This window comes from Scyliorhinus torazame, chromosome 29, assembly GCF_047496885.1.
Source record: "Scyliorhinus torazame isolate Kashiwa2021f chromosome 29, sScyTor2.1, whole genome shotgun sequence".
Lineage (NCBI taxonomy): Eukaryota > Metazoa > Chordata > Chondrichthyes > Carcharhiniformes > Scyliorhinidae > Scyliorhinus > Scyliorhinus torazame.
In genome coordinates, this window is record NC_092735.1 from 23,291,841 (window position 1) to 23,363,929 (window position 72,089).

A 72,089-nucleotide genomic window follows, 5' to 3' on the forward strand; every position below is an offset into this window, starting at 1 on the left:
GGAGACATTAGGACAGGTGACCAAAAGCTTGGCCAAAGGGATAGGCCTTAATAGTAGTCTTAAAGAAGGACAGAGAGAGGTAGGCAGGTTGAGAAGGAAATTCCAGAGTTGGGGCCCAGGCAGCTGAAGGCGTGATGACCAACGCCGGAGTGATTAAAATGGGGAATTACAACACTGCCGAGGTCACAGTGATGGAACAAAGGTAAGAATTTTGAAACAACCCCTTTCACAATCTACAAAACATCCCAAAGCCCTTTCCAACCATGTTTGAAGCGTAGTGTCACAGATAGGAGGGGGATTTATTTAAACAGCAGTGGGGCATCATTTCACGCTCCTTCCAAGGAGGGTTCTGAGGCACGGGGAGAGAGCAAAATTAAATGGATGGGATACCCTCCAGGAGCCCACCTACCCAAACGCAGAAGCAATTTCACATTTGAGCGGGTGGAGCCTCAGGCGAGAATCCCGCCCTTTTACCTGGGTGGTATCTCACTATAAAAGGCACGAGGCACTCACACTCCACCTCTTTCCACTGATGAACATCTACAGAGTGAGTCAGGGTGTATGTACAGAATCGCACCTCCAGCACGTGGCTAAGAGCTAGTCTGGTTCAGTCAGACAGAGTAACCACACTTAGGTTAACAGAGAGTCGAACTCATAGACAACTGTGCTAACTGTGCTACTGGTTCAATAAATCAGATTGGACAAACTTCAAGGCCTGGAGTATCTTTTGGTTAAAGCTGCATCCAGTTGCAGCCTGTGTTATCCCAGAGTACATAACACAACGGTGCAGAGAAGAGGCACAATATACTTCTTGCAGTACCTTCCTCTCACTGCAAGAGGGCGACAAAACGCTTTGCCATTGAGTGAGCGATAGTTATTTCCCGAAGCCCTGAGCTCCTGACAAATATTCACAACACGGCATTCTCTTCAGCACAGATATAACGGATGTTTGACCATGGCAGTAATCTCTTTGACTCAAGGTGTTGAACCCTCACCTCCCCGAACATTCAAAGTTTTTTTTTGTGCTAGTCAACTGCTGAATTATCCAATCATTTGAATCAGGCGGTGTACAAAGAACAAAGAACAAAGAAATGTACAGCACAGGAACAGGCCCTTCGGCCCTCCAAGCCCGTGCCGACCATACTGCCCGACTGAACTACAATCTTCTACACTTCCTGGGTCCGTATCCTTCTATTCCCATCCTATTCATATATTTGTCAAGATGCCCCTTAAAAGTCCCTATCGTCCCTGCCTCCACTACCTCCTCCGGTAGTGAGTTCCAGGCACCCACTACCCTCTGCGTAAAAAACTTGCCTCGTACATCTACTCTAAATTTTGCCCCTCTCACCTTAAACCTATGCCCCCTAGTAATTGACCCCTCTACCCTGGGGAAAAGCCTCTGACTATCCACTCTGTCTATGCCCCTCATAATTTTGTATACCTCTATCAGGTCGCCCCTCAACCTCCTTCGTTCCAGTGAGAACAAACCGAGTTTATTCAATCGCTCCTCATAGCTTATGCCCTCCATACCAGGTAACATTCTGGTAAATCTCTTCTGCACCCTCTCTAAAGCCTCCACATCCTTCTGGTAGTGTGGCGACCAGAATTGAACACTATACTCCAAGTGTGGCCTAACTAAGGTTCTATACAGCTGCAACATGACTTGCCAATTCTTATACTCAATGCCCCGGCCAATGAAGGCAAGCATGCCGTATGCCTTCTTGACTACCTTCTCCACCTGTGTAGCCCCTTTCAGTGATCTGTGGACCTGTACTCCTAGATCTCTTTGACTTTCAATACTCTTGAGGGTTCTACCATTCACTGTATATTCCCTACCTGCATTAGCCCTTCCAAAATGCATTACCTCACATTTGTCCAGGTTAAACTCCATCTGCCATCTCTCCGCCCAAGTCTCCAGACAATCTAAATCCTGCTGTATCCTCAGACAGTCCTCATCGCTATCCGCAATTCCACCAACCTTTGTGTCGTCTGCAAACTTACTAATCAGACCAGTTACATTTTCCTCCAAATCATTTATATATACTACAAAGAGCAAAGGTCCCAGCACTGATCCCTGTGGAACACCACTGGTCACAGCCCTCCAATTAGAAAAGCATCCCTCCATTGCTACCCTCTGCCTTCTATGGCCTAGCCAGTTCTGTATCCACCTTGCCAGTTCACCCCTGATCCCGTGTGACTTCACCTTTTGTACTAGTCTACCATGAGGGACCTTGTCAAAGGCCTTACTGAAGTCCATATAGACAACATCTACTGCCCTACCTGCATCAATCATCTTAGTGACCTCCTCGAAAAACTCTGTCAAGTTAGTGAGACACGACCTCCCCTTCACAAAACCGTGCTGCCTCTCACTAATACGTCCATTTGCTTCCAAATGGGAGTAGATCCTGTCTCGAAGAATTCTCTCCAGTAATTTCCCTACCACTGAAGTAAGGCTCACCGGCCTGTAGTTCCCGGGATTATCCCTGCCACCCTTCTTAAACAGAGGAACAACATTGGCTATTCTCCAGTCCTCCGGGACATCCCCTGAAGACAGCGAGGATCCAAAGATTTCTGTCAAGGCCTCAGCAATTTCCTCTCCAGCCTCCTTCAGTATTCTGGGGTAGATCCCATCCGGCCCTGGGGACTTATCTACCTTAATATTTTTTAAGACACCCAACACCTCGTCTTTTTGGATCACAATGTGACCCAGGCTATCTACACCCCCTTCTCCAGACTCAACATCTACCAATTCCTTCTCTTTGGTGAATACTGATGCAAAGTATTCATTTAGTACCTCGCCCATTTCCTCTGGCTCCACACATAGATTCCCTTGCCTATCCTTCAGTGGGCCAACCCTTTCCCTGGCTACCCTCTTGCTTTTTATGTAAGTGTAAAAAGCCTTGGGATTTTCCTTAACCCTATTTGCCAATGACTTTTCATGACCCCTTCTAGCCCTCCTGACTCCTTGCTTAAGTTCCTTCCTACTTTCCTTATATGCCACACAGGCTTCGTCTGTTCCCAGCCTTTTAGCCCTGACAAATGCCTCCTTTTTCTTTTTGACGAGGCCTACAATATCACTCGTCATCCAAGGTTCCCGAAAATTGCCGTATTTATCTTTCTTCCTCACAGGAACATGCCTGTCCTGTATTCCTTTCAACTGACACTTGAAAGCCTCCCACATGTCAGATGTTGATTTGCCCTCAAACATCCGCCCCCAATCTATGTTCTTCAGTTCCCGCCTAATATTGTTATAATTAGCCTTCCCCCAATTTAGCACATTCATCCTCGGACCACTCTTATCCTTGTCCACCAGTACTTTAAAACTTACTGAATTGTGGTCACTGTTACCGAAATGCTCCCCTACTGAAACATCTACCACCTGGCCGGGCTCATTCCCCAATACCAGGTCCAGTACCGCCCCTTCCCTAGTTGGACTGTTTACATATTGTTTTAAGAAGCCCTCCTGGATGCGCCTTACAAACTCTGCCCTGTCTAAGCCCCTGGCACTAAGTGAGTCCCAGTCAATATTGGGGAAGTTGAAGTCTCCCATCACCACAACCCTGTTGTTTTTACTCTTTTCCAAAATCTGTCTACCTATCTGCTCCTCTATCTCCCGCTGGCTGTTGGGAGGCCTGTAGTATACCCCCAACATTGTGACTGCACCCTTCTTATTCCTGATCTCTACCCATATAGCCTCACTGCCCTCTGAGGTGTCCTCTCGCTGTATAGCTGTGATACTCTCCTGAACAAGTAGCGCAACTCCGCCTCCCCTTTTACATCCCCCTCTATCCCGCCTGAAACATCTAAATCCTGGAACGTTTAGCTGCCAATCCTGCCCTTCCCTCAACCAGGTCTCTGTAATGGCAACAACATCATAGTTCCAAGTAGTAATCCAAGCTCTAAGTTCATCTGCCTTACCCGTAATGCTCCTTGCATTAAAACATATGCACTTCAGGCCACCAGACCCGCTGTGTTCAGCAACTTCTCCCCGTCTGCGCTGCCTCAGAGCCACACTGTCCCTATTCCCTAGTTCTCCCTCAATGCTCTCACCTTCTGACCTATTGCTTCCGTGCCCACCCCCCTGCCATACTAGTTTAAACCCTCCCGTGTGACACTATTAAAAACAAAAGTACCGCAGGTGCTGGAGGTCGGAAATAAAAACAGTCGTGTTGAAGGGTCAATTTGGACTCGAAATGTTCGGCGGGATTTTCCGGACCGTCTGCTTGCGGGATTCACCGGTCCCACCGCTGATGCCACGGGCCTTTGGCTGGGGCTGACCGCAGGCAGGGCTGGAAAGATCCCAGCCGCCAACCCCGTGTGACAGCAGTGCTAACCACTACGCCACCATGCTGCCCTCGGCCTCCGTTTCTCTCTCCACAGATGCTGCCCGATCTGCTGAGTCTTACCAGCTCTTCCTGTTGTTTATTACTGAAGCAGATGTTGAACTGGAAATATTATATTCAGGCTTAAGAACAAAAGTCTTGCGTCACGTGAATGAAGCAAATCTTGGCGACTTAATTGAGGCGGCATGGTGGCACAGTGGTTAGCACTGCTGGCTCACAGCGCCAAAAGGTTATGTGGGGTTACGGGGATAGGGTCGGGGCATGGGCCTAGATCGGGGGCTCTTTTCAAGGGTCAATGCAGACTCAATGGACCGAATGGTCTCCTTCTACACTGCAGAGATTCTATGAATCTATGATTGTAAAGCTGCATTATAAGGCGGCACGGTGGCACAGGGGTTAGCACTGCTGCCTCACAGCTCCAGGGATCCAGGTTCAATTCCAGCCTCGGGCGATTGTCTGTGCGGAGTCTGCACGTTCTCCCCGTGTCTGCGTGGGTTTCCTCCGGGCGCTCCGGTTTCCTCCCACAATCCAAAGATGTGCAGATTAGGTGGAGTGGCCATGCTAAATTGCCCCTTAGTGTCCAAAATGTTAAGTTGGGGTTACTGGGTCATGAGAATAGGGTGGAGGCAAGTGCCTAAGTAGGTGTAGTGATCTTTACTTGGGTATGTACAGAAGGGGCTGATGGGTAATGGAAAGACCACCAGGGGGAGCACTGGCGTGTATAAAAAGGGGAAGCAGGCAGCTGGGCAGATCAGACCGTGAGGAGAACAAAGGCAGAGATTTAGCTCAGGGCTGCTAGTGTGGTCAGGCCTAGTTGTAGTGTATGGAAAAGTTGTAACCTTTCTACTCGTACAGTTCTTAAAGTAAGAACTCACGCCGTTATTTAAGTTGCGTTGCTCAATAAACTTAATGTAAAACTTGTGGACGACTTCGAGCCTTCTTCCAAAGCCTGTACTGTAACTGAGTTGAGCAGCACAGGTTACCTGCCACACAGGTAACAAAACAGTAGGTTGCTCTTTCTAAGGGCTGGTGCAGACTCGATGGGCCGAATGGCCTCCTTCTGCAATGTAAATGCTATGATAAATTGGACGAGCACAGTGCTGTATGTTTGGTCAGAATTTTCAAAACTTTTTTTTGTAAACTTTATTTCAAGAAGTCACAAAACAACCAAATGGATAAAATGCTCAGCCATTAGCAGTCAAGGTACTGACATTGTTTGAGAATATTTTCTTGAGGATATTTGTCAGATACTTTCTTTTCCCTCCCATGAAGAAATTCTATACCCATCAGGATCGGTGGGGCTACACACGTGGGGAGAGTGAATCACCTGGCTACTTGCTCTCATTGCCATCGCTTATTCCTACCGACCGACCGTTAAGTTTTGAAGGACAAAGCTCAATGCCGCTGAGGAGAAAAATAACAAACCTGACTCTTCCCCACAGAGTTTCGGACCTCGTTCCTCCGTTATAACGCTGGGCGTGTCCAGTTCTGCCGCGAACTCTCTTGTGCGTTGCGGACGTTGGTGAGAATGAAGGGATGGTGCCAGTCACCCCCGCTGTGCTCCTCTCTCGGAAACTAAGGGAGCCACTCAGCGAACGCGAGTGACGAGCACGGTGTTCAGCCGATCGACACATATCCCGAATTAAAAAAGAAAAATGGCCCCACAAAATCTTTGTCAAAATTCGACTGGCGGTTCTGTTATGCCGGTTTCCGGTCGCAGGTGAAGGAAGCAAACGATACACCGCAGACCGGGCGGGTTAACCGGGGAATCGAACTGTGAGCAGCTCCGGGAACAAAACAAAATCTGGAAAATTTTGTACGCTTTCAGAAGGAACATCAATCTAAGTAAGTCAGGAATATCACGTTGCTTCAAGATGAGGATTAAATATATCGGAGGCGGTAAGTCTCGGTTCTTGGGACTGGTTTCCTCGAGACAGAGAAGGTTAAATTGGCAATTTGCAAAAAAGACGTTAAAAATGATAACGGTTTTTTTTCAAGAAAAAATCTGCTCACCTGTGGGAGGTGTGTGCTGACCAAGCCTGCATTTACGGCCCATTTATTGCCCTTGAGAAGGTGGCAGTGGGCCGCATTCTGGAACCGCTGCAGTCCATGGGGTGCAGGTACACCCACCGTGCTCTTAGGGAGTTCCAAAACTTTGACTCTGCGATACTGAGTCAGCAGCATTATACTTCGCAAGTCAGGATGATTTGTGATTTGGACATGAATTGGTGGTGTTGCCCGACATCCAGTGCCCCTGCCAGGCTGTAGAGGTCGCTGTTGCGGGAGCTTTGGGGTGCTGCTGCGGAGCCCCCTATAGATGGCGCACGCTTAAGCCACTGTGCAATGGTGGCGGGGGGGGGGGGGGGGAGTGAACATCTAAGATGGTCGACGGTGTGTCGATCTAGTGGGTGCTGCTTTGTCCTCAACGGTGTCAGACCCGTTAGTGTTGTTGGACCTGGATTCATCCAGGCAAGTGGAAAGTATCCCGTTACACCCCTGACTTGCGCCTTGTCGAGGGTGAACAGGAGAGTCAGGAGGTGAATTACTCACCACAGAATTCCCAACCCTCTGAGCGCTGCCCTTTTAGCCTCAATGCTTACAAGGCCAGTTAGGTTTGTGGTCCATGTTAACTCAGCCAGAGCGTTAATGGACGAGCGAGGCAGAAGCTGTTTCCAACAACACCTGGGCTGGACAACCCAGTGAAGAAAAGGGGACAGCGATACTCATTCTATCAGTTAAACACCTCACATATTAATAGCCCCTTGCGGGACACACAGGAGAAGATCCAGTACGCACGGGACTTTAACCTAATGGTCTTCAGAAGCATGTTCCGAATCGTGAAAGGTTTGATCAATGCCAATGGGGGGGAATCTGCTTCTAGTGGCAGAAAGGCTGCCAGAGGACAGAACAGATTTAAAATGATCGTCAAAAGTAGCCAGCGCGGAGAATTTGTTTTTACACGGGGCTGGTTATGATCTGGTAGGTACTGCCTGAAACCAAGATGGCGGCAAATTCACTGGTAATGTTTGAGAGCAAATTGAGTGAGGGGAGGCAGGGATCTCAGGCTAGAACAGGGTGAGTGGAACTAATTGGATAGCACCTTCAAAGAGCGGACACGATGGGCCGAATGGCCACGTTCAGAGTTGTAGGAATCTATCAGCAGGGCGAAGATCGGCAATGAGAGACCCAATCGGTTTCAAACTCCACAAATTTGTCCAACACCTCAGGAATTGTCAAGGATTTACCCCCCCCACCGCCCCCCCCCCCCCCCCCCCCCTCGTGGTAATTTCCTGCTCGATGTTCTACAGAATACGGCACCGTATCCTCCTCTTCTGCTCCGTTTGGAAGATTACAGCCCGAATAGCCTCGTCAAATATTGCCTTTAGACCCTTCTGTTTGAAGGCCGAGCTTTCGATGTACTTCACAGATCCTGCGTAAATCAAAAATAAGAGGTAAGCATTATCTGCCCGTTTGTTTCTGGTTAGCTTGCTCCCCCTGCGCTTTGGAAAGCCTGTCCTCTGACGGGTGTACAGAGTCGAAAGCTGCGATTCCCTGACAAAGGTGGCCGGTGATCGGGTGAGGCTCATTCACAAGGAGAAGCCGATTGTGCAGGCCTTACGGGCGTGGTCATTTTTTTAAAAAATCATTTACGGAATGTGGTGTTGGGTTAGGCCAGCATTAATTGCCCTTCCCTAGTTGCCCTTCAGATGGTGGTGGTGAGCTGCCTTCTTGAACCGCTGCAGTCCCAGAGGTGTAGGTACACCCACTGTGCTGTTAGGGAGGATGGTTTTACCCAGCAACTGTGAAGGAATGGCGAGATGTTTCCAAGAGTGACTGAGAGGGAAGCCTCTAGATGGTGGGGTTCCCAAGTATCTGCTGCACTTGTCCTTCCAGATGGTAGTGGTCGTGGTTTTGGAAGATGCTGCCTAAAGAACCTTGGTGAGTTACTGCAGTGCATCTTGTTGATGGTACACACAGCTGCCACTATTCGTCACTGGGACGACGAACTGGGAGGGGGAGCAATCAAACGGGGCTGCGTTGTCCTGGACGGTGTTGAGCTTCTCAAGCGTAGTTGGAGCTGCGCTCATCCAGGCAAGTGGAGGGTATTCCTACAAGGGCAGCACGGTAGCACAAGTGGATAGCACTGTGGCTTCACAGCGCCAGGGTCCCAGGTTCGATTCCCCGCTGGGTCACTGTCTGTGCGGGGTTTGCACGTTCTCCCCGTGTCTGCGTGGGTTTCCTCCGGGTGCTCCGGTTTCCTCCCACAAGTCCAAAGACATGCAGGTTAGGTGGATTGGCCATGCTAAATTGCTCGTAGTGTCCAAAAAGGTTAGGAGGGGTTATTGGGTTACGGGGATAGGGTGGAAGTGAGGGCTTAATGTGGGTCGGTGCAGACTCGATGGGCCGAATGGCCTCCTTCTGCACTGTATGTTCTATGTAATTAAACTTGTGCCTTGTAGATGGTGGACAGGCTTTGGGGGGGGGTCAGGAGGTGAGTTACTCGCCTCGGGATTCTTAGTCTTTGACCTGCCTTGGTAGCCACAGTGTAGGATGTTGATTGTGGAGGATTCAGCGATGGTAGTGCCATTGAACTAACCATTGTTAATGGAAGGGATTGTGGATGGCGGTGTATGGGGAATGATCCATCTGTATGAGTGGTGGAGGCCCGAGTTGCTCTTGGCGACCTTGGGCCTCAAGCACCTCGAGGAGTTGAGTTTCCTAAACTCGCTTGCTTGTAGATCAACAGCCTGCCTAACCCAACCTCGAATATATTCACTGGCTCAGCCTCCACTGCCCTCTGGGGAAGAAAATTAAAATGACCCTCTGAGAAAAAAAATCCCTCCTCAAGTCCACCTTAAATCGGACACCCCTTATTTTGAAACTGTGTTCCCTCATTTTCCATATTCCTCATGAGGGAAATTATTCCAGCATTTAGCCGGTCAAACCTCCTCAATATATTAAGGCCAGAATTTTCTGCCCCCCCCCCCCCATCTCGGTCTGTTTTCTGGTGATGTAAGTGGCACCCCATTGGCCATTTATGATGCTTGCCAGCCGGGCTGGCGGGAACCCACCATGAGTGGGGAGGGTGGGAAATTTCCAGCCTCAATGTTTCAATAAGACCACCCCTCATTCTTCCAAGATCCAATGAGTATAGGCGCGAATTTAATTGTACACAAATTGCATTTAATTATTTGTAGATTATGCGCATAATTTGCAATTCCGTGTATAAATAAACACATAGTGAAACTGTGGGCGTGATTGGGTTAGGAGTCGTATGCTTGGAATGTTTAACTCTGTAAATAAATGTAAGACTGAGTAAAGATTGGCTCCACTCACTATCCTTGAATAATTAGGCTTCTGCATCAGAACAATCTGTTCCGGGATGTTCAAAGCGCATCCGGTACCCTGATTACACATGCCACATGTGCGACTGTCAGTAAGCAAATTAATGTGCAAGCACGCCGTCCAATCATCTTGTGAGAATGTCACGTGCCAACCTCCTTCGTTATCTGTGCTCCTTTGCTTGTGGCTGATGGGTGCCTGGTTCTCCTTCAGTTACTCAATGGTTTCTTTGTCAGCCCCCCAGTTAAACTTGGTGCCATGTTACCTCAGGCGTGCCTCAGGTAGGTAAGGAAGAGAGAGCCAATGGAAAGGTAAGGTTGGTGTCGCGAATGTATGCAGTGTGGGGGGGGGGGGGGGGGGGGGGGGGATGGGGTGATGTTTAGTTGTCAGCGGGGTGGGAGGGTCACCGGTGGCCGGTATTGGAACAGGCATTAAACACTTACTTACACAGGCAAAGGGCTCAACGTTTGTTTTAGTTGATTTATTCCCAATATGGCAGGTGGAGTGGACATCAAGCTCATAATGATAAGGATAGGGCAGACTTGGGAAGCCATAAAAAAGACAGTAGTGTCATAATATGTGGATATTATAAGGAACATAAAGAGTTAATGTAATGTTACTACTCTAGTCACTAGATGGTGCTATAGAGCAGCCATATAAATATCGCATGCCTCCTTGACTTCAGGGAGAGAGTGGAAGGGAGCCAGACAGAGTAGATGTGAGATAGTTTAATTGCTAGCATAGTTTAGTATTGTAGAAGTGTAATGTATTCTTTGCTTATCTAATTCCTCAGCAAATGTTCGAATCTAATTAAGTGGTGTAACAAATTAGCTTTGTTTGTGAAACATTGCTTGCTGTTCTTTGTCAACACTACAAACTTCTCCAACCTGAAGAACAATGTAAAGAACACAACAGATAGCACTGCTAAATATCTAGGCCAAGCTGCAGGTCACATTGTGAGAACAAGTGTTGGTGCGGGGAGGGGGATATGGAGGGTGGAGAGGGGGGTGGAGATCGGTGGAATTTTCACGATAAAGACCATGGGCGGGGTTCTTTGTTCATCACCGCCGATTTTGTAATAGGTGATCGGGCAGAGAATCCCTTTTTACGACCGAATCGGGGGCGGCACCTGTTTTCGGATGCTCCGCCCCCTCCAAAATGGCGTCATCAAGGACCACGCCGCACACCATTGGGACGGCCTCAGGGCATTACCTGAAGGCCCTTCCCCGATGCTCCGCCCTCGATGAGCTGAGTTCCCGCCCGGGCGGGCAACGTGTGGTCTCAGCGGTCGGGAACCCGACGTAGCGGCTGCGGACTGTGTCTAGCGCTGACATAGTTGGGCAGGAGCCGTGCTGCTGGCCGGGGGGGGGGCTTCTTCATGGGCTGGGGGACTGGTGGGGAGTGGCGAGTGGGTGTCCAGGGGTGCACTATCTTGCAGGTCAGGTCTTCGGCAATTCTCCGGCCGTTTATATCGGGAAGGGTGTGCGTTTTACGTGGCACGGCTGCCAGCCCCTCACCGGTCAGAGGATCGGTGCTGCGGCCTCGCCGGTTTTTCCCACGTAAAACGCTATGGATCCTCTGGACATAGCCCCAAAGTCAGAAAATCCTGCCATATAGTTTTTGACCTGCACATCTGCTGGTATGAACATATCCCTTCCCAAGACTATCTCCTTTGTCACTCATAAAAATATAAATAGGTACTGACTGAAACTGTGTGCGTGGTTGAGTTAGGAGGTGTATGCTTGTAATGTTTCACTCCGTAAATAAATGTAATGCTGATGAGAAATTGGCTCGACTGCCGCCCTTGACCAACTGGTTTTCTGGAATAGAACATTATGTTCAGATATGACCACTTCCGATGCTCTGACTACGTGAAACATTTTGCCACTCATGGGACTGTCAATGATCAAACTAATGTGCTAACGCCGTCTCCACGTATCTTGGTAAGAACGTCACATACCAATCTCCTTCGCCATCAGTTCAGCTTCCTCGCGGCTGACGGGCGCCTGGTTTTTCTTCTTCAGTTTCTCAATGGTTTCCTTATCATCCCGTAAGTCAAGCTTGGTGCCCACGAGGATGATGGGGGAGCTGGGGCAGTGCCGTTTCACCTCAGGGCGCCACTGTGTCAGGGGAGAAGGGAAAGAGAAAGTTGGCCAAGGCTGACTTATCCGCACGTACAATTTATGGCAATATGGGAAAAAGAAAGAAAGGTTTGCATTTACATAGGACCTTCCACACCCAATGGGCGTTGCGAAGTGCTTACAGCCCACAAAGTCCTTTCGAAGTACAGTGACTCATTAATGTAGGAGAACTATTTGAAGTCTATCTTTACTCACTATTGCACTTGTATGCCATTGAATTCTTGCTGTGTCCCATTACTGTGAAATCACTGCCATCCTTTCATAGCCCATATGTGAAAAGTCTAGTCTATTACTTACCGTATCCAGAGAATCTCTAACATCTGAAGTGTTGTTGCATTTCTATAGGGTGTTGGTGAGACCACAGCTGGAGTATTGTCCAGTTTTGGTCTCCTTATTTGAGGAAGGATGTGGTGGCATTGGAGGCAGTTCAGAGGAGGTTCACCAGATTGAACCGAGGATGAAAGGGTTGACGTGTGAGGAGAGATTAAACAGTTTGGGCTCACACTGGCTGGAGTTTAGAACAGTGTTTTTCAAACTTTTCTTTCGGCGACCCACGTTTACAGAATGGCCGACTCTCGCGACCCACGCCACATTCACAAAAGATTGTCTATAGTTACTTTTAAAAAACGTCACACTCGTTGCTGGCACTTAGAACATAGAACAGTCCAGCACAGTACAGGCCCTCCAGCCCACGATGTTGTGCAGACCATTTATCCTAATCTAAGATCAACCTAACCTACACTCCTTCAATTTACTGCTGTCCATGTGCCTGTCTAAGAGTCACTTAAATGTCCCTAATGACTCTGACTCCACCACCTCTGCTGGCAGTGCATTCCACACACCCACCACTCTCTGCGTAAAGAACCGACCTCTGACATCTCCCCTATACCTTCCTCCAATCACCTTAAAATTATGTCCCCTCGTGACAGCCATTTCCGCCCTGGGGAAAAGTCTCTGGCTATCCACTCTATCCATGCCTCTCATCACCTTGTACACCTCTATCAAGTCACCTCTCTGCCTTCTTCGCTCCAGTGAGAAAAGCCCTAGCTCCCTCAACCTTTCTTCATAAGACATGCTCTCCAGTCCAGGCAGCATCCTGGTAAATCTCCTCTGTACCCTCTCCAAAGCATCCACATCCTTCCTATAATGAGGCGACCAGAACTGGACACAATATTCCAAGTGTGGTCTAACTAGGGTTTAATAAAGCTGCAGCAAAACCTCACGGCTCTTAAACTTAATCCCCCTGTTAGTGAAAGCCAACACACCATACGCCTTCTTAACAATCCTACCAACCTGGGTGGCAATTTTGAGGGATCTATGTACGTGGACCCCAAGATCCCTCTGTTCCTCCACACTTCCAAGAATCCTGCCTTTAACTCTGTATTCAGCATTCAAATTCGACCTTCCAAAATGAATCATTTCTGTATTATTGTAAATTGAGCAGCTGTTTCGCCTTAAACGACAGCTCCACCCTGACACCATTTTAAAGGGTGTAACTCAAGATTATTTTATATCTTCACGCCCATTGTTAGCATTTGGAAAAATGTCCAGAAGCGCTGGAATGATTAACAGGCTCAATATTTCTTTAAATTAAATGTAGAGTACCCAATTATTATTTTTTCCAATTCGGGGCAATTTAGCGTGGTCAATCCATCTAACCTGCACACCTTTGGGATGTGGGGGTGAAACCCACGCAGACACGGGGAGAATGTGCAAACTCCACACGGACAGTGACCCAGGGCCGGGATTCGAACCCGGGTCCTCAGCGCCGCAGTCCCAGTGCTAACCACTGCGCCACATGCCGCCCCAACAGGCTCACTATTGCACAATTTTAACAACATCATGTTCACTCGTTCAAAACCTAACACAACCTCGGATAGGAAATTAAACTCAAAACTTCCACCAGAAACAGGAGCCATAACGGCTGAAATAAAAACACGGTCAGACAGAATGTCCCTGGACGCCTGTCAGCACAGTTTCCCAGGTGAATGTGTAACAGACTGAAAACATGCTAAAAAAACACAATGCTGGGCACAACTGAGCTGACCAACATGCAAAACGTGCAGGCGCATTCCATTCCATACACCTGCAACATTTCACCGGCTCCTGTATACATGAGCGTATTTTAGTCGCCAGCTAACGCCATCTTTGGCGAACAATTGAAGTCCCGATAAAGGTAGATGCAGAGGTCCTTGCTGTACAGGAACCGATTCAGCTGATGGAGTCCAAGTAGTCACACGGCAGAGACGGATGCTTAGCGACGAGTACCTGGGAAGGGGGGTGGGAGGGATAGCGGCGGGGAAGGTGATGAAAAAAGAACCATACTTGTAGGACAAGAGCCCTGTTGTGGAGAGACAATTGGGAAGTGGAAGGAGTGGACATAGGGGCTTGTAGGAGTGGAGGAGGCTGTTTGTCCGGCATACAAAATGATCAGGGGGTTAGATAGGGTGGACAGTGAGAGCCTTCTCCCGTGGATGGAAATGGCTGGCACGAGGGGACATAGCTTTAAACTGAGGGGTAATAGATATAGGACAGAGGTAGGTTCTTTACGCAAAGAGTGGTGAGGCCGTGGAATGCCCTACCTGCAACAGTAGTGAACTCGCCAACATTGAGGGCATTTAAAAGTTTATTGGATAAGCATATGGATGATAATGGCATAGTGTAGGTTAGATGGCTTTTGTTTCGGTTCAACATCATGGGCCGAAGGGCCTGTACTGTGCTGTATCGTTCTATGTTCTATGTTCTATGTCCGGGTTAACCGAGTGAACAATAAAAGACGCACGGGGCTTGTTAGTGACACACTGAACTCAATAAATAATACAAATCCTGACGCTGAACATAGTAGCAGGAGAACGCTACCGGTCTCTGACTGCAAACTGCCCAACTACGCTGTGGCCCAGAGAGACAAGCATGTCCACGGCACAGGCCTCTATATCAGCCTCATGTGGTCATGCGCTGTACTGCAGTGTGAATTTACCTGGAGAGAAAACGGGACAGAAATGGTCAGGTGATCTTTGGGATCATTTTTGGTGACCTTTTGGTGACCCATTCCACATCATCCCGCGACCCATCTGCGGGTCACGCTCCGCACTTTGAAAATCACTGGTTTAGAAGAATGAGAGAGGATCTGATCGAGGTGTATAAAGTAAACGTAGACCAGATGTTACCCCTTGTTGGGTAATGTAGAACGAGAGGTCACAGATATAGATGAGAGGCGGTAGATTTAGGACTGAGATGAGGAGGAACTACTTCTCGCAGAGGGTGGTGAATTTGTGGAACTCGCTGCCCCCAGAGTGCGGTGGAATCTGAGTCATTAAATAGTTTCAAGAAGGACTTCCGGGTGCGGCGATGACCAGCTAAGTCGCACGTTTCGGCAGCTCTCGGTGGAACGGACTTTTGGGCTCTTAATAGGAGCCCCATCGGCAATTTTAACGGCAAAAAACACTGTGCTGTAATCCAGAAGGGAATCCCCCCTGGACACGGATGGAAAAAGGAGAGGAAAGTGGCCGGATTGCGGTGGATCCTCTAGAGCAGCGGCAAGGAAGGCAAGCAAAAACCAAGATGGCGTCGGAAGGTGGCAGTTTAATATGGGGCCCTGAACAACACGAGTTCTTGAAGCGCTGCGTGGAAGAGCTTAAAAAGGAGATGAAGAAGGAGCTGTTGGCCCCGATATTACAGGCGATTGAAGGGCTAAAAGATGAGCAAAAGACCCAGGAGCGGGAGCTTCGGGTCGTGAAGGCAAAGGCTGCCGAGAACGAGGACGATATACAGGGCCTGGTGGTGAAGACGGAGATGCACGAGGCACACCATAAACGATGTGTGGAAAGGCTGGAGGTGCTGGAGAATAATGCGAGGAGGAAAAATTTAAGGATTCTTGGTCTTCCTGAAGGTGCAGGAGGGGCGGACGTCGGGGCATATGTGAGCACGATGCTGCACTCGTTAATGGGAGTGGAGGCCCCGACGAGTCCGTTGGAGATGGAGGGAGCATACCGAGTGATGGTGCGAGGACCGAGAGCAGGAGAAATTCCCAGAGCCATAGTGGTGAGATTCCTCCGTTTTAAGGACAGAGAGATGGTCCTCAGATGGGCAAAGAAAACTCGGAGCAGTAGGTGGGAGAACGCAGTGATCCGCGTTTATCAAGACTGGAGTGCGGAGGTGGCGAGAAGGAGGGCAAGCTTTAATCGGGCCAAGGCGGTGTTTCATAAAAAGAAGATTAAATTTGGAATGCTGCAGCCGGCAAGACTGTGGGTCACATATCAAGGGAAGCACCACTACTTTGAAACGGCGGATGAGGCGTGGACATTTATTGTTGAAGAGAAATTGGAATAAGTGGGTTATTAAAAAAGAACGTTTGAGACAAAGTGGTGGGGCGAATATGGGGGGCGAAGGGGGGGAAAAAGGGGGGAGAGATGATTTTTATGTTGTTAATCCTGCGACCCGGTAACTTTTCTCTCTTCCACAGGTTGTGGGGGAGGGAGGAAGGGAGGTGGAGGAGCTGGGGGCGTTGGCCATTGGGGGCGGGGCCAAAAGGGAAGCGCGGGCTTTGTTCCCGCGCTATGATAATTATGGCGGGAATAGGGAAGCAGGAAGGAGGGGGCGTCGCACGGTGCGAGCCGAGGTCACGGGGGAAGCCGAGGTCGGCCAGAGTTTGCTGACTTCTGGGAGCAACATGGAGGGTGTAACTACGCTAGTGGGGGATCTAGCGGGGGGGGTGGGAGGGGGGATTTACTGGGTTGCTGCTGCTGGGGAGAAGGGGGAGCTGGTATGGGGTGGGGTGGGCGGGGCGGGAGGGCACCGCCTGAGGGGGACACAGCTGCGTGGGAACCGGGTGAGGAGCTGGATAAAAGGGGATGGCTAATCGACAAGGGGGGGGGGGGGGTAAAGAGCCCCCCAACCCGGCTGATCACGTGGAATGTGAGAGGGCTGAACGGGCCGATAAAGAGGGCACGGGTACTCGCACACCTTAAGAAACTTAAGGCAGATGTGGTTATGTTACAGGAGACGCATTTGAAACTGATAGACCAGGTTAGACTACGCAAAGGATGGGTGGGGCAGGTGTTTCATTCGGGGCTAGATGAGAAAAACAGGGGGGTGGCTATACTAGTGGGGAAGCGGGTAATGTTTGAGGCAAAGACCATGGTGGCGGTTAGTGGGGGCAGATACGTGATGGTGAGTGGCAAATTACAGGGGGAGGCGGTGGTCTTGGTGAACGTGTATGCCCCGAACTGGGATGATGCCAACTTTATGAGGCGCATGTTAGGACGAATCCCGGACCTAGAGGTGGGGAAGTTGGTAATGGGTGGAGATTTTAACACGGTGCTGGAACCAGGGCTGGACAGATCGAGGTCCAGGACTGGAAGGAGGCCAGCAGCAGCCAAGGTGCTTAAAGACTTTATGGAGCAGATGGGAGGAGTAGACCCGTGGAGATTTAGCAGACCTAGGAGCAAGGAGTTTTCATTTTTCTCCTATGTCCACAGAGTTTATTCGCGAATAGACTTTTTTGTTTTGGGAAGGGCGTTGATCCCGAAGGTGAGGGGGACGGAGTATACGGCGATAGCTATTTCGGATCACGCTCCACACTTGGTGGACTTGGAGATAGGGGAGGAAAAAGAACGGCGTCCACCCTGGAGAATGGACATGGGACTAATGGCGGATGAGGGTGTGTGTCTAAGGGTGAGGGGGTGTATTGAAAAGTACTTGGAACTCAATGATAATGGGGAGGTCCAGGTGGGAGTGGTCTTGGAGGCGCTGAAGGCAGTAGTTAGAGGGGAGCTGATATCAATCAGGGCACATAAAGGAAAGCAGGAGAGTAGGGAACGGGAGCGGTTGCTGCAAGAACTTCTGAGAGTGGACAGGCAATATGCGGAGGCACCGGAGGAGGGACTGTACAGGGAAAGGCAAAGGCTACACATAGAATTTGATTTGCTGACAACGGGTACTGCAGAGGCACAGTGGAGGAAGGCACAGGGTGTACAGTATGAATATGGGGAGAAGGCGAGCAGGTTGCTGGCCCACCAATTGAGGAAAAGGGGAGCAGCGAGGGAAATAGGGGGAGTGAGGGATGAGGAGGGAGAGATGGAGCGGGGAGCGGAGAGAGTGAATGGAGTGTTCAAGGCATTCTATGAAAGATTATATGAAGCTCAGCCCCCGGATGGGAAGGAGAGAATGATGTGTTTTCTGGACCAGCTGGAATTTCCTAAGGTGGAGGAGCAGGAGAGGGTGGGACTGGGAGCACAGATCGAAATGGAGGAAGTAGTGAAAGGAATTAGGAGCATGCAGGCGGGGAAGGCCCCGGGACCGGATGGATTCCCAGTTGAATTTTACAGGAAATATGTGGACTTGCTCGCCCCGCTACTGATGAGAACTTTTAATGAGGCGAGGGAAAGGGGACAGCTGCCCCCGACTATGTCAGAGGCAACGATATCGCTTCTCCTAAAGAAGGAAAAAGACCCGCTGCAATGCGGGTCCTATAGGCCTATTTCCCTCCTGAACGTAGACGCTAAGATTCTGGCCAAGGTAATGGCAATGAGGATAGAGGATTGTGTCCCGGGGGTGGTCCATGAGGACCAAACTGGGTTTGTGAAGGGGAGACAGCTGAATACGAATATACGGAGACTGCTAGGGGTAATGATGATGCCCCCACCAGAGGGGGAAGCGGAGATAGTGGTGGCGATGGATGCCGAGAAAGCATTTGATAGAGTGGAGTGGGATTATTTGTGGGAGGTGTTGAGGAGATTTGGCTTTGGAGATGAGTATATTAGATGGATACAGCTGCTGTATAGGGCCCCGATGGCGAGCGTGGTCACGAATGGACGGGGGTCTGCGTATTTTCGGCTCCATAGAGGGTCGAGGCAGGGATGTCCTCTGTCCCCATTATTGTTTGCACTGGCGATAGAGCCCCTGGCAATAGCATTGAGGGGTTCCAGGAAGTGGAGGGGAGTACTCAGGGGAGGAGAAGAACACCGGGTATCTCTGTATGCGGACGATTTGTTGTTGTATGTGGCGGACCCGGCGGAGGGGATGCCAGAGATAATGCGGATACTTGGGGAGTTTGGAGAATTTTCAGGATATAAACTGAACATGGGGAAAAGTGAGTTGTTTGTGGTGCATCCAGGGGAGCAGAGCAGAGAAATAGAGGACTTACCGCTGAGGAAGGTAACAAGGGACTTTCGCTACTTGGGGATCCAGATAGCCAAGAATTGGGGTACATTGCATAGGTTAAATTTAACGCGGTTGGTGGAACAGATGGAGGAGGACTTCAAGAGATGGGACATGGTATCCCTGTCACTGGCAGGGAGGGTGCAGGCGGTTAAAATGGTGGTCCTCCCGAGATTCCTCTTTGTGTTTCAGTGCCTCCCGGTGGTGATCACGAAGGCTTTTTTCAAAAAGGATTGAGAAGAGTATCATGAGTTTTGTTGTGGAGATGCCGGCGTTGGACTGGGGTGAGCACAGTACGAAGTCTTACAACACCAGCTTAAAGTCCAACAGGTTTGTTTCGATGTCACTAGCTTTCGGAGCGCTGCTCCTTCCTCAGGTGAATGCAGAGGTCTGTTCCAGAAACACATATAGACAAATTCAAAGATGCCAAACAATGCTAGGAATGCGAGCATTAGCAGGTGATTAAATCTTTACAGATCCAGAGATGGGGTAACCCCAGGTTAAAGAGGTGTGAATTGCATCAAGCCAGGACAGTTGGTAGGATTTCGCAGGCCAGATGGTGGGGGATGAATGTAATGCGACATGAATCCCAGGTCCCGGTTGAGGCCGCACTCATGTGTGCGGAACTTGGCTATAAGTTTCTGCTCGGCGATTCTGCGTTGTCGCGGGTCCTGAAGGCCGCCTTGGAGAACGCTTACCCGGAGATCAGAGGCTGAATGCCCTTGACTGCTGAAGTGTTCCCTGACTGGAAGGGAACATTCCTGCCTGGTGATTGTTGCGCGATGTCCGTTCATTCGTTGTCGCTGCGTCTGCATGCTCTCGCCAATGTACCACGCTTCGGGACATCCTTTCCTGCAGCGTATGAGGTAGACAACGTTGGCCGAGTCGCACGAGTATGTACCGCGTACCTGGTGGGTGGTGTTCTCACGTGTAATAGTGGTATCCATGTCGATGATCTGTCACGTCTTGCAGAGATTGCCATGACAGGGTTGTGTGGTGTCGTGGTCACTGTTCTGAAGACTGGGTGGTTTGCTGCAAACAATGGTTCGTTTGAGGTTGCGCGGTTGTTTGAAGGCAAGTAGTGGGGGTGTGGGGATGACCTTGGCAAGATGTTCATCGTCATCAATGACGTGTTGAAGGCTGTGAAGAAGATGACGTAGTTTCTCCGCTCCGGGGAAGTACTGGACGACGAAGGGTATTCTGTCGGTTGTGTCCCATGTTTGTCTTCTGAGGAGGTCGGTCCGGTTTTTCGCTGTGGCGCGTTGGAACTGTCGATCGATGAGTCGAGTGCCATATCCCGTTCATACGAGGGCATCTTTCAACGTCTGTAGATGTCTGTTACGCTCCTCCTCGTCTGAGCAGATCCTGTGTATACGGAGCGCTTGTCCATAGGGGATGGCTTCTTTAATGTGTTTAGGGTGGAAGCTGGAGAAGTGGAGCATCATGAGGTTATCCGTGGGTTTGCGGTAAAGCGAAGTGCTGAGGTGACCGTCCTTGATGGAGACGAGTGTGTCCAAGAATGCAACTGATTTTGGAGAGTAGTCCATGGTGAGTCTGATGGTTGGATGGAACTTATTAATGTCATCGTGTAGTCGTTTCAGTGATTCTTCGCCGTGGGTCCAAAGGAAAAAAATGTCATCAATGTATCTGGTGTATAACGTCGGTTGAAGGTCCTGTGCGGTGAGTAGATCCTGTTCAAACTTGTGCATGAAGATGTTGGCGTATTGGGGTGCAAATTTGGTCCCCATGGCTGTTCCGTGCGTCTGGATGAAGAACTTGTTGTCGAAGGTGAAGACGTTGTGATCCAGAATGAAGCGGATGAGTTGCCGAATTGCGTCTGGAGATTGGCAGTTGTCGGTGTTGAGTACTGAGATCACTCAGTGTGAGTGATTTTTGTGTGGGCCGGGAAGACCCCGAGAGTGAGGAAGGGATTTTTGCAGCGTAGTAGGGATAGGGGGGGGGGGGGCTGGCACTACCGAGCCTAAGTGAGTACTACTGGGCCGCCAATATCTCAATGGTATGTAAGTGGATGGGAGAAGAGGAGGGAGCGGCGTGGAAGAGATTGGAGAGGGCGTCCTGCAGGGGGACTAGCCTACAAGCTATGGTGACGGCGCCATTGCCGTTCTCACCGAAGAAATACACCACAAGCCCGGTGGTGGTGGCTACTCTGAAAATTTGGGGGCAGTGGAGATGGCATAGCGGAAAGACGGGAGCCTCGGTGTGGTCCCCGATAAGAAATAACCATAGGTTTGCTCCAGGGAGAATGGATGGGGGATTTGGAACATGGCAAAGAGCAGGAGTAACACAATTGAGAGATCTGTTTGTAGATGGGACGTTTGCAAGTCTGGGAGCGCTGACCGAAAAATATGGGTTGCCCCAGGGGAATGCATTCCGGTATATGCAACTGAGGGCTTTTGCGAGGCAACAGGTGAGGGAATTCCCGCAGCTCCCGACGCAGGAGGTGCAGGACAGAGTGATCTCAAAGACATGGGTGGGGGACGGTAAGGTATCAGACATATATAGGGAAATGAGGGACGAGGGGGAGATTATGGTAGATGAGCTGAAAGGGAAATGGGAAGAAGAGCTGGGGGAGGAGATTGAGGAGGGGCTGTGGGCTGATGCCCTAAGTAGGGTAAACTCATCGTCCTCGTGTGCCAGGCTAAGCCTGATACAATTTAAGGTGTTACACAGGGCGCATATGACTGGAGCACGGCTCAGTAAATTTTTTGGAGTAGAGGATAGGTGTGCGAGATGCTTGAGAAGCCCAGCGAATCACACCCACATGTTCTGGTCATGTCCGGCACTACAGGGGTTTTGGGTGGGGGTGACAAAGGTGCTTTCGAAGGTGGTGGGGGTCCAGGTCGAACCAGGCTGGGGGTTGGCTATATTCGGTGTTGCAGAAGAGCCGGGAGTGCAGGAGGCGAAAGAGGCTGATGTTTTGGCCTTTGCGTCCCTAGTAGCCCGGCGCAGGATACTGTTGATGTGGAAGGAAGCCAAGCCCCCGGGTGTGGAGACCTGGATAAATGACATGGCAGGGTTTATAAAGCTGGAACGGATTAAGTTCGTCCTAAGGGGATCGGCTCAAGGGTTCACCAGGCGGTGGCAACCGTTCGTCGAATACCTCACAGAAAGATAGAGGGAATGGAAAAGAAGAAGACAGCAGCAGCAACCCGGGGGGGGGGGGGGGGGGGGGGGGGGGGCGGGCAGGAACCAGAAGGACTCTCAGGGATGTTAGTGTATAAGTATAATATGTATAGGTTGTTGTTATAGGTAATTGTATACTGGACGGCTGAATTGTATTTTTTGGAGGGTATTTATTTGGGACAAGGCAGTTGCCATTTAGTTTTTTTTTAATTTTGATGTTGTTTATATATTATTTATTTCTTGTTTAAAAAACTGGCCATTGTTATTTATATTGTTATATTACTGTGTGAAAGATACACAATGTACTGTTATGGTTGGCCAAAAATTTTGAATAAAATATATTTTTTTTAAAAATAGTTTCAAGAAGGAGATAGATATATTTCTGATTTTAAAGGGATGTGGGGAATAGGTGGGGATGTGGATTTGAGACCAGGAAGAGATCAGCCATGATCTGATTAAAGGGTGGAGCAGGCTCGAGGGGCTGAATTGCTTACTTCCTATTTTCCTGTCTCTCCTACATGCCTGGCAGGAATATTTGAAGAAAATTCAGCATTTGACAGGCCAACCTTCTCGTAAGCCTTGTCCCCATCAAAACCTTTTCCTTTCCCCACTTTATCTGCACTGTTGACCAACTCCCTCGAGAACGCAAGTCTGATGTTCCACATATTCTCCCGAAACAATTCGGGCAGTATTCTTTTTTCCCCGTTTCACTGTTTTCTTTTCTTTCTTGGAATCTGGCTTCCCGCCAGAAATGACTAGATTGCTTGGCCTGTTACACAGCGACAATGGACGATGCAGGTGGGGCACGCCAAATCTCACATTCAAATTCCGTGCAGCATTTGCATTGCCCTTCTCAACGGCTGGGATTTCTTAACATTAGATGCAAATTGAAACAAATAACGCAACATAGCAACTCTGGAGAGCAGCCAAGCAGACGGTTGGGGGTAATGGATTAGACGTGTGCTTGACTAGTTTTCCCATGTCGGGGGATGGCTTGCAAAGATTGACACATTCCCTAGGTTTCTGACTGGGATGGAAGCTAGTCTTGCTCAAAAGTGCGCCATCTACATGGAACCCCTTGTCATGCACCCAGCTTTATATTTCCCATCCATTCAAGTCAAGACCTCCAAGGCGAGTCCCTACTGGTTTAGGGGCTAGTTTAGCACAGTAGCTGGCTTGTAATACAGAATAATACCAGCAGCGCGGGTTCAATTCCCGTACTGGCCTCCCCGAACAGGCGCCGGAATGTGGCGACTAGGGGCTTTTCACAGTAACTTCTTTGAAGCCTACTTGTGACAATAAGCGATTATTATTATTATACTGTGCTGTCCCAGCGGTATCTGTAATGGTCATCTTGAAAACATTGCCAACATGGCCCGGCAATTGTCTGGAATTTCAGCCGGGACTCCTCCCGTCGACTTTGACAGAAAACGCCAGGAAATACGGCAAAACCGGATCCGGACACCCTTTCTACCCACACGCCCTCCGCCGGTGTTCCTTGAGAATTCTGCAGAAATTTGACCCGACTGTTTCTCCATCAGGAAACGGCGTCAGATCCATGGTGAATCTGGGGGCAGTCTGGAATTTTCTCCACCAGCTCAGCTGGAAAACCAAGGACACCACGCTTTCTCCTCGAAGATCTAACGTGTAATTTTTTTTGGGGGGGGTGGGGGGGGGAGAGAAAGCGCCCCACCCTCTCAATTTTCTGGTGCGTTGACCAGGTCAAGTCTGAACAATTGGTGGCGGCTGGTTATTCGGCAAAAGGGGTCTTCACAGTTGGGCCTACGTCTCGGCCTGTGCTCGCCTTCAGCTGACACCCATATCCACACTGGGTTATTGAGTGGCAATGAAGAGATGGAGCCCAGGCTTGTCTCCCCTTCGCCGTACAATGAAGAAGAATGCGGTGAAAATCTCTCGGGTGTGGTTGTCAAACGCAGGATTGTTCTATAGTCTCCAGTAATTAAAGATTAATATCCCCTGATATTACCCCCCCCCCCCCCCCCCCCCCCCCCCACCGCCCCCCCCCCCTCCTCCCCGCGCTTCACTGCTACAAGAGAACCAGGGGGAAAACCACTGGGGAATTCAAAGGAAAATTGTGAGTTTTCTCTCCATTTCCTTCGAAAGCCTTCACGTATTTAGTGACGTGAATATTGGAGGTTGAGAGGAAAATGATTTGCTCAGGTGGGATAATCAGAGGTGGGAGGTTAAGTGAGGAAAGTTCCAGGAATAAACAAAAGTGGAGTTGGCAACCAGACTTGCTCATGGGATGGTCTCAAATGGGAGTCTCAAATGGGAATGGGATCCGCTTATTGACATTCAAGGTGGAATTCTGTAACTCACCCTTCGGGCTGGTTTAGCTCAGTGGGCTAGACAGCTGGTTAGCGATGCAGAACAAGGCCAGCAGCGCGGGTTCAATTCCCGTACCAGCCTACCCGAACAGGCACCGGAATGTGGCGACAAGGGTCTTTTCATAGTAACTTCATATTTGTGACAATAAAAGGTTATTAACATAGAAAATACAGCACAGAACAGGCCCTTCGGCCCACGATGTTGTGCCGAACCTTTGTCCTAGATTAATCATAGATTATCATTGAATCTACAGTGCAGAAGGAGGCCATTTGGCCCCCCGAGTCTGCACCAGCTCTTGGAAAGAGCACCCTACCCAAACTCAACACCTCCACCCAACACCAAGGGCAATTTGGACATTAAGGGCAATTTATCATTGGCCAATTCACCTAACCCGCACATCTTTGGACTGTGGGAGGAAACCGGAGCACCCGGAGGAAACCCACGCAGACACGGGGAGGACGTGCAGACTCCGCACAGACAATGACCCAAGCCGGAATCGAACCTGGGACCATGGATCTGTGAAGCAATTGTGCTATCCACAATGCTACCGTGCTGCCCTTAAGAACAAATAAATCTACAGTATATCATTTTCCCGTAATCCATGTACCTATCCAACAGCTGCTTGAAGGTCACTAATGTTTCCGACTCAACTACTTCCACAGGCAGTGCATTCCATGCCCCCACTACTCTCTGGGTAAAGAACCTACCTCTGATATCCCTCCTATATCTTCCACCTTTCACCTTAAATTTATGTCCCCTTGTAATGGTGTGTTCCACCTGGGGAAAAAGTCTCTGACTGTCTACTCTATCTATTCCCCTGATCATCTTATAAACCTCTATCACGTCGCCCCTCATCCTTCTCCGCTCTAATGAGAAAAGGCCTAGCACCCTCAACCTTTCCTCGTAAGACCTACTCTCCATTCCAGGCAACATCCTGGTAAATCTTCTTTGCACCTTTTCCAGAGCTTCCACATCCTTCCTAAAATGAGGCGACCAGAACTGTACACAGTACTCCAAATGTGGCCTTACCAAAGTTTTGTACAGCTGCATCATCACCTCACGGCTCTTAAATTCAATCCCTCTGTTAATGAACGCGAGCACACCATAGGCCTTCTTCACAGCTCTATCCACTTGAGTGGCAACTTTCAAAGATGTATGAACATAGACCCCAAGGTCTCTCTGCTCCTCCACAATGCCAAGAACTCTACCGTTAACCCTGTATTCCGCATTCATATTTGTCCTTCCAAAATGGACAACCTCACACTTTTCAGGGTTAAACTCCATCTGCCACTTCTCAGCCCAGCTCTGCATCCTATCTATGTCTCTTTGCAGCCGACAACAGCCCTCCTTACTATCCACAACTCCACCAATCTTCGTATCATCTGCAAATTTACTGACCCACCCTTCAACTCCCTCATCCAAGTCATTAATGAAAATCACAAACAGCAGAGGACCCAGAACTGATCCCTGCGGTACACCACTGGTAACTGGGATCCAGGCTGAATATTTGCCATCCACCACCACTCTCTGACTTCTATCGGTTAGCCAGTTCGTTATCCAACTGGCCAAATTTCCCACTATCCCATGCCTCCTTACTTTGTGCAGAAGCCTACCATGGGGAACTTTATCAAATGCCTTACTAAAATCCATGTACACTACATCCACTGCTTTACCTTCATCCACATGCTTGGTCACCTCCTCAAAGAATTCAATAAGATTTGTAAGGCAAGACCTACCCCTCACAAATCCGTGCTGACTATCCCTAATCAAGCAGTGTCTTTCCAGATGCTCAGAAATCCTATCCTTCAGTACCCTTTCCATTACTTTGCCTACCACCGAAGTAAGACTAACTGGCCTGTAATTCCCAGGGTTATCCCTAGTTCCTTTTTTGAACAGGGGCACGACATTCGCCACTCTCCAATCCCCTGGTACCACCCCTGTTGACAGTGAGGACGAAAAGATAATTGCCAACGGCTCTGCAATTTCATCTCTTGCTTCCCATAGAATCCTTGGATATATCCCGTCAGGCCCGGGGGACTTGTCTATCCTCAAGTTTTTCAAAATGCCCAACACATCTTCCTTCCTAACAAGTATTTCCTCGAGCTTACCAATCTGTTTCACACTGTCCTCTCCAACAATATTGCCCCTCTCATTTGTAAATACAGAAGAAAAGTACTCATTCAAGACCTCGCCTATCTCTTCAGACTCAATACACAATCTCCCGCTACTGTCCTTGATCGGACCTACCCTCGCTCTAGTCATTCTCATATTTCTCACATATGTGTAAAAGGCCTTGGGGTTTTCCTTGATCCTACCCGCCAAAGATTGTTCATGCCCTCTCTTAGCTCTCCTAATCCCTTTCTTCAGTTCCCTCCTGGCTATCTTGTATCCCTCCAATGCCCTGTCTGAACCTTGTTTCCTCAGCCTTACATAAGTCACCTTTTTCCTCTTAACAAGACATTCAACCTCTCTTGTCAACCATGGTTCCCTCACTCGACCATCTCTTCCCTGCCTGACAGGGACATACATATCAAGGACACGTAGCACCTGTTCCTTGAACAAGTTCCACATTTCACTTGTGTCCTTCCCTGCCAGCCTATGTTCCCAACTTATGCACTTCAATTCTTGTCTGACAACATCGTATTTACCCTTCCCCCAATTGTAAACCTTGCCCTGTTGCACGTACCTATCCCTCTCCATTACTAAAGTGAAAGTCACAGAATTGTGGTCACTATCTCCAAAATGCTCCCCCACTAACAAATCTATTACTTGCCCTGGTTCATTACCCAGTACTAAATCCAATATTGCCCCTCCTCTGGTTGGACAATCTACATACTGTGTTAGAAAAGCTTCCTGGACACACTGCACAAACACCACCCCATCCAAACTATTTGATCTAAAGAGTTTCCACTCAATATTTGGGAAGTTAAAGTCGCCCATGACTACTACCCTATGACTTCTGCACCTTTCCAAAATCTGTTTCCCAATCTGTTCCTCCACATCTCTGCTACTATTGGGGGGCCTATAGAAAACTCCTAACAAGGTGACTGCTCCTTTCCTATTTCTGACTTCAACCCATACTACCTCAATAGGGTGATACTCCTCGAACTGCCTTTCTGCAGCTGTTATACTATCTCTAATTAATAATGCCACCCCCCCACCTCTTTTACCACCCTCCCTAATCTTATTGAAACATCTATAACCAGGGACCTCCAACAACCATTTCTGCCCCTCTTCTATCCAAGTTTCCGTGATGGCCACCACATCGTAGTCCCAAGTACCGATCCATGCCTTAAGTTCATCCACCTTATTCCTGATGCTTCTTGCGTTGAAGTATACACACTTCAACCCATCTCCGTGCCTGCAAATACTCTCCTTTGTCAGTGTTCCCTTCCCCACTGCCTCATTACATGCTTTGGCGTCCTGAATATCGGCTACCTTAGTTGCTGGACTACAAATCCGGTTCCCATTCCCCTGCCAAATTAGTTTAAACCCTCCCGAAGAGTACTAGCAAACCTCCCTCCCAGGATATTGGTGCCCCTCTGGTTCAGATGCAACCCGTCCTGCTTGTACAGGTCCCACCTTCCCCAGAATGCGCTCCAATTATCCAAATACCTGAAGCCCTCCCTCCTACACCATTCCTGCAGCCACGTGTTCAACTGCACTCTCTCCCTATTCCTAGCCTCGCTATCACGTGGCACCGGCAACAAACCAGAGATGACAACTCTGTCTGTCCTGGCTTTCAACTTCCAGCCTAACTCCCTAAACTTGTTTACTACCTCCACACCCCTTTTCCTACCTATGTCGTTGGTACCAATGTGCACCACAACTTCTGGCTGCTCCCCCTCCCCCTTAAGGATCCTGAAGACACGATCCGAGACATCCCTGGCCCTGGCACCCGGGAGGCAACATACCTTCCGGGAGTCTCGCTCGCGACCACAGAATCTCCTATCTATTCCCCTAACCATTGAATCTCCTACAACTATTGCTTTTCTATTCTCCCCCCTTCCCTTCTGAGCCCCAGAGCCAGACTCAGTGCCAGAGACCTGGCCGCTAGGGCCTTCCCCCGGTAGGTCATCCCCCCCAACAGCATCCAAAACGGTATACTTGTTTTGAAGGGGAACGGCCACGAGGGATCCCTGCACTGTCTGCCTGTTTGTTTTTTTCCCCCTGACTGTAACCCAGCTATTCTTGTCCTGTACCTTGGGTGTGGTTACCTCCCTGTAACTCTTCTCAATCACCCCCTCTGCCTCCCGGATGATCCGAAGTTCATCCAGCTTCAGCTCCAGTTCCCTAACACGGTCTTTGAGGAGCTGAAGTTGGGTGCACTTCCCACAGGTATAGTCAGTGGGGACACCGGTGGTATCCCTCACCACCCACATCCTACAGGAGGAGCATGTAACTGGCCTAGCCTCCATCCCCTCTTACCTTACAGAATATAGCTGCTATGTGGACTAACTGGATCTCCGCCCTCCGACTCTGCTCCCAGTCAGCTACACTTCCTGTAAACTCCTGGCTCTCTTCGCACTCTTTGCGGAAATGTCGGAAACAAAATGAAAGGAGCACCTTACTCCCTCCTCACCTAACTCCCTCGGTCACCAAACTCTCACTATCGCACTCAAAAAGCACCAAATTCAGCACTCCCTCGGTCACCAAACTCTCACTATCGCACTCAAAAAGCACCAAATTCAGCACTCAGTGCAAACAAAGTCTGCACTGTAGGGGATCACTTTTATACTGTGAATCTAGCCTCTGAAAAACTGGCCTAATCCAATTAACTAATTAACAAGCTCCAGCTGCAAGTGCCTAGAAGTAGAAGCCTGTTTAAAGCTGATTGAAAATTCACCTTCTTCTAAACCAAACAGCAACTTTTAAATTAATTAACTAAATAAAAGAAAGACTAAACTTTAGATTAAAATGAAGCCTTATTATTATTATTTTTTATTGAAGAACAATGAATGTAGAAGCAAGAATTGTGGAGCCGTACTCTCGGCATTCACTTTGCATCCGCCTCACCCCACACCAAATCAGGAAATACAGTATGCAAATGCTAACATCCAGGATAAGAATGTTGCGAAAGTGTTCTGCATCCGTTACCTGTGGATTTAATTTCAGTTCAGAATGAACTGTCCACTGTTGTAAATATTAGCCTTGCTGATGAGATCATATTTTATGCATTGATCTTATCTGGTGACATGTAAATGGAGTGAAAGGATATGCATGGGGCTGTTTAGCACAGGGCTAAATCGCTGGCTTTGAAAGCAGACCAAGGCAGGCCAGCAGCACGGTTCAATTCCCGTACCAGCCTCCCCGAACAGGCGCCGGAATGTGGCGACTAGGGGCTTTTCACAGCAACTTCATTTTGAAGCCTACTTGTGACAATAGGCGATTTTCATTTCATGCGAAAACATATCTTGCTTCTTTTCCGTGTTTTTGTTGCAAGCCATTTGCATTCCTGAATTATAATACCTCTGTTAGTAACGTGCATTCATATAGCACCCGTAAGGTAGCAAGGCAGCCCCAAGATGTGCCAGCGGACCAAACCAAAGAAAGGGACATTGGAACGGCCGGTGAAAAAGGTTTTTGTTTAAAAAGTATATTGAAAGGAGAGAGAGGTGGAGAGGTTTAGGGATGGCTGTCCAGAGCTTCGGGTCCCACGATACTCAAAGGCCATAAACAAGAGGTGCAAAACCTTGTGAAGCCCTCCGGCTTTATGCTTGATGTGAAATGAATATTGTAAATATAGCCTGAGAGCGGAGCAAATCACCTCAGAATGCCACAGACTGTGTTGAAATAAACTGACCTTTGTTGCACTTAATGTAATGCTAAATTGAAAATGTCATCTAGCGTCCAGGCAGACTTTCATCTGTTTCCATAGCTAGTTATTCTTTTTTAATAATAATCATTATTGTTTCCATTACCCGGGCGCACAGCCTTAGAATAAAGGGGAGTCACTTTAGAACAGAGATGAGGAGAAATTTCTTCAGCCAGAGAGTGGTGGGTCTGTGGAATTCATTGCCACAGAGGACGGTGGAGGCCGGGACGTTGAGTGTCTTTAAGACAGAAGTTGATAAATTCTTGATTTCTCGAGGAATTAAGGGCTATGGAGAGAGAGCGGGTAAATGGAGTTGAAATCAGCCATGATTGAATGGTGGAGTGGACTCGATGGGCCGAATGGCCTTACTTCCGCTCCTATGTCTTATGGTCTTATCATTATTATTGTCACAAGTACAATGAAGTTATTGTGAAAAATCCCCCAATCGCCACACTCCGGCGCATGTTCGGGGACACAGAGGGAGAATTCAGAATGTCCAATTCACCTAACAAGCACGTCTTTCGGGGCTTGTGGGAGGAAACCGGAGGAAAGCCACGCAGACACGGGGAGAACGTGCAGACGCCGCACAGGCAGTGACCCAAGCTGGGAATCGAACCGGGGACCCTGACACTGTGAAGCAACAGTGCATTTGTCGCCAGGGTGCGCCACTCCACATCAACTGTGACTGACCAGGAGTCTCCCCCACGCTTACTGGTGGCCATTGGTGCGTTTGGAAGGATTTTGCAGGTTGTCAAGCAACCTGTTTGACTGTGTTATGAACGCACCTTCCATAGAATCAGTGAATCCCTACAATGCAGAAGGAGGCCACTCTCTAATATGTTTTCATATATTCTCTCAATAAGGTCTACGGAGGCGATTCTCCAAAATGGAAATGAAATGTTCGCGCCGTCGTGAACGCCGTCGCGTTTCACGACGGCACGCAACGGGCACGGGGACGACCGATTCTGACCCCCACAGGGGCCCAGCACGGCGCTGGAGCGATTCACGCCGCTCCAGCCTCCCTTCCCGGCAGCAAATGGGCGCCGTGCCAACTCGCGCATGCGAAGTTGGGCTGCGCCAACCTTCGCATGCGCGGGGGACTTCTTCAGCGCGCCGGCCCCGACGCAACATGACGCGGGGATTCAGGGGCCGGCCGCAGAACAAAGTAAGCCTGGTGGGTAGAGGCCGGCCCGCCGATCAGTGGGCCCCGATCACGGGCCAGACGCCATTGGAGGCCCCCCCCCCCCCGGTGAAGGAGAGCTTTTCCCCGTCCCACAGACCGCCCCCCGACCCTTCGCGCAGAGTTCCCGCCGGCAGCGACTAGGGGTGAACGGCGTCGGCGGGACTCTGTCGTATCCGCGCGGCCGCTCGGCCCATCCGGGCCGGAGAATCGGCGGCCCCGCCGATTCCAGCGGCCTGCGGCCGGCGCCGCGTCAAACACGCCGACGCAAATGCCGCCGATTCTCCGCACTTCAGAGAATCGCGCGCCGGAGTCGGGGCATCATGACGCGGTTGCGCCGATCCTCCGGCCAAGCGTGGGGCTCGGAGAATCGCCCCCTACATATTTTTTTTAACTCAAGGCAAGGTTGGCAATGGTGGAATGAAGCGAGTGGTTACCAGAACTGGAGGGTCGGAGGGTTTCTGAAGGGTGGTAAGAACGGACGACATTACAGAGACAGAGAGGGCGAGGTCATGGAGGGAATTGAATGTGCAAGTGAAAATAAAACGGAGGCATTTTGGGGAGCGTTAAGTTCTGCCAATGTGCCGGGGAATTCAACGGAAGGCAACGGACAGCAAATTCCGAGGCTAATGGGTTGTATTGCGTGGGGCTGACACTGCGGTAAAGTGGGAAAGGAGCTCAGATAGCTACAGAATGACGTCAAATGCTGTTCGCCAGAACGTTTTCCGAGCGCTGAGATTTGGTCAGGTGGTCAGGTCCATGTGCGGTGAGACTGGGGTGTACACGTAATCATTCGGGGTCCACTTGTCAGCGGGAAGGCTAGATTGCCATTAAAAATGCAGGGCTCCAAATTGCAGGGATGAAGTCTGCTCTCAGCACCTGACGGCAGAGGAAGAGGTGGCGTTTCAACTGGCAGACCGCGGAGTAAACCGGGCTCCGTGGATTAACGGCTTCTTCCGTTAATCATCTGATCAACATCAGTGATTTCAACAGGAATGAAACGCGGCACGGTAGCACAGTGGTCGGCACGGCTGCCTCACGGCGCCAGCGACCCGGGTTCGATCCCAGCCTCGGGCCCTCGGCCCCTGCCTGTGTGGGGTTTGCACTTTCTCCCCATGTCTGCGCGGGTTTCCTCCGGGTGCTCCGGTTTCCTCCAACAGTAGTGGAAGATGAATGCAAGTTTCCCACATCAGATGAGATTACTTCTACTGGAGAATGAGTCAGGAGCCTTAAACCTAGCAGCATAAAGGAACATAGAACAGTACAGCACAGAACAGGCCCTTCGGCCCTCGATGTTGTGCCGGGCATTGTCTGAAACCAAGATCAAGCTATCCCACTCCCTGTCATTCTAGAGTGCTCCATGTGCCTATCCAATAACCGCTAAAGTGTCCGACTCCACTATCACAGCAGGCAGTCCATTCCACACCCTAACTACTCTCTGAGTAAAGACCCTACCTCGGACATCCCTCCTATATCTCCCACCCTGACCCTTATAGTTATGCCCCCTTGTAACAGCTACATCCACCCGAGGAAATAGTCTCTGAACGTCCACTCTATCTATCCCCCTCAAGGATGTCTTTATTTATTTCCCCCCCCCCCCCCCACATGAAGTCATTGGAGTAGGGATGGCCCTACAACAACAACTGGCATTTATGTAGCCCGTTTAATGACCCAATGCCAACATAGATGCTCTAGCACAGGTAGCGTGACAGATGGAGAGGGCAGTTAATTAAGCATACAGTATCCTGGGCTTTATTAATAGGGCAGAGAGTGCAAGGCCACGGAGATCATGCTGAACTTACACAAGACGTTAGTTAGACCTGAGCTGGGCTCCACACCATAGGGAGAATGTGAACGCACTGGAGAGCAGAGGAACGGTTCCAGGGATGAGGAACTTCAGTTGTGAGGATCGATTGGAGAGGTTGGGACTGTTCCCCTCGGAGAGAAGGAGGCTGAGCGGAGATTCGATAGAGATGTTCAAAATCACGAGGAGGGGCTGGACAGTGTAGACGGGGAGAAAACTATTCCCGCCCGTTAAAGAACGAGAGGGCGCAGGTTTCAAGCGATCTGCAAAAGAAGCAAATGCGACGTGAGGGAAATCTCTCCACACAGCGAGTGGTTGGGACCTGGAATGCGAGGCCTGGGCGTGTGGGGAGAGGCAGGTTCGATCGAGGCCTTGGAGAGGGCGTTGGAGGATTATTTGAATAGGAACAATGTACAGGGGTTACGGGGAAAAGGCAGGGGAACAGCGCTAAGTCACGGTGTCCGTTTGGAGAGCCGGTGCCGATACGATGGGCCGAATGGCCTCATCCTGCCCCCTAACAATTCTGTGATTGAGACCAAGGGGCTTCAGGAAGAATTGGAAACTCATTTGAAAAGAAAACAGTGTCCAAGTTTTAGAGAGAGTAAAGCAGAGAAGTGGGGGGGTGGAGTCGACCTTGCTGATCTACCTTTCCAGCCCGCTAGCGATCATCTGAATGGCCACTTTCTCTGCTCACAGCCATGGGGCCCAATAACTCACCTTGGCGCGTACATTCTGGAAGGAAGCGGGGCTGACCAGGGAAAAGCAGATCACAAACACGTCCTGGAAACAAACAAAGTACAATGATTAAGCGAGGAGGCCTCAGCAGCCTGTTTTCCCTTCCACTCAACACCAGGCCCAACTGGTGTACTTTGGTGGCGTAGTCGCTAACCTAGTAATCCATGTGGGTTCAAAACCCCCTTCGGCGGGAGGAATTTAAATTTAATTTACGAGTCTCGGAATTAGGGCCTTGAAACTTTCAATTGTCGTTTAAAAACCCACCTGGTTCAATTATGTCCTTCAGGGGGGAGGAAATCTGCCTTCCTTACGTGGTCTGGCCTACAAGTGTCTCCAAATCCACAGCAGCGTGGATAAGTGCCCTTAAGCCATTCAATTCAAGGACAGTTAGGGATGGGCAACAAGAACTGGCTTTGCCAGCGATGCTCAGGCTCCATCAAACAATTTTGATAGAGTAATAGTTTGTCCAGTCGGTAGGTGATCCCGAAGGCCACAGAACAAAACGTGCACTCAGGAATTTGAATGTGGTGGGAGTCCTGCTTTTGCAGGATCCCAGAGCTGAGGAGGATCCAAGATGGCGGCCGCAGTGGATGGCAGGACGGAGCGCTGCAATGTTTTTCTGCAATCCACCAATGGCTGCTAATCATGGCTCCCGCCACCGTACCATAAGTAGGCGGTAAGCTCCAAGATCTACCTCAGCCAGTACAGGGACTGATCCCATGTTCCTGGCATAAGACTGCGCCATACTCCTAGCCCACAGAGCTGACTGGGGACCCTGCTTTCTTGGTAAAAGAGTGAACAGGCCCTTACGGTTTGAGGGTAGGAGAGAGGTCGGAGCTTGTCATAGTCCTCCTGGCCGGCCGTGTCCCACAATCCCAGGTTCACTATCTGACCGTCGACGGTCACGTTGGTGGAATAATTATCAAAGCTGTAAAGGAAGGCGGGAAAAGTCAGTCCAAGAAGAGTAACTCTGAGGCTGCAGGCCACTCACCACCCTGACTTGGAAATATATTGGACGTTTCTGCTCTGCAACTGGGTCCAAATCCTGGAACTCCCTCCCTAACAGCAGTGTGAGTGTACCTACACCAAAGAAACTGCAGCGGTTCACGAAGGCAACTCATCTCCATCTTCTTAAGGGCAATTAGGGATGGGCAGTAGATGGGGGGGTGGGGGCGGGGACAGAGGGGGGGCAGAAAATACTGCCTGGTTTGTAATTTAAAATATCTTTGAAGACCTTTATTTCCTAGTTCTAAAGGGCGGTACGGTGGCGCAATGGTTAGCATTGCTGCCTCACGGCGGCGGTGACGCTGGTTCGATCCCAGCCCCAGGTCACTCTCCGTGTGGAGTTTGCACATCCTCCCTTTGTCTCACCCCCTCAACCCAAAGATGGCCAGGGTAGGTGGATTGGCCACGCTAAATTGCCCCTTAGTGTTCAAAAGGTTTGGTGGGGATACAGGGTTATGGGGTTAGGGCAGGTTTGTGGGCCGAGATAAGGCGCTCTTTCAGAAGGTTTGTGTCAACCAGATGGTCTCCTTCTGCACTGTAGGGATTCTATGTATGCATTAGATTGTTTGAAGTTTTTGTTCATCGCCACATGGCTCCTGAGGTCTGCCCATAATGGGGAACTGGATAACTGGCTATGGAGATGGCATAGGGGTGAGAGGGGACATGGGGGTACAGAGGAGCATGGATGGTATGGAGAGGGTCATGTGGAAATGGGGGGGGCATAGAGGTGGAGGACTAGCGAGGTTAACAGTGTTTAATACAACTGGGCCTATATCCAGAGGACTGTGTGCCTCAGCACTCCCCCGACCCTGTGGTCCGCTACAATTATCTCCTGGGGTTGGCGGATTCCGTCCTGCCCCCGTCTCCCCAGAGTGAAAATTGGGTGTGACGGGTGCCTTTTATTTCCTGACACGAGGGACCCGCCTCACGAGGGGAAATCTGGCCCCATGACCCCAGGGAAACCCGGGGCCTCTATCCTCAAAATAACTATCCCTCGTGGGGAAGAGCTGAAAGTAAAAATGAAAGAAGTAGCGACGGATACTCACACTGTGGGGATGTACTCCTCGGGGAAGTCGTTGGTCGTATAGGTGATGAGAAGGCAGGTCTTCCCAACGGCTCTGCACAAACAGAGAAATCTGGTTCGTTATCTGCCCCTTGGAAATCAAGAGCGGTCTTGTGGCCTTTTTCTTTGTTAGACTCCCCCCCCCTCCCCCCCTCAAGATGCATCATGGGAGCGACTATCAAACAAAAAGAGCTTGTTCAGAGAGGTGGTCTTTTAGGAAACAGTGAAAGACAAGAGGATTAGTGAAGTTTGAGGAGGGAATGACAAAGCCGAGGGCCTCGGCAGCTGAAGGCCCGGCCGCCAATAGTTCAATGATTAAAATCGAGCGGCGCTGGTAGGGAGAGAAAACGGAGCTAACGTTTCGGCACGTTATAACCCTCAGAGCTCAACATTGAGTTCAGCAACTTTAGACTGTGATCTTTCTCCTCCATCTTTGTGACTGTATCATAAATGTAAAGAACTGTAAAGGTTAATGTAATGCCTAAACCAACCACTAGAGGGAGCTAGATGTGCAACCAAATCAGGCATCGATGCTAAGCCTTGTGGGTGAGAGGTTGAGGAGAAAGCTAGCGGACAGACTGAAGGAAACATAGTGTGAGTGAGAGCAGATCATAATTAATGTAATAGTGTAGAGATTAGTTGTAGATGAGTGTAGATTGTATTTTTAGTATCAACTGTGTATTATACAGGAGTAAGTGTCGAATCCAATCAAGTAGTGTTAATAAATTTACAGCTGTGTTCAAGTTAAAAGCTACTTGTGGTCTTTGTGAACACTACGCCAACCATCCTTAAATTAGCAACATAAAGAACACCACACCCTTTTTAAAAGTTCCCATACATTTGGTGGGGGCAGGGGGGCTGATCAATAGCTTTATCAAAGAACTGACTCACGTGCGATGGGTCAAATGGCCTCCTTCTGGGCTGTAAGATTGTCTGATTCGTGGCTCAATGACTACCATCCAGTGGCCCTGTCGTAATGAAGTGCTTCGAGAGGTTGATCATGAAGTGCATCACCTCCATACTCCCAGAACGCCTTGATCCACTGCAATTCGCATACCACTGCAACCGGTCCACACCAGACACCATTTCCCTGGCCCTACACTCATCCCTAGAGCATCTCAAAAACAAGGACTCCTACATTAGACTCCTATTTATTGACTACAGCTCTGCCTTCAACACCATAATACCAGCCAAGCTCATATCAAAGCTCCAAAACCTAGGACTTGGCTCCCCACTCTGCAACTGGATCCTCGATTTTCTGACCAACAGACCACAATCAGTAAGAATGAACAACAACACCTCCTCCACAATAATCCTCAACACCGGCGCCCCGCAAGGCTGCGTACTTAGCCCCCTACTCTACTCCCTGTACACACACGACTGCGTGGCAAAACATGGTTCCAACTCCATCTGCAAGTTTGCTGACGATACGACCATAGTGGGTCGGATCTCGAATAACGATGAGTCCGAATACAGGAGGGAGATAGAGAACCTAGTGGAGTGGTGTAGCGACAACAATCTCTCCCTCAATGCCAGCAAAACTAAAGAGCAGGTAATTGACTTCAGGAAGCAAAGTACTGTACACACCCCTGTCAGCATCAACGGGGCCGAGGTGGAGATGGTTAGTAGTTTCAAATTCCTAGGGGTGCACATCTCCAAAAATCTGTCCTGGTCCACCCACGTCGACGCTACCACCAAGAAAGCACAACAGCGCCTATACTTCCTCAGGAAACTAAGGAAATTCGGCATGTCCACATTGACTCTTACCAACTTTTACAGATGCACCATAGAAAGCATCCTATCAGGCTGCATCACAGCCTGGTATGGCAACTGCTCGGCCCAGGACCGCAAGAAACTTCAGAGAGTCGTGAACACCGCCCAGTCCATCATACGAACCTGCCTCCCATCCATTGACTCCATCTACACCTCCCGCTGCCTGGGGAAAGCGGGCAGTATAATCAAAGATCCCTCCCACCCGGCTTACTCACTCTTCCAACTTCTTCCATCGGGCAGGAGATACAGAAGTCTGAGAACACGCACGAACAGACTCAAAAACAGCTTCTTCCCCACTGTCACCAGACTCCTAAATGACCCTCTTATGGACTGACCTCATTAACACTACACCCTGTATGCTTCATCCGATGCCAGTGCTTTTGTAGTTACATTGTATATGTTGTGTTGCCCTCTTATGTATTTTCTTTTATTCCCTTTTCTTCTCATGTACTTAATGATCTGTTGAGCTGCTCGCAGAAAAATACTTTTCACTGTACCTCGGTACACGTGACAATAAACAAATCCAATCCAATCCAGTCCAATTCCGCTGTGGTCACCAGGCCTGAGAGAAGGGATTATCAGAAGGCCCGAGAGTCAGTTCCATCCTTCGAGGGAAGGAGTCACTATTTTCACTTGCCTTTAACTGGGGGAGTGGTGGTTGATTTGCGGTTTGCTTTCCACTTATAGGCCGAAAACGTTCATCCTAATTTTTCAACAAAAAAAAAATTTAGGGTATCCAATTCGTTTTTCCAATTAAGGGGCAATTTAGCGTGGCGAATCCACCTGCCCCGCACATCTTTGGGTTGTGGGGGTCAAACCCACGCAAACACGGGGAGAATGTGTAAACTCCACACGGACAGTGACCCAGGGCCGGGATCGAACCCGGGACCTCGGCACCGTGAGGCAACTGTGCTAACCACTTGCGCCACCGTGCTGCCCTCAAACGTTCGTCCCAATGCCAAATTCTCCGTTCTTGCTCACAATGGGTCCCACCAAGGACAAGACCGGAGAATCTAGCCCATTGTATTGGATCTTTCGTCGGATAACTTGCGGCCTAATCTGTTTTGGGGAGGTTTTTCCTCTGCATATAACTGACTCAGGTATAACTCCAGTTTGTTTGTTCAAAAACACTTTTATTTACACAATGATACATAATAGGCTTCTCGGTAAGCACATCTCACTCGTGTTCAGTCTCTTCCACCTTATTTTTTTAAAAATTCATTGGCAGGATGCGGGCATCGCTGGTTGAACCAGCATTGATTGCCCACCCCCCATTGCCCACCATTGTCTGAGGGCATTTGAGAGTCAACGACATTGATCTGGTGCCACAGGTAGGCCAGACCGGGTAAGTACGGCAGATTTCCTTCCCTAAAGGACATTAGTGAACCAGATGGGTCTTCACAACAATTGGCAATAGCTTCCTGGTCATCATTAGACGTTTAATTCCAGATTTTTATTGAATTTAAACACCCGGGTCGCCAAATCTTGCCCTGGGTCTCTGGATTACTAGTCGAGTGACAATACTGCTATGCCACTGTTCGGATCCTGGGGGAGAACCCAACTTTTTTCAATTCGTAAAACTGTGTGGAAACGTCACTGCACCACAGGAGTGATAGCGGTGACCAATAGGCATCATTTATGTTCAAACACACTTTAATTTAATCACAGAATTAACCACATTAGCAACAAGAAAAAGCATCACAGTTAACAGTTACAACAATTCTTAAGTAAAAGAAGAAAACCTTAACTTACTTCCTAAACCTGCCACTATATTCCAATTAAGCAAACTAATATATTTCAAATGCCACCCATGAATAAAGGTAACAACCAGGTTTTTGCTTGTTTTTCTCTGTGGAAAGTCTTTGGAGAAAGAACCTTTCAGGACCAAACTGAAACACCTCTATTCAGATTTAAAGTTCTAGGAAGAACTGACTTTTGAGACAGACCTGGCTCCTCCCATTAACTACGTCATCTGCACCCACATAAGGCATTCTTTTGTCTCTTCTGAAAAGACTTGTTTAGCCAGGACCAAACACAATACCCCTCATAAATTATCTACACTCCAGTGGTCCTTCAAACGTAAACGGTATTCCATTAGCTCGCCATCTGCAAACAAGTAAATGGTTCTCAGGGTCTATTAGCAGAGCACACTACACCTGAAAATCAACGATGACCTCACTTTTATGACACCTTAATAACTTCTCCACCCTATCACCAGAACCCAGTAGCCCCACCTAACATTTTTGGACACTAAGGGCAGTCATACTGTATGTATGCATCTTAACCCAGATTTCAATAACATTACTGCAAACATTATATAAAATATAAAATATGACAATTTCTTACATTCATCACGCCACCGCCTCCATTTCTTCATCCCTTGGACATAACTGCTGATGTCACTGTTACATCACAACAATTGTTTACCCATCATTCCACAGTAGGGGACAGAACAGTATTCCCAGAATACGAGGGAGAAAAAAAAGGCCACTGCCCACATTCCTATTAACTATCCAATAACAGCTGCCTGAAGGGGTGTGTCTTGGGTATAGGCTGAGAGAAGGAGCTGTGATAACTGGCATAGTTAGCAAGGAGGTCTTGTGGCGCGGTGGGTAGCGGCCCTGCCACTGAGCTAGAGGCCCCAGGTTCAAATCCCACCCCTGGGCTTGACGGCCAAGGTCTTGAAGGAGGGGGTCACAATGCGGCCAGAACAGTCTGAGCACCCCCGCATCCCCCACCTTCCCCTGCCACGTACTGGTGGTAAGATGGAGAGAGATTTCCAGTCAGCCATGCTTTGGCAAGAGCTTTGAGGTCTCGACCATCACTATCCGTAGATCCAGAATACAACATGTCGAAGTTCATGTTTCCACAGGAAATCGGGCTCCCTGAGTGAGCTATGGGGGCATCACGGTAGCATAGTGGTTAGCACCGTGGCTTCACAGCACCAGGGTCCCAGGTTCGATTCCCCGCTGGGTCACTGTCTGTGCGGAGTCTGCACGTTCTCCCCGTGCCTGCGTGGGTTTCCTCCGGGTGCTCCGGTTTCCTCCCACAGTCCAAAGACGCGCAGGTTAGGTGGATTGGCCGTGATAAATTGCCCCTTAGTGTCCAAAAAGATTAGGAGGGGTTGTTGGGTTGCGAGGATAGGGTGGAAGTGGGTGCTTGGGTGGGTCGGTGCAGACTCGATGGGCCGAATGGCCTCCTTCTGCACTGTATGTTCTGTGTTCTATTTACCGTTACTACTTTACCATGCCCCCAGAGTGCATCATCGGAACGTTAATCAGACAGGTGGAGATGATGACATGGCGCTAACACCACTGGCCAAGTCATCCAGAGACCTAGGCTAATGCTCTGGGGGCATGGGTTCAAATCCCATCACGGCAGCTGGTGGAGTTTAAATACAGCGAACAAATCTGGAATATAGAGCACGTCTCAGCAATGGAGGCCAATGTCGTAAAAACCCATCTGGTTCACTAATGTTCATTTAGAGAAGGAAATCTGCCGTCCTTACCTGGCCTGGCCGACATGTGACTCCAGACCCACAGGGACATAGAAACATAAGAATTAGGAGCAGAGATAGGTAATTCAGCCCCTCGAGCCTGCTCCGGCATTCAATCAGATCATGGCTGATTTCTTCCTGATCTCAAATCCACCTTAAATTAGAAATAAACCTATCCCCTTGAAACCATTTAATGATTCGGATTCCACCGCATGATGGGCAGCGGGTTCCGCAGCAATGTCCCCTGACAGGGCCTAGCAAGCCACTTGAGTCAAGGGGCAATAGGGATGGGAAGCAAATTGTTAGCGACTCGCCCACACCCTGAGAAAGGATAAAGGGGGGAGAAAAGACGTGTTACCGAGTTCCTTAAAGAGATCGCGGGTAAGGTTTTAAAGAGCGTGGCAGGGGGGGGAGCGCATTACGATGCTCAGGGAAGACGTCCTGAAGGGTACAGACTAGGGAGAGCCGAAGGAGCTGCAGGATTAGGAAAGGGAAGAACAGGCCAGCAATCAGCACGGTAGCACAGTGGCTAGCACAGTTGCTTCACAGCACCAGGGTCTCAGGTTTGATTCCCCGGCTTGGGTCACTGTCGGTGCGGAGTCTGCACGTTCTCCCCGTGTCTGCGTGGGTTTCCTCCGGGCGCTCCGGTTTCCTCCCACAGTCCAAAGATGTGCGGGTCAGGTGGATTGGCCGTGATAAATTGCCCCTTCGTGTCCACAAAGGTTAGGTGGGGTTACTGGGATAGGGTGGAGGTGTGGGTATAAGGTGGAGGTATGGGCTTCAGTAGGATGCTCTTTCCAAGGGCCGGTGCAAACTCGATGGGCTGAATGGCCTCCTTCTGCACTGTAAATTCTCTGATTCTAGCCCAAAGAATGGTGAGAAGAGGCTGGGATTGAAGCAAATGTATTCAAGCTCCTGTCAGTGCCTTCAGGGAACGAAGGGAGAGGGAAAGGAATGGTTGTACCACTTTTAGAGGGTGAAGATCCCATCTAATTGGAACATAGTCGTAACTCCAGGGAAATGATAACAAGGATTACTCACCCATCCCCCACCACCACGCATTTGATGTTTTTCATCATCTCAAGGCCGGAATGTGTGATTTTCTCTCAGGAAAATCGAAGAGTGAAAGCTCTCGGCTGCAAACCTCCTCGGATCAAACCTGGCTTTGTTCCCGGGAGCTGTGAAACCCTGTCCCTCTCGACCATCCACCTCTGGATCTCTTGCTGACTGAGAGCCGCCCACTGTGTCCCCTGCCTGAGCAGCGACGTAGGAAAATTAGTTTCTGGTGAAATTTAACTATCAAATGAGGGAGCTGGGTCGGGAAAGGTTTTGAGTTTTATTTATTTATTTATTTCAATTTAGAGTACCCACTTCATTTTTTCCAATTAAGGGGCAATTTAGCGTGGCCAATCCACCCACCCTGCTCATCTTTGGGTTGTGGGGGCGAAACCCACGCAAACACGGGGGAGAATGTGCAAACTCCACACGGACAGTGACCCAGAGCCAGGATCAAACCTGGGACCACGGCGCCGTGAGACTGCAGTGCTAACCACTGCGCCACCGTGCTGCCCTAGGTTTTGAGTTTTATGAATGTAGCAGCAATCCGGTCGATCACAAAGGTGGGTGGAGCAAAGCTGCTCTGGAGGCTGAACTCCAGGCCAAACTCTGGGCAAAGTGATGGGGAGGACTGGGCAACGATTGAGGTGGAATGGGTTATCAGAAACAGAGAGTAACGGCGCAAAGAGTGGGATTGAATACCTCAGCCAGTGTCTGTTCAGGAGGAAAGGGTAGAGAAATAAGAAGGAAAGACCCATATCTTGGACTGGCGAAAGTTAATGCAAACAGGTTGACCATTGACCCATTGAGGCTGAGGGGTCAGAAGGTGCCTTTCTTTGCTCACGGGAGCTGTTACTTAGAGTGAACTCTGCGCGGTGAGATGACAAAGGAGCTCACGAGACGGGAATATTGAGCTGGGCCCCAAAGCAATAAATCTCTGTCACACTGGGGTATCGGCGATGTCTGGGTTCAGTTATCTGGGTTTGGCCTGGGTATGAGGGCGCTGAACAACAATTGTATTTTACACTGCACGTGGCAATGTGCCCCAACCTGCTTTACGGGAGATGGTCAAACAGAAGGAGGTACGAAGACAGGTGCGATAACCCTCACGGGATCCATGCAACGACCCAATTGATCTCCCCATGGGGCCCGTGGAATACAAGCTCCCCCGATGAGGGGTGGAGGCCTCTTCGTTGGGGCTCATAGAATCAACTCTTAAACGCCGGCCCCTATTGGGACCGGCATGGTCGGGGGTCCCGGTCGCAACCTTTGTGCTGTTCATTCCGCCCCCCGCCCCCGCCACCACTGCACAGTGGCTTAAGTGTGCACCACCTGGGGCAGCACGGTGGCACAGTGGTTAGCACTGGGACTGCGGCGCTGAGGACCCTGGTTCGAATCCCGGCCCTGGGTCACAGTCTGTATGGAGTTTGCACATTCTCAGTAAGGCCTTTGACAAGGTCCCTCCTGGTAGACTAGTACAAAAGGTGAAGTCACACGGGATCAGGGGTGAGCTGGCAAGGTGGATACAGAACTGGCTAGGTCATAGAAGGCAGAGAGTAGCAATGGAAGGATGCTTTTCTAATTGGAGGGCTGTGACTAGTGGTGTTCTGCAGGGATCAGTGCTGGGACCTTTGCTGTTTGTAGTATATATAAATGATTTGGAGGAAAATGTAACTGGTCTGATTAGTAAGTTTGCAGACGACACAAAGGTTGGTGGAATTGCGGATAGCGATGAGGACTGTCAGAGGATACAGCAGGATTTAGATTGTTTGGAGACTTGGGGGGAGAGAACTCTATCAAGTTAGTGAGACATGACCTCCCCTTCACAAAAACAAAACAGAGATTGCCATGGAGTTTAATCAGGACAAATATGAGGTAATGCATTTTGGAAGGTCTAATGCAGGTAGGGAATATACAGTGAATGGTAGAACCCTCAAGAGTATTGAAAGTCAGAGAGATCTAGGTGTACAGGTCCACACGTCACTGAAAGGGGCAACACAGGTGGAGAAGGTAGTCAAGAAGGCATACGGCATGCTTGCCTTCATTGGCCGGGGCATTGAGTATAAGAATTGGCAAGTCATGTTGCAGCTGTATAGAACCTTAGTTAGGCCACACTTGGAGTATAGTGTTCAATTCTGGTCGCCACACTACCAGAAGGATGTGGAGGCTTTAGAGAGGGTGCAGAAGAGATTTACCAGAATGTTGCCTGGTTATGGAGGGCATTAGCTATGAGGAGCGGTTGAATAAACTCGGTTTGTTCTCACTGGAACGACGGAGGTTGAGGGGCGACCTGATAGAGGTCTACAAAATTATGAGGGGCATAGACAGAGTGGATAGTCAGAGGCTTTTCCCCAGGGTAGAGGGGTCAATTACTAGGGGGCATAGGTTTAAAGTGCGAGGGGCAAGGTTTAGAGGAGATGTACGAGGCAAGTTTTTTACACAGAGGGTAGTGGGTGCCTGGAACTCGCTGCCGGAGGAGGTGGTGGAAGCAGGGACGATAGTGACATTTAAGGGGCATCTTGACAAATGCATGAATAGGATGGGAATAGAGGGATACGGACCCAGGAAGTGTAGAAGATTGTAGTTTAGTCGGGCAGCATCGTCGGCGCAGGCTTGGAGGGCCGAAGGGCCTGTTCCTGTGCTGTACTTTTCTTTGTTCTTTGTTCTTTTGTTCCCGGAGCTGCTCACAGTTCGATTCCCCGGTTACCCCGCCCGGTCTGCGGTGTATCGTTTGCTTCCTTCACCTGACACCGGAAACCGGAATAACAGAACCGCCAGTCGAATTTGGACAAAGGTTTTGTGGGGCCATTTTTCTTTTTTAATTCGGGATATGTGTCGATCGGCTGAACACCGTACTCGTCACTCGCGTTCGCTGAGTGGCTCCCTTAGTTTCCGAGAGAGGAGCACAGCGGGAGTGACTGGCACCATCCCTTCATTCTCACCAACGTCCGCAACGCACAAGAGAGTTTGCGGCAGAACCGGACACGCCCAGCGTTATAATGGAGGAACGAGGTCCGAAACTCTGTGGGGAAGAGTCAGGATTTTTTTTCTCCTCAGCAGCATTGAGACTTGTCCTTTGTTATAACCTGCCTGCTTACCATTGGCTGGGGACTAATGACAATCCCACAACCCTTTGGGAGTATGAGCTTCCCCAATGAGGGGGGCGGAGAAATCATTAGCAGACTCCCTGTATAAATAAAGCTGGCCAGTTTGGAAACAGCAGGAAGGAGTGTGCAGCAGGGGAAGTTGCTGCTGCTGTTATATATATCTGTTATTGTAAATAAATGTTATTACTTTGTATCCTCAAAACTTGTGCTGGATTGTTCGTGGCCCTTACAAAATCCTTCAAAACTTAACGGTCGGTCGGTAGGAATAAGCGATGGCAATGAGAGCAAGTAGCCAGGTGATTCACTCTCCCCACGTGTGTGGCCCCACTGATCCTGATGGGTATAGAATTTCTTCATGGGAGGGAAAAGAAAATATCTGACAAACGTTCAGCTCTGCGCTCGTCCATTAAGCCTTAATTTTCCCAGTTTAATAATAAACAGCAGAACGTGCTGGAAAGACTCAGCAGGTCTGGCAGCATCTGTGGGGAGAGAAACGGAGGCCGGAATTTTCCAGACCACAGTCACCCTGCACTTCGAACTGGTGAAGAGAATGCCGTGTTGTGAATATTTGCCAAGAGCTCAGGGCTCCGGGAAACAACTATCGCTCACGCAATGGCAAAGCATTTTGTCGCCCTCTTGCAGTGAGAGGAAGGCACTGCAAGAGGTATATTGTGCCTCTTCTGTGCATGCCTTTCATGCGCACTAAATAAGTATATGCAAATGTATGTGCTTGTTTGTATATGAGTGCGGTTCATAGAATCCCGACAGTCCAGAGGGAGGCCGTTTGGCCCATCCAGTCTGCACCAACACTCTGAAAGAGCACCCTACCGAGGCCCACTCCTCGCCCTATCCTTGTAACCCCAACTAACCTGCACATCTCTGGACACTAAGGGACAATTTATAATAATAATCTTTTTTTTTTGTAATAATCTTTATTATTGTCACAAGGAGGCTTACATTAACACTGCAATGAAGTTACTGTGAAAAGCCCCTAGTCGCCACACTCCGGCGCCTGTTCGGGTACACAGACGGAGAATTCAGAATGTCAAAATTACCTAACAGCACGTCTTTCGGGACTTGTGGGAGGAAACCGGAGCACCCGGAGGAAACCCACGCAGGCACGGGGGAGAACGTGCAGACTCCGCACAGACAGTGACACAAGCTGGGAATCGAACCCGGGGCCCTGGAGCTGTGAAGCAACAGTGCTAACCACTGTGCTACCGTGCTGCCCATAGCGTGGCCAATCCACCTAACCCGCACATCTTTGGACTGTGGGAGGAAACCGGAGCCCTCGGAGGAAACCCACGGGGAGAACGTGCAGAATCCGCACAGGCAGCCACCCGAGGTCGGAATCGAACCCGGGACGCTGGAGCTGTGAGGTGGGCGTGCTGACCACTGTGCCACACCGTGCCGCAATTGGAACTCTTGTTTTGGTGCCGACAAGACTAATTCACCTTTGGGAAGTCCTGGCTTCTGGGCAGACAGGTCGCCCAGCCCCAGTTGCGGCCTGCTAGCCTCTCAAGGAATGACTCTGGACTTACGTGACGCCATAACTCTTATTTTGATCGTGGTCTTGGTCCAATCCCCCTTCCTTTCCCTTATCGCTCTTTTATTATATGAGCGCAATGAGGTGTCTGTTGTGAAACTCCTTCACACACTTTGTGCGTGTGTAAAATATACCAACCTTCTTATTTTGCCTCAAATCGGGTTTGCTATGAAGTTCACTCCTAACTGAAGGGCCGCTGCTCATAAAGGGGAAAATCGAACTTCAAAAATTCCTTTCTGTTTACAGGCGGGTAATGAGAGGAGGAATCGGGGGAGCATTTTAAGGATGGTGAGCGATCGGTGCCCGCCATCCCAAGAGTCGGTGTCCAACACTGAGCCAGTGTTGATTGGCAGTGGGCGGTGTCATGATATGCAAACATGCAACCAATGAACACTCAGAATAGGACACAACCAATGGGCAGTCAGGACACTCAGAGGTGGAATCGCCACAAGGGGGCATGACATAAGCACTATAAAAGGGATGAGGCACTCATACCCTGCATCTCACCACAGACAGACATCTAGACAGTTAGACAGGGTTGATCAGCAGCCTCACACCCCAGCACGTTGTCATGATATTCAGGTAAACATCAAGGTGCAAACACACATACACACTGATGGACAGATCAACGGACCAATCAATACACACACAACACCACAGCCAATCACAGGCAAGAGCATACACACTATAAAACGGGGAACACGACACTTCCCGCTCATTCCAGCAGGAGACAGCTCAGGGCACAGAGCTCACAGCAAGCGACTCAGACATCCACCATGTGCTGAGTGCCACTCCAAGATAGTGTTAGGAATAGATCCACAGATTCAAGGCTTATGATCGAACCACAGTAACCAGTTTACCACTGTAAATATATGTTCGGAATAAAACTGAGTTGTACCATCCGCAACCGTGTTGGTTCGTCTGTGTAGCAGAGCACCCAACACAACATAGTACCAGGATTGGAACCCAGTAACTGTGGGACCGACCTACGCATTCTAACGAATCTGCCATCCTGCGCCATGGACACCGTCAGCCCGCCGCAGCCGCTACAAATCGCTGGAAACCTCGGCGTCAATTGGAAGCTGTTCAAACAGCGCTTCCAGCTCTTCCTGGAACCCAACGAAAGGGAGCGCGCTTCGGACACCAGGAAAATCGCCCTCCTCCTCTCCACGGCAGAGCAACACGCCATCCATGTCTACAACTCCCTGGTGTTCGCGGAAGGTGAGGACAAGACCAAGTACAAGACGGTCCTTCTCAAACTCAAGCAACACGTCAGCGTCGAGGTAAATGAGAGTTTCGAGAGGTATCTCTTCCAGCGGCGCCTGCAGGGTAAGGATGAGCCCTTTCAATCCTTCCTTACACACCTCCGTATCTTCGCGCAGTCCTGCGGTTACGACGCCACCTCCGATTCAATGATTCGGGCCCAGATAGTTTTTGGGGTCACCTCGGGCACCCTACGCCAGCAGCTCCTCAAAATTAAAGGCCTCACCCTAGCCTCCACAATCGAAGCCTGTGTCCTTCATGAAAACGCGACCAGCCGCTACGCCCAATTTCAAGCGGACGAATCGGCGCGGCAGGGGTCCTACGCGGCCGGATCGGCAAGGCAGGGGTCCTACGCGGCCAGATCGGTGAGGCAGGCGTCCTACGAGGCCGAACGGATCCAGGCGATCGAGTTCGTCCCGGCCCGCGGCCCGGACGAGGGCGGCCATTTCACGCGATTTCCACAGCCTCCCGCGTTTGTGCGCGCCACAAAAGACGTCGACGCAGAGGGACGTGATGCACAGGCGCGTTCGATGCAAGACCGAACAGCGCATGCGCGGTGGCGCAACGAACGCCATGACGTGCGGCAACTGCGGAGCCGGGCATTTAAAGCGGCAATGTCCGGCAACAAACCGACAATGCCTCCGCTGTGGCAAGATGGGCCACTACGCTGCCTGCTGTCGAGCAGCTCAACCTGCCAATGCTCCCCAATTCCGACAACGTCGCAGGGACATGCGGACCAATCAGCCTCCGTACTACGAGTCGTGCCCAGACGATATCCAGACCAGTGACACAGACGACCGGGACGCCTTCCGTGTTGCGGTCATTGATAGAAACCGGGGGTGAGATTCTCCGACCCCCCGCCGGGACGGAGAATCGCCGGGGGCTGGCGTGAATCCCGCCCCTGCCGGTTGCCGAATTCTCCACCACCGGATATTCGGCAGGGGTGGGAATCGCGCCGCGCCAGTTGGCGGGCCCCCCCCCGGCGATTCTCCGGCCCGGGTGGGCCAAAGTCCCGCCGCTAAAATGCCTGTCCCGCCGGCGTAAATTAAACCACCTACCTTACCGGCGGGACAAGGCGGCGCGGGCTGGCTCCGGGGTCCTGGGGGGGGCGCGGGGCGATCTGGCCCCGGGGAGTGCCCCCACGGTGGCCTGGCCCGCGATCGGGGCCCACCGATCCGCGGGCGGGCCTGTGCCGTGGGGGCACTCTTTCCCTTCTGCCTTCGCCACGGTCTCCACCATGGCGGAGGCGGAAGAGACTCCCTCCACTGCGCATGCACGCCGCCCGGAGATGTCATTTCCGCGCCAGCCGGTGGGGCACCAAAGGCCTTTTCCGCCAGCTGGCGGGGCGGAAATTTGTCCGGCGCGGGCCTAGCGCCTTAAGGTTGGGGCTCAGCCCCCAAAGATGCGGAGCATTCCGCACCTTTGGGGCGGCGCGATTCCCGACTGATTTGCGCCATTTTGGGCGCCAGTCGGCGGACACCGCGCCGATACCGGAGAATTTCGCCCCGGATGTCTCCAGGCAGGACCCACCAGCCGTTGCAAGTGAACAGTGTCAATCCGGGTGATGAATGGTGTGCCACCCTAACGGTCAACCGATCACCGATAACATTCCGTCTGGACACTGGCGCCTCCGCCAACCTCATAGCATGGTCAGCCTTCTACGCCATGAAGGTCAGACCACCAATTCGGCCGTCCCGTTGCAAGATGGTCGACTACAATGGAAACGTTATCCCGGCTATGGGATCCTGCCAGCTCCAGGTGACACACAGCACATACACGGCCACACTTCGAAATAGTCGGATCATCAAAGGACTCCCTGCTAGGCGCACAGGCATGCAAGGCTCTCCACCTCCTGTGCTAGGCGCACAGGCATGCAAGGCTCTCCACCTCCTGTGCTAGGCGCACAGGCATGCAAGGCTCTCCACCTCGTGCAGCGGGTCCACGCTCTGTCTCCGGAAGGCACATCAGACTTCCCGGATGCAGAATTTAGGGCACAGCTTCAATCGCTCCTCGCCCACAACCAGGAGGCATTCAAGGGCATGGGCACAATGCCCTATACCTACAGAATACGACTCAAACCAGACGCCACCCCGGTCATTCACGCACCTCGCACGGTCCCAGCGCCACTCAAAGACCGCCTCAAGCAGCAGCTGCAGGATCTGCAGGACCAAGGGGTGCTATCCCGGGTCACGGAGCCCACGCCATGGGTCAGCTCCATGGTGTGTGTTAAGAAGCCCTCTGGCGAACTCCGGATCTGCATTAATCCAAAAGACCTCAACAACAACAGAATGAGGGAACACTACCCCATACCCAAACGGGAAGAGATCACGAGCGAAATAGCCCGGGCTAAAATCTTTATAAAACTGGATGCCTCGAAGGGTTTTTGGCAGATCCAACTGGACCAGTCCAGCGGGAAGCTGTGCACCTTCAACACTCCTTTCGGCAGGTGCTGCTACAACCGAATGCCATTTGGCATCATCTCGGCATCCGAGGTATTCCACAGAATCATGGAACAGATGATGGAGGGCACCGAAGGGGTGCGCGTCTACGTTGACGATGTCATCATCTGGTCCACCACACCACAGGAGCACATCAATTGTCTCCAGCGCGGATACGGGAAAACGGCCTGCGCCTCAACCGAGCCAAGTGTTCTTTCGGCCAAACCGAGCTGAAGTTTCTGGGGGACCACATATCCCGGTCAGGGGTCCATCCGGAATCCGGATGCAGACAAGGTGAGCGCCATTACAGCCATGCCGCAGCCGGCAGACAAGAAAGCAGTGCTACGCTTCCTAGGCATGGTCAACTTCCTGGGGAAGTTCATTCCCAACCTTGCCTCCCACTCTACGGCTCTTCGCCTACTAGTCAAGAAGTCCACGGAGTTCCAGTGGCCGCCCGCACACCAGAAGGAATGGGAGGAGCTCAAAATTAAGCTCACCACAGCCCCGGTATTGGCGTTCTTCGACACATCTCGTGACACAAAAATTTCGACTGATGCCAGCCAGTCCGGCATTGGGGCGGTACTCCTACAGTGGGATGACACTGCGTCATGGGCCCCGGTCGCCTATGCCTCGTGGGCCATGACACCCCCACAGAACAGCGCTACGCGCAGATCGAAAAGGAGTGCCTGGGTTTGCTAACCGTAATAGACAAGTTCCATGACTACGTGTATGGTCTCCCCCAGTTTACCGTTGAGACTGACCATCGCCCCCTGGTCAGCATCATACATAAGGACCTGAACGAAATGGCCCCTTGCCTCCAGCGCATCCTACTCAAACTCAGGAGGTACGACTTCCAACTGGTCTACACCCCGGGAAAGGACTTTATCATTGCGGATGCCCTGTCTAGAGCAGTGAGCACACCGCCCGACTCGGAGGGGTTCGTCTGTTTGGTCAAAGCGCAGGTGGCCTTCACATCGGCAAATCTGCCAGCTGACGACTCCAGTCTGGCCCGTATTCGCCGGGAGACTGCGGCTGACCCCCTTCTGCAACGTGTGATGCGCCACATGACGGGAGGGTGGCTCAAAGGGCAGTGCCCGCAGTTCTACAATGTCCGAGACGACTTGGCCGTCATTGATGGTGTCCTCCTAAAGCTGGACCGGATTGTGATTCTGCACAGCATGCACAAGCTGGTCCTCGACCAACTACACGAAGGCCATCCGGGGGGTCGAGAAGTGCAGACGGAGGGCGCGAGAGGCGGCATACTGACCGGGCATCAGTGATGACATTGCCAATATGGTGCTCAACTGCCCCACCTGCCAAAGGTTTCAGCCGGCGCAACCTCCTGAGACCCTTCAGCCCCATGAGATGGTGACGTCCCCCTGGGCGAAGGTGGGTGTGGACCTGTTTCACGCGCTCGGCAGGGACTATGTAATCATCATAGATTACTTTTCAAACTATCCAGAGGTCATACGCCTGCACGATTTGACATCGTCCGCTGTCATAAGGGCCTGCAAAGACACCTTCACTCGCCATGGCATTCCGATTACTGTCATGTCGGACAATGGGCCCTGTTTTGCCAGCCAGGAATGGTCATCCTTTGCTGCTTCGTATGGCTTCACACAAGTGACGTCCAGCCCTCTGCATCCCCAGTCCAATGGAAAGGCGGAGAAGGGCGTTCACATCGTCAAGCGGCTCCTCTGCAAGGCTGCTGCAGCCAGATCAGATTTCTGCCTAGCCCTGCTAGCCTATCACTTGGCCCCACTAGCCACTCGCCTCTCACCAGCCCAGCTGTTGATGGGTCGCGCCCTCAGGACCACTGTGCCATCCATTCTGGTCCCCACAACCAACCATGCTCCAGTACTGCACAGGATGCAACAGCAGCGCGCTCGCCAGAAGATGGAATATGACACACGGGCAACTGATCTTCCCGCCCTGGCGCCTGGAGATGACGTCCGCATCCACCTACCAGATGGTGGCTGGTAAGCACCTGCCGAAGTTCTCCGACGCGTGGCTCCCCGCTCGTTCCTGGTTCGCATGCCTGATGGCTCCATTCGCAGGCGCAATCGGCGGGCTCTTCGCCTGCTTCTACGCTCGCTACGGGAACTTACACCGGTGCCACGCCCTCCTGTTGTTCCTGATGTCGACTTCGTGGAGCTTCCTGCCACCATGCCCATTCCGTCGTCGCCCGTGGCCAGGCCCATTCCTCAGCCGGTGGTTCCTGACCCACCCTTGAGGCGGTCAACCCGAATTCGTCGCCCACCTACTAGACTGGACTTATGAGCCTGTTTGAACATTGAACTCACTGATGCATAATATCACTGTGTTAATATGTTTCTATTTTTCCTTGTCGTTACAGGAGTTCGTTTTGACGTTCAACATTTCCCCGTCTTTTGTTTATGGTACAACCTCGTTGATATGTCGCACCTGACATCGCCCCTTGTATATAGTTTAGCCTCATGTACATGCTGTAGATATTGCACACACACACATTCAGCTGCACTCAGTACACATCTCTATTTATTACCACATAGGCACATGGTCTTGTAAAAAATGTCATGATATTCAGGTAAACATCATGGTGCAAACACACATACATACTGATGGACAGATCAACGGACCAATCAATACACACACAACACCACAGCCAATCACATGCAAGAGCATACACACTATAAAACGGGGAACACGACACTTCCCGCGCATTCCAGCAGGAGACAGCTCTGGGCACAGAACTCACAGCAAGCCACTCAGACATCCACCATGTGCTGAGTGCCACTACAAGATAGTGTTAGGAATAGGTCCACAGATTCAAGGGTAATGATCAAACCACAGTAACCAGTTTACCACTGTAAATATATGTTAGTAATAAAACTGAGTTGTACCACCCGCAACCGTGTTGGTTCGTCTGTGTAGCAGAGCACCCAACACAACACACGTGGTGTAGAGCAAGCTGGTACAGTTAGACTGAGTTACTACAGTTAGATTAGCAGAGAGTCGAACTCTTTTGAGAACTGTGTTGATAGTTCAATAAACACGTTGAACTCATTTCAGAGTCTGGAGCATCCTTTAGTTAAGACTGCATCAAGTAGCAGCCTGTGTTATCCGAAGCAGCATAACACAAGAGGCGGGACTTCCATGGGAGGTAGTCCTGGCCGTGAGAGCTGTCGGCCACTCTGGGTGTCGCTGACTCAGCCCAGCGTTTATTGTCCATCCCTAGTTTCCCTCGAGAAGATGGCGGCGAGCTGCCTTCTTGAACTGCTGCGGTCCCAAAGGTGCAGGTACACCCACTGTGCTGTTAGGGAGGGAGTCCCAGGATGTTGCCCCAGCGACAGTGAAGGACCGGCCGATATATTTGTCGATTGTCACGAAAACCCAAGCTGCTTCACGGATGTCCTTTAGGGGAGGAAATCTGCCGACCTTACCCCGGTCTGGCCTACATGTGACTCCAGACCCGCAGCAATGTGGTTGACACTCACAAGTTGGCTCTCAGTTCAGGGGCTGTTTAGCACAGGGCTAAATCGCTGGCTTTGAAAGCAGACCAAGGCAGGCCAGCAGCACAGTTCGATTCCCGTACCAGCCTCCCCGAACAGGCGTCGGAATGTGGCGACTGGGGGCTTTTCACAGTAACTTCATTTGAAGCCTACTTGTGACAATAAGCGATTTTCATTTCATTTCAGGGGCAATTAGGAATGGGGAAAAAAGCGACGCCCGCGCCCCATGAACACATTTTTTAAAAAATCCACGATGGTGGTTGTCAGTGGTTTGCCGCTTCCTGCTGCACCCTCGCTGACCCCGGAAACCTGCCCTCGCCGCCTGTCATACGGGGAAGGATTTAAAGGCTGACAATCAAACCTAAAATAAGCAAAATCCTGCGGATGGTGCAATCTGAACAGAGGACGCTGGAAAAACTCAGCAGGTCTGACAGCACCTATAGGGAGAGAGGAGAAACGGAGTTAGAACATAGAACATTACAGCGCAGTACAGGCCCTTCGGCCCTCGATGTTGCGCCGACCTGTGAAACCACTCTAAAGCCCATCTACACTATTCCCTTATTGTCCATATGTCTATCCAATGACCATTTGAATGCCCTTAGTGTTGGCGAGTCCACTACTGTTACAGGCAGGGCATTCCACGCCCTTACTACTCTCTGAGTAAAGAACCTACCTCTGCCATCTGTCCTATATCTATCTCCCCTCAATTTAAAGCTATGTCCCCTCGTGCCAGACATCACCATCCGAGGGAGGAGGCTCTCACTGTCCACCCTATCCAATCCTCTGATCATCTTAACGGTCGGATTTCTTTACCCGCTGCCAGTGTTCCCCCGCCCATGGATTCCCCAGCAGCGTGGAGTGGCTTCAACGGGAAATCCCATTGGCAAGCGGCGGGAAGACAGAGGGCAGGATTCTCCGGCCGCATCCGCCCGGCGATCGGAAATTCCCGCCCGAGGACAGTGGACATTTACCTGGTCCACGTCCCGCCTGTGGCCATCTTGCGGCGAGCGGGTTGGAAGAATCCAGCCCAGAATCCCGCCGCCAGTTAAGGCCCTCCGAGAAACACGCGGCTGGGGGACTGGAAAATCCAGCCAACATTTCGAGTCCACTTGACTCTTTGTCAGAATGGTATCGCACACATCCGCCTCCCACACTCCTTAGATTATGGACAGGTCCAGGCTGCTTCCTCAGGGAATGGGTATAAATATTTTTAAGAATGAGGGGGTTTATGGAGCATTGCATACGGGCGATACTTGAACAATGGGTCATCGCTAGGAGGGCTGACATGGGCCTTACTTCACCTGCGACGGGGGAGGGGGGGGATCGGATACATGATGCAAGTTATGAAATAATTCTCCTTTGTCAATTCCAGCGGACATCCACCAGATGGCGAGACACATCCACAAAGTCAATAAAAAGAGGCAAAGTTGCAAAGTGACAGGAGGAGGCCATTCAGCCCCTTCACCATGTTCTGCCAATTCTGTTCATCGTGGCTGGGCTGCACTACAATTCTATTTTCCTGCCTTCATTCCACACCTGCGATCCCCTTATCCAGCAGGAATTCATGGATCTCAGCCATGAAAACATAAATTGGCCTCTGCAGCCATCTTGGGGAGTTTGAATGATTAAAATCCTTCCTGGAGGTTGCCATTGACCAGAAACTGGACCAGCTATATAAATACTGTGGCTACTCTAGAGGTCAGAGGCTGAGAATCCTGTGGTGAGTAACTCACCTCCTGAACCCGCAAAGCCTATCCACCTGACAAGGCACAAGTCAGGAGTGTGATGGAACACTCTCCACTTGCCTGGATGAGTGCAGCTCCAACAACACTCAAGAAGCTCAACACCATCTGGGACAAATCAGCCCCGCTTGATTCCTCCCCTTCCACATCATTCACTTCCTCCACCACCGACGCACAGTGGCAGCCGGGTGTACCATCTACAAGATGCTCAGCAGGAACTCACCAAAGCTACTTAGACAGCACTTCCTAAACCCAAGACCTCTACCATCTAGAAGGACGAGGGCAGCAGATACTTGGGAACACCACCAGCTGGATGTTCTTATCATAGAATCATAGAAGCTACAGTGCAGAAGGAAACCATTCAGCCCATCGAGTCTGCACCGGCCCTTGGAAAAAGCGCCCTACTTAAGCTCACATCCTCGTAACCCCACCTAATCTTTATCTTTGGACACTAAGGGCAATTTAGCATTGCCAATCCACCTAACCTGCACATCTTTGGACTGTGGGAGGAAACCGGAGCACCCGGAGGGAACCCACGCAGACACGGGGAGAACGTGCAGACTCCGCACAGACAGTGATCCGAGCGGGAATCGAACCAGTGGTCCATGGCACTGTGAAGCAACTGTGATAACCACTGTGCAACTGTGCCGCCTCCTCCAAGTCACTCTCTAGGTCCTGGAAACATATCGGCCATTCTAATAATAATAATCTTTATTATTGTCACAGGTAGGCTTACATTAACACTGCAATGAAGTTACTGTGTAAGTCCTCTTATCGTCACATTCCGGCGCCTGTTCAGGAATACTGAGGGAGAGTTCAGAATGTCCAAATGACCTAACAGCATGCCTTCCGGGACTTGTGGGAGGAAACCGGAGCACCCGGAGGCAACCCACGCAGACATGGGGAAAATGTGCAGACTCCGCACAGACAGTGACCCAAGCGGAAACAGTCCTGTAGCCACTCGCTTAGCCTGTCCTTGTCCTTTGGAACTGTGTCCTCCCACTCACACAACACGAGATGGAAATACAGTGTTCAGGTCCACACCCAATAGCAGCAGGATAATTAACGGCTTCATATTCCTCTGTGGCAAAAAATAGCCCGAAGACAGCTCCGCAGACAACAACAATGTTCAGAATCTATCTGTCCAGTGCTCCTTTTAGCCATGACAGCGCTCGGAGCCTCCGAGATCCAACGTACCCAACTCCCCACTTCCGGCCACACTGTCTGGATCTCAAGATTTTGCCACAATGACCTCACCCGTTTGATCCCTTCCCAGGACATTCAGAATGGCGGGAATCCTTCCAGGGGAAGGAAGGGAAAAGAGGGCTGAGGTGGGGGTGAGCTGCATAGAGATGTGGGGGGGGGGGGGGGGGATGCTGGGAAAGGAGGACGGAGGCATTACTAGGAGGAAAGAGGAAGTAAAAAAAAAAAGACCTGCATTTATATAGCGTCTTCCGCTACCATGGGGCGTTTCAAAGTGCTTTACAGCCAATTAAGTCCTTTTAGAACTGTGGGCCCTGTTGTCGTGTTGGAAACATGGCAACCGATATGTGCACAGCAAGATCCCGCCAACAGCAACGCGAGGATGATCGGATCATCCGCTTTTGTGATGGTGTTTGATGGACGAATGTTGGTAGGGAAATTATTGGAAATGATTCTTCGAGATAGGATTTACTCACATTTGGAAACAAATGGACGTATTAGTGATGGACAGCATGGTTTTGTGAAGGGGAGGTCGTGCCTCACTAATTTGATCGAGTTTTTTGAGGAAGTGACAACGGTGATAGATGAGGGAAAGGCCACCGGGAAGAACTCTCCTGGCTCTTCTTCAGAATAGTGTCGCGGGATCTTTCACACCCATTCGAGAAGGCACAAGGGGCCTCATCCAAAAGACAGCGCCTCTGACAGTACAGCACCGACGTTGTCGCACCTTTAATTTTGCTAGGCCCAAGCCCTGGATTGGGGCCTTGAACCCAAAATCGTGTAATGTGGGGGGGTGAGCGTGCGACCAGCTGATACACGGCAAAGAATGGGGGGAGGTGAGGAAGGAGGAAAGGTGGGCAGTGAGAGAAAGCTTTGAGGCAAGGAGGCAATTCCTGACTCCACGAGCCTCTCTGCAGGTACAATTTCTTCAGGTAGTTTAAAAGAAATATTCGTTCATGGGATATGGCTATCCAGAACCTATTGTCCATCCCTTAAACTGAGTGGCTTGCTGGGCGATTTGAGAGTCAACGATCTTGACGTGGATCTGGAGTCACATGTAGGCCAGACCAGGTAAGGGCGGCAGATTTCCTTCCCTAAAGGACATTAGTGAACCAGGTGGGTTTTTACGACAATCAGCAATGGTTTCAAGGACATCATTAACTTCTAATTCCAGATTTTTATTGAATTCAAATTTCACCATCTGCCCTGGTGGGATTCGCACCCGGGTCCCAGAGTGGACATTACCATTACCCAGGGTCTCCAGCTTACTAGTCCAGTGACAATACCACTGCGCCACTGCTTGCTGTGCTCAATCAGATGTAGGCAGCACGGTAGCATTGTGGATAGCACAATTGCTTCACAGCTCCAGGATCCCAGGTTCGATTCCGGCTTGGGTCACTGTCTGTGCGGAGTCTGCACATCCTCCCCGTGTGTGCGTGGTGAAATTTGAACACTTTTCTCTGAGCTACTGGTCCAGTAACATAACCACTATGCGACCATGCCCTCTTGAGTGGGCATTTAATTATATTGTGTATTTGTAGATCTGCAGAGCATCATGCGCCAAAACAGGGGCGGCACGGTAGCACAGTGGTTGGCACTGTTGCTTCACAGCTTCAGGGTCCCAGGTTTGATTCCCGACTTGGGTCAATGTCTGTGCAGAGTCTGCATGTTCTCCCCGTGTCTGCGTGGGTTTCCTCCGGGTGCTCCGGTTTCCTCCCACAGTCCAAAGATGTGCGGGTTAGGTGGATTGGCCGTGATAAATTGCCCTAAGTGTCCAAAATTGCCCTTAGTGTTGGGTGGGGTTACTGTGTTATGGGGATAGGGTGGAGGTGTTGACCTTGGGTAGGGTGCTCTTTCAAGAGCCGGTGCAGACTCGATGGGCCGAATGGCCTCCTTCTGCACTGTGAATTCTATGTAGGGTCCTCAACTCTGGTCGGTCGGGGGTTTTCACCCTGGCAACCGGCCCCTCCCCTTCTTCGGAACTCCTCTGGTCACTGGGGAGTGAACTGACCTGATTTCTCTGTGGAGACCCTTCATAAACTCTCTGGGACAAATAGCCTCCCTCTGTGCAACAAATGACTCCAAGACCCGTCAACCTCTTTCCATTGGCAAGAAGTCTTGAGAGAAATTGAAAAACCTTTCCAACAGCGCCCCCCCCCCCCCCCCCACCCCCCCACCCCCCTGGCATTTCCCTCCAGCATTTGGTGACGGCGATGTCCAGGAAATGAATGATTTATTCCTGCAGATTCCAGGATAATCCCAGACTCGGTTTGGCAATCCAAAGGTGGCTCAATAATGGAATTATGCTGGAAGCAATACACCGGGAACATGCTGGTGGCACTAAGCTGGTCTGGCGGCACCTTTGGCGAGAGAGAAACCGGGTTCACGGGCAGAATGGTGTCACGGTAGCTGAGATTTCGGCCGATGACTGGAGAGCTGGCGAGATCCCCGCATCGCCACATCGTCAGGAAGGTCCGTTCAGGGACAGTGGGGGCGGATGCGCCACCCAAGGAGAGCCCCCGGCCAATCGGAGGCTGTGCTCAATAGCGCCGCCGGGGAGGCGGTGGCTGTTGCCATTACTGCGCACGCCCGAGGCCTCGGATTGACGGGCGACCCAGGCTTTCAGAAAACCCCTCCCCACTCTTTCCGTTGCGGGGGTCCCTTAAACAACCCTTGGGTGCCTTTGAATGAGGTACCCCTCCCCCCACCCCCACCCCGGAATCCTGCAAGCAAATACACCATTCTCCCTATATGACAATTACCCCCTAACCCAATGGATTAATACCAGCAACGGCACAAAGACGCCCCTGGTGTGGACATAATTCCTCACTTAAAGGCTCTGAGTTAGCGGGAGGGCACGAACGGCCGGGGTCCCCACACGCCACCCTCTCATCTGATTAATTGCACCATGGCACCATCTTCCTAGGGATGGGGAGTGGGCCTCATGATTCTGCCCAACATTTCAGCTCCATGACCTTTTCCCTCAACCGGAGCTTGTACGAGAGTTAACAAGTGTTAAGTAAGACCCCCCAGAGGGAAGGAATGTAAGGTGGGTGGGTCAGAAGTGGGGAAGTTTGCCAATGACTGCACAATGTTCAGCACCACTCGTGCCTCCTGAGATAATGAAGTAGTCCATATCCTAATGCAGCAAGACCTGGACAATATCCAGGCTTGGGCTGAGAAGCGAAAGGTAACATTCGTGCCACACAAGTGCCAGGCAATGACCATCTCCAATAACAGAGAATCTGACCACCGCGTCTTGACATCCAATGGCATTAATTTCTCTGAATGCCCCACTACGAACATCCTGGGGGTTACCATTGACCAGAAACTGAACTGGACCAGCCACTGTGGCTACCAGAGCAGTTCAAAGGCTAGGAATCCTGCGGCAAGTAACTTACCTCCTGACCCCCCCCACAAAGCCTGTCCACCATCGACAAGTCAGGAGTGCGATGGAACACCCTCCACTTGCCTGGATGAGTGTGGCTCCAACAACACTCAAGAAGCTCGACACCATCCAGGACAAAGCAGCCCACTTGATTGGCACCCCGTCCACAATCATTCACTCCCTCCGCTACCGACGCACAGTGCAAGTTGTGTACCATCTACAAGATGCACTGCAGTAACTCACCAAGGTTCCTTAGGCAGCACCTTCCAAACCCATGACCACTACCATCTAGAAGGACAAGAGCAGCAGATACCTGGGAACCCCACCACCTGGGGGTTCCCCTCCGAGCCACTCACCGCCCCGACTTGGAAATATATCGGCCGTTCCTTCACCGTCGCTGGGGCAAAATCATGGAACTCCCTCCCTAACGGCACTGTGGGTGTACCTACATGGCATGGACTGAAGCAGTTCAAGAGGCGGCTCACCACCACCTTCTCAAGGGGTATCAAGGATGGGTAATAAATGCCGGCCTTGCCAGCGACGCCCAATCCCGTAAAAATCAATTGAAAAAAGCTGGGAGGCAGACTATAAAAACATAGAAAGCTTTGAAATCAGAATATAATATGCACATGCTTGACGGAGACAAAGATCTATTTATAATTGTACAGGAATGCATATTTCTCTCCCGCTCGCTCATTTTTCAATGCGGGACCCTGGAGATCTGCACAAATGCAATCTGTGTTACCAAACTCTTTGAGCCAAAAATTCCCCTTGTAATATTTTGCCTTCTTTGTGGTGCTACGCGACGGCGGTGGGGGGGGGGGGGGGGGGGGGAGGTTGTTGAATGACACAAAGAAACCAACTTTCTAATTCTGTGTTCTAAAACATTCCATGAAAAATGATTCCCATTTGACATCCGGGCTGTCGTTACTCAGTGTGGGGTCCTCGGGCATTGCGGTATTTTTAGGAACTGGATGAAAAGGAGGGAAGAGATTGGAAATACTTGGGGTTGGATTGCGTCCTAAATAGCGGGAATAATCGGAGTCCGCCACCCCCCTTGCCCTCTCCTCCCCCATCCCGCTCCCCAGGGTTGGTGATAAATGCCACCATGGTGTAACTATTGGCGAGGGCGGCAGTGGCTGCAACATGGCCCAGGGCGGGACGGGTGTGTGACCCGGGTTGGGGAACGTGGAGATATTCCCTTGTCCATCCGGTTGTGAAATCCAAGACGGTGCTCTTCTCTCCGGGTGAATATCGAAGTGTTGGCCCAAGAACTTCACAGTTTAGATCCAGCTGCAGCACTTCCCAGGACAAAGCAATCTGCTTGATCACCTCCATCCACTGTTCTAAATAGTCACCCCTTCCATCACCAGCGCACAGCGTCAACCGTGTGCACCATCTACAAGATGCACTGCAGCAAAAATAGCAGGACCCCTTCAACAGCACCTTCCAGACTTAGGGCCTCTGCCATCTAGAAACTAGGGCAGCAGATACAGGGGAACGTCTAGAAACTAGGGCAGCAGATACAGGGGAACATCTAGAAACTAGGGCAGCAGATACAGGGGAACATCTAGAAACTAGGGCAGCAGATACAGGGGAATGTCTAGAAACTAGGGCAGCTGATACAGGGGAACGTCTAGAAACTAGGGCAGCAGATACAGGGGAACATCTAGAAACTAGGGCAGCAGATACAGGGGAACGTCTAGAAACTAGGGCAGCAGATACAGGGGAACATCTAGAAACTAGGGCAGCAGATACAGGGGAACGTCTAGAAACTAGGGCAGCAGATACAGGGGAACATCTAGAAACTAGGGCAGCAGATACAGGGGAACATCTAGAAACTAGGGCAGCAGATACAGGGGAACATCTAGAAACTAGGGCAGCAGATACAGGGGAACACCACCACCTGCAAGTTCCCCTCCAAGTCACTCACCATCCCGACTTGGAAATATATCGGCCGCTCCTTCACTGTCGCTGGGTCAAATTCCTGGAACTCCCTCCCTAACAGCATCGTGGGTGTACCTACACCACATGGACGGCAAGCTTGTTCAAGGAGGCAACTCGCCACCACCTTCTCAAGGGCAATTAGGAATGGGCAACATTCCTTGTCAACAATGGTCAAACCTCATGCGTGAATTTTTTAAAATATCGGCGCATCCCACAGTGCTGTCTTGTTGATTTGCCTCACTCTGAGCCTCAAGCCCTCTGAGACCCCACTCTCCTGAATCAATACAGGGCTTGCAACTCTGGATGAACACATCCCTGGACATTCCTCCGCATTTTCCTACCTCTAGTGTCAGGCTCTCTTGCCTCTGTGTCAGAAACCTATGGGTTAAATCCCAATCTCCCCCTCCCCCCACCCCTCCCCCTCCACCACCACCCCCCCCGTGGCCCCTCCCCCCCCCCCCCCGCTGGTCTATTTTCTGGCTCGTCATTGGCCGCTTGTGGAACCTTCCGGCGTTTTTTTCCCCCCGGCACTCTCGGGTCCTCTGATTCCGCGGCGATGATGTTGCTCTGGAATCTGAGGCTGGATGAGGGTTGCGCTTGGGTTAGGAATTCCCTACAGCTGGGGAGCTGCAGAAAAGGGAAAGGGAACGTTGAAAAAGCATATGCTGTGATCCGGAATGTGCTCTCTGGGCTCCATTGTCGCGCCGGCACTAAAAATGGCAACGTTTGTGCGGAATGCCGAAGTCCCTGCGTGTGGGGCAAAGAGCCTGGGGCCTACTTTCCCTGTCTGCTGCCGCTCGACCCAGACCGGGCCTCTCAGGACAGGCCCACTTGTTTTTCTTGGCTGGGGCCCTGCCGTGAGTGGAGAATGCATTTCCTGCAAACAGAGAGAAGAGCCAATTACACAGGCGGCTGAGGCCATTGCAAACGTTTTGACCGAATAACATCAGGAACTTATGTCATAGGACTGACTCATCGAAAGGAAAATGTCCCCCGTCACCAGAAGAAGAGGCTGTTTTTGTTTCTTCTGCTGTTTGCTAAAATAAAGAACTGGAAAAAACACGAACCGTCATTCAAATTAGGGGCAGGAGGAGGCCCCTCGAGCCTGCTCCGCCATTCAATAAGGCCATAGCTCATCCGATTTAAAAAAAAATAAATTTAGAGTACCCAATTCATTTTTTCCAATTAAGGGGCAATTTAGCGTGGCCAATCCACCTACCCTGCATATCTTTGGGTTGTGGGGGCGAAACCCACGCAGACACGGGGAGAATGTGCAAACTCCACACGGACAGTGACCCAGAGCTGGGATCGAACCTGGGACCTCGGCGCCGTGAGGCAGCAGGGCTAACCCACTGCGCCACCGTGCTGCCCCTGGCTAATCCGATTTTAACCTCAACTCCACGTTCCTGCCCACCCCCTCGATACCCTTTCCCCATGCCCCCACCTCCACCCCCTATGAGAGAAAACAATTCTCCTCACCTTCGGCCGAAATGGGCGACCCCCTTATTTTTCAACAGTGACCCCGGTTCTAGATTCTCCCACAAGTGGAGACATCGGCTGGAATTTTCCGGAATCCTCCGTAGCAGGTTTGCCGTTTGCAGGATGGTGCCGTCCTGCTGAAGTCGATGATGTTTTGCACGGCACGCCCAATCCCTGCTGGGAAACTGCGGCGGGGGGGGGGGGGGGTCGACTTCGACGGGAATATCCCGCCGATCGTGTGGTGAATGTATTGCTGTAACAATTCACCATGTACATATCTGTATTACGCTGTTGCCCATGTGGGCTCCACCTATGGACCATTGTAAAGTATTACCTATGATGTAGCATGTTGGGGCCTGTGTGGACTCCGCCCCTGGCTCCTCCCCTTGAGGGGAGGTATAAGAGCAGTCGACCTGTAGGCGGCTCCCACTAACAGCTCAGTCGCAGGCAGGCACTGTTCTAGTTGATTAAAGCCACAGTTTACTTCTACTCCTGGTTTTGTGTGAATTGATGGTCACATCAATTTAATCAACGACTACGCCGCTATGGAATCGGCCCTCAAACCTGACCGACTGGAACTCGATCCGCAGGCCGCGGAGGCGAAAGAGATTTTTTCGCACTGGCTCCGTTGTTTCAAGGCCTACCTCGCCGCCTCCTCCCCGCCTTCCGTCACCGACAAACAGAAGCTGAGTCTCCTCCACGCACGGGTGAGCCATCGAATCTCTGTTCAACTCGAGGAAGCCTCCACCTACGCAGACGCCCTCGCAATGCTAGAGCGCCTCTACGTAAGGCCCATGAACGAGGTATATGCGCAGCACCTCCTCACCAATCGCCACCAGCGTCCCGGGGAATCGCTGGAAGAGTACCTACGCGATCTCAAAGTCCTTGCACGAAGCTGCAATTACAAGGCCGTTATGGCCACTCAACATATGGACCTCGCCATCCGGGACACATACGTGGCTGGAGTCAGGTCCAACTACGTGAGACAGCGCCTACTCGAAAAAGGTGCCCTAGACCTGAAAGAGACGGTAAAATTAGCCTCCTCTCTGGAAGTAGCATTCCAAAGCCTTAACGCGTTCCCGTCCAATCACGCGACCCCCTCGTGGACCCCCGACCAAAGAATACCCCAGGCCTGTGCTGCGTGGCTGCCCGCCCACCATGGGGGGGCTACCCTGTTATTTCTGCGGCCAGCCTCAACACCCCCGACAGCGCTGCCCGGCCCGGAAGGCGAACTGCAGCGACTGCAGGACAAAAGGACATGTCGCTAAAGTTTGCCTGGCCAGGTCCAAAAACTCTAAATCGCAGGCCCGACCCTCAGACTCACAGGCCTGCAGATCCCGCAGTGTGGCAGCGTGTCTGCCTGCTCCGCCTCCCCCCCCCCCCCCCCGGACGTGTCATCGGCCTCATGTTGTCCATGGGGGCAGCCATCTTCCAGCCCGCACAGCACGTGCAACCAACGGGGGCCGCCATCTTGGCCGCTATCTGCAGAGCGGACCGACACGTGCGACCAACCGGGGCAGCCAGCTTGGCACCGCCACAGCACCTCCGACCACGCTGGCTACCTGCAACTCAGCGCGGTCACCCTTGACCAGTCGCGACCCAAACACCTCCGGAGCTCTATGACCGTCCGGGTAAACGGACACGAAACGCCCTGCCTCTTCGATTCCGGACGCACGGAGAACTTCATTCATCCAGACATGGTAAGACGCTGCTCGCTCCCAATCTTCCGGGCGCATCAAACTATCTCCCTCGCCTCCGGGTCGCACTAGGTGCAGGTCCGGGGGTGCACTACCGCAACCCTAGCAATACAGGACGCCGAGTACGCCAACTTTAAATTATATGTGCTCCCAGACCTCTGCGCTCCTCTCCTATTGGGACTGGATTTTCAATGTAACCTCAAGAGCCTAACCCTGAAGTTTAGCGGGCCCCTACCCCCACTCACTGTATGTAGCCTCGCGACCCGAAAGGTCGACCTTCCCCCGCTCTTTGCAAACCTCACCGCCGACTGCAAACCAGTCGCCACCAGAAGCAGGCGGTATAGCTTACAGGACAGGACTTTTATCAGGTCCGAGGTCCAGCGACTCTTGCGGGAGGGAGTCATCGAGGCAGCAATAGCCCCTGGAGAGCCCAGGTGGTGGTCGTCAAGACCGGGGAAAAGAACCGGATGGTTGTAGATTACAGCCAAACCATAAACCGGTTTACGCAACTCGATGCGTACCCCCTTCCCCGGATCGCAGACATGGTAAACCAGATTGCGCACTACCGGGTGTTCTCCACGGTGGATCTGAAGTCTGCGTACCATCAGCTCCCAATCCGGCTGGAGGACCGCCACTACACGGCTTTTGAGGCAGACGGCCGCCTTTTCCGCTTCCTCCAGGTCCCCTTTGGCGTCACGAACGGGGTCTTGGTCTTCCAAAGAACGATGGACCGAATGGTGGACCAGTACGGGCTGCGGGCCACATTTCCGTACTTGGACAACGTCACCATCTGCGGCCATGATCAGCAGGACCACGATGCCAATCTCCAGAGATTTCTCCAAACCGCCCAAACCTTAAACCTCACGTACAACAAGGAGAAATGAGTTTTCCGCACAACCAGACTAGCCATCCTCGGCTACGTCGTGGAAAACGGGGTTCTAGAACCCGACCCCGACAGTATGCGCCCCCTCCTGCAACTCCCCCTCCCCCACTGCCCCAAGGCCCTGAAAAGGTGCCTCGGGTTCTTTTCACATTACGCCCAGTGGGTCCCCAACTTTGCAGACAAAGCCCGCCCACTAATCAAGGCCACCATCTTCCCACTGGCGGCAGAGGCCCGCCAGGCCTTCAGCTGCATCAAGGCGGATATCGCCAAAGACGCGACGCGCGCGTTGGACGAGTCCGTCCCCTTCCAGGTGGAGAGCGACGCATCAGAGGTCGCCCTCGCCGCTACCCTCGATCAGGCAGGCAGGCCAGTAGCGGTTTTTTCACGAACCCTCACCACCTCCAAAATTCGACACTCCTCAGTCGAAAAGGAAGACCAAGCCATCGTGGAAGCCGTGCGGCACTGGAGGCACTACCTCGCTGGTAGGAGGTTCACCCTCGTCACCGACCAACGATCGGTAGCCTTCATGTTCGATAATACGCTGCGGGGCAAGATCAAGAACGATAAGATCTTGAGGTGGAGAATCGAACTCTCCACCTATAATTACAATATAGTATATCGTCCTGGGAAGCTCAACGAACCCCTAGATGCCCTATCCCGCGGCACATGCGCCAGCGCGCAAGATGACCGACTACGTGCTATCCGCGATGGCCTCTGCCACCTGGGGGTCACCCGGCCTCTCCACTATATCAAGGCCCGCAACCTGCCCTACTCCACCGAGGAGGTCAGGGCTATGACCAGGGACTGCCAAATCTGTGCTGAGTGTAAACCGCACTTCTATCGACCGGATAAGGCCCATCTGGTAAAGGCATCCCGGCCCTTGAGCGCCTCAGTATCGATTTCAAATGGCCCCTCCCCTCCAACAACCGCAACACATATTTCCTCAACACCATCGACGAGTTCTCCCGCTTCCCCTTTGCAATCCCCTGCCCCGACATGACCGCGGCCACCGTCATTAAAGCCCTACATAGTGTCTTCACCCTGTTTGGTTTCCCCACGTACGTTCACAGTGACCGGGGCTTGTCGTTCATGAGCGACGAACTGCGTCAGTACCTGCTCAGTAAAGGCATCGCCTCGAGCAGGACTACCAGTTATAACCCCGGGGAAACGGGCAGGTGGAGAGGGAGAACGCGACGGTCTGGAAGACCTTCCTCCTCGCCCTACGGTCTAGGAATCTCCCAGTTCCCCACTGGCAGGAGGTCCTCCCTGACGCACTCTATTAGGTCCCGACATTGCACGGCCACAAATGAGACCCCTCAAGGCCGCCTATTTGTTTTCCCCAGGAAATCCACCTCTGGGGCCTCGCTTCCGTCCTGACTGAAGACACCGGGGCCCGTCCTGCTCCGCAAACACTTCAGGAGCCATAAATCCGACCCCCTGATCGAGAGGGTCCGGCTCCTACACTCCAACCCCCAGTACGCATACATCGAACACCCCGACGGCCGACAGGATACGGTCTCCCTCCGGAACCTAGCCCGCGCAGATTCCACTACCACCTCCACCCCATCTTACCCCGTCCAACCTACGCTGACCAGCGTCCCCGCCCCTACATGGCACCAGCACCCCCTCCCGCCCGCCATTCCCCCTTCACAGACCCACAGGAATGAAGCCCCAGAAGACACGCCCCCGGAGTCTATCTCTGTGCCTGCACCGGCGACTTCACTACCGATGCCAGCACGGCCGAGTTCAACGCCCGGGCCAGCTGCGATACAGGCGATCACAGAGCACAATCCGTGCGCCGGACAGGCTGAACTTATGAACCCTTCACCCCCACCGGACTTCATTTTTTTAACAGGGGGTGAATGTGGTGAATGTATTGCTGTAACAATTCACCATGTACATAATACATATCTGTATTACGCTGTTGCCCACGTGGGCTCCACCTATGGACCAATGTAAGGTATTACCTATGATGTAGCATGTTGGGACCTGTATGGGCTCCGCCCCTGGCTCCTCCCCTTGAGGGCAGGAATAAGAGCAGTCGACCTGGAGGCACTCCCACTAACAGATCAGTTGCAAGCAGGCACTGTTCTCCCTGATTAAAGCCACAGTTTACTTCTACTCCTGGTTTCATGTGAATTGATGGTCGTATCAGATCGTCACCACATCCGCCCTGTCTCGACCCCTCAGCATTCTTATATGTTTCAATCAAGTCTTCTCTCAGCCTAGCTTGTCCAATCTTCCCTCATAGGACACCCCGCCTATTCCCGGTAAAATAAACTGTAAAAGCCGCCACAGTCCCAGATGACCGTCGGCTGCTTTCCCCTTTGAGGGGGGAGAGCTGGCTGGCGGTGATTTAACCCGAGGGTCACCACACCTCAGGCGAAGGGCAAGGTTGAGCTGGCGGGGCCTTCACGAATAACCTCAGCCAGTACGGGAATTGAACCCACGCTGTTGGCATCACTCCGCATCATCAGAAGCCAACTGAGCTATCCTTCACAGCCCCCCAGCCTTCATATCCCCCCTCCTCATCCCCATTTCATGGGCATGGCCCCCTTTTGACCTGGCCCTTGGCAGCGCCACCCTGGAACCCTGGCACTGTCCCTGCCACCTTGACAGTATCAGGGTGGCATTGCCAAGGTGCCAGCCTGGCAAAGCCAAGGTGCCCAGGTGCCAGGAGGTGAGCCAGGGTGCAACCCTACCCTGTCCCTGACTACCTAGGGGTCTCCAATGTCCTGGGAGACACCCCTTCCAGGTGCCGTTACGCCTGCTCCATGTTTGTGTGGACCAGTGCTAAACCGCGCCCTGGCGAGGTCACCAGGAGAGGGCGATAGTTCTCTGGCGCTGGGACAATCCGGCGCAGAGATATGTAAATGAGTCTAACGGCCTCATCGCGTCACAGAGTCGGGCGTGACGAGGCCGCTCGATCGCGGCCATGGCCTCACCTGGTGAGGTGGGAAGATGGTGGCGCAGCGGCAAAGTTACTGGACGGGTAATCGAGCAGCTAACGCTCTGGGGAAGCGAGCTCAAATCCCACCCCGCCAGCTGGTGGAATTTAAATTCAGTTAATAAATCAGGAATGGTGACCTTGAAACTATCAACACTTGTTGTAAAATAAAACATCTGGTTCACTAATGTCTTCTAGGGAAGGAAATCTGCCGTCCTTACCCGGCCTGACCTACATGTGACTCCAAACCCACAGCAATGTGGTTGACTCTGAACTGCCCTCTTGAAAAGGCCGAGTGGGCTATTCAGTACAAGGGCAATGTTGTCCCCCAAACATAGAATCATAGAATTTACAGTGCAGAAGGAGGCTTTTCGGCCCATGATTGTGCTTAACCATCAGCCTTAATCTTACTCCCAGTGTTCATTATTTTTCCATTTGATAAAGAGAAAAGCTGATTGAAAATTAAAAATATTTTAATGTCCCGATGGTTTTTATCCAGGATAACACAGCCAGCAGTGTCCTGGAGATTGATCTTCAATCCCTGGGGACTCCAGGCCAATCCTCTAGGAGGGGGTTCGCAACCCCAGTTGCGAGATGCTTTGCGGGTGTTTAACCAGCTTAAAGGCGCTATTTAAATGCAAGCTCTTGGTGGTGACCAAGGACGTAACCAGTGCTCACATCACCATAGCCCATAAGTCAATATCGCTTTCCATAAATCTATGAAGAGCCATGAACTCAAGTCAATAAATTGATCGCTTAACAGAAGCAAATCTTTTCATATAACCAAACAGCACGGTAGCACAGTGGTTAGCACTATGGCTTCACAGCGCCAGGGTCCCAAGTTCGATTCCCGGCTTGGGTCACTGTCTGTGCGGAGTCTGCACGTTCTCCCCGTGTCTGCGTGGGTTTCCTCTGGGCGCTCCAGTTTCCTCCTGCAAGTCCCGTAAGATGTGCTGTTAGATGAGTTGGACATTCTGAATTTCCCTCTGTGTACCCGAACAGGTGCCGGAATGTGGCGACTAGGGGATTTTCACAGTAACTTCAGTGCAGTGTTAATGTAAGCCTACTTGTGACAATCAGGATTATTATTACTAACAGCAAATGGGCATTGTCTTCGAGGGGATGGGGTAATATCTGATCTACTGTTAAACTCGAGAACAATTTTTTTTGCATAATCACGACCGTTAACATTTTCGATTGGGTGGTCAAGCTTTTCGATTTTTAGTTATTTAAAACATAACCCAAGTTTCATTCTTATTTCACTGTAAGGAGTTCATTTATAAAAATGGGAAGGAGATTAACTGCCGCAGACCCTCAGGCTAATAGTCAATGAAGGAACAGCGGTGAAACAGTGTGGATTCAGAATTCCCAAAGCTCCCATTTGAACTGATTCTCCTATTTCACTCCCCCCCCACCCCCCAACCCCCACCACCCACCACCCACCACAACCCCTTCCCATCCCAACAAACCCAGGACATTCACAAGCCAAGGCACCTTTAACAGGCTGAGGATAATTCCATTCGGAATCCTGTAATGTTCCCGGCCGACTCTCTCTCTCTCTCTCTCTGTATGAGGGTCTGTGGCCCTTTAAGAAACGCTCGTTAAGCTTTCTGCACATCAGCAGGAGCAGCGTCTGGTTAGCTCACTGTGGGAATCGCACTGTGCAAGTCCCCAGGCCTCTGCGGCTGACGTTTCTCAGTCAGGAACATGGCCTGCTTTTCCAGAGAAAGGGAAGAAAAAAAAACCTCCCACGCTTCTGTCTGTTCTCAATTTATTTTCCTACCCTACTTCATCCCTCCTCCTCCGGCTCCTTTGCCTTCATGTGGTGACTGGCCATCTTTGAAGATGGACGATGTGATTGACAGGCGTGAGAACCCAACTTTTCTTGCAATGTCATTCTGTCTAACCGTGCCGTTCATCGATTGAAGTTGCCCTGATCTGGAACTCAATGCAACTGAAGTGACTGAGTTGGGCAAGGGCCATAACTATTGTTTTTGCGGCGCCCTTCGATGTAATAAAGAGTCTCTTTGGGAATTCACAGCTAGGGATGCCCACCCTATGGGTCTGGCCTTGAGTCTCCAGCGCACTGCTGTGTAACAACCCTGGATGGCACAACGGTGGCACAGTGGTCAGCACTGCTGCCTCACAGTGTCAGGGACCCAGGATCGATTCCGGCCTCGGATGACTGTCTATGCGGAGTCTGCACGTACTCCCCGTGTCTGCGTGGGTTTTCTCCGGGTGTTCCGGTTTCCTCTCACAGGTTAGGTGGATTGGCCACGCTAAATTGCCCCTCAATGTCCAACGGTTGGGTGGGATTACCGGAATAGGGAGGGGGATTGGGCCTAGGTAGGGTGGTCTTTCGAAGGGTCGGCCTAGACCCGACGGGCCGAATGGCCTCCTTCTGAACTGCAGGGTTTTTCTGAAGATTGGGGCCTTTGAACATTGCTTCAGTTTTCTCCTCCCACATTCAAAGATATGCAGGCTAGGTGGATTGGCCATGGCTAAATTGCCCCTTAGTGTCCAAGGACGTACATGTTAAGTGGGGATATAGGG

At 51.2% G+C, this 72,089-nt stretch overlaps 1 protein-coding gene across 1 annotated transcript; it reads right to left on the reverse strand.

The window, feature by feature from the left end:
• Positions 1-7,624: 7,624 nt before the first annotated feature.
• Positions 7,625-42,509, reverse strand: LOC140403933 (ras-related C3 botulinum toxin substrate 1-like). Its single transcript, XM_072492199.1, has 6 exons — positions 42,391-42,509; positions 36,064-36,135; positions 34,823-34,940; positions 33,995-34,057; positions 11,647-11,806; positions 7,625-7,773 (listed from the first exon to the last, which is right to left on the reverse strand). Exons 1-6 carry the CDS (start codon positions 42,426-42,428, stop codon positions 7,646-7,648), a joined length of 579 nt encoding a protein of 192 aa, XP_072348300.1. The 5' UTR covers positions 42,429-42,509; the 3' UTR covers positions 7,625-7,645.
• Between the last annotated feature and the right edge of the window lie 29,580 nt (positions 42,510-72,089).

What these genes read in the sequence shown, in the direction of transcription:
- LOC140403933 (XM_072492199.1), bottom strand. Translation starts at nt 42,428, where the DNA reads ATGATGAAAAACATCAAATGCGTGGTGGTGGGGGATGG. An exon ending in TGCGTGGTGGTGGGGGATGG is followed by an intron (nt 36,136 to 42,390) that starts GTGAGTAATCCT and finishes CTGTTTGTGCAG; the next exon opens with AGCCGTTGGGAAGACCTGCC. An exon ending in CTCTCTCCTACCCTCAAACC is followed by an intron (nt 34,058 to 34,822) that starts GTAAGGGCCTGT and finishes GTTTGTTTCCAG; the next exon opens with GACGTGTTTGTGATCTGCTT.